The sequence below is a fragment of the Artemia franciscana genome, chromosome 9 (assembly GCF_032884065.1).
Source record: "Artemia franciscana chromosome 9, ASM3288406v1, whole genome shotgun sequence".
NCBI classification, from domain to species: domain Eukaryota; kingdom Metazoa; phylum Arthropoda; class Branchiopoda; order Anostraca; family Artemiidae; genus Artemia; species Artemia franciscana.
Window position 1 is genome coordinate 2,992,966 of NC_088871.1, and position 72,089 is coordinate 3,065,054.

At 36.2% G+C, this 72,089-nt stretch overlaps 2 protein-coding genes across 12 annotated transcripts in view; both read left to right on the forward strand.

The window, feature by feature from the left end:
• The first annotated feature begins 8,721 nt into the window (after positions 1-8,721).
• Positions 8,722-29,485, forward strand: LOC136030884 (uncharacterized). Of its 6 annotated transcripts, none has more exons than XR_010618379.1 (5): positions 8,722-8,739; positions 16,296-16,549; positions 21,211-21,392; positions 25,820-25,953; positions 29,220-29,485. XR_010618379.1 is itself a non-coding variant. In XM_065709972.1 (3 exons), the coding sequence occupies exons 1-3, from the start codon at positions 23,980-23,982 to the stop codon at positions 29,352-29,354; spliced, it is 402 nt and encodes a 133-aa protein (XP_065566044.1). In that variant the 5' UTR covers positions 23,438-23,979; the 3' UTR covers positions 29,355-29,485. The 6 variants fall into 6 exon arrangements, 1 of the variants encoding a protein (XP_065566044.1); XR_010618377.1 differs by lacking the exon at positions 8,722-8,739 and adding an exon at positions 8,746-8,852; XR_010618380.1 differs by lacking the exon at positions 8,722-8,739 and adding an exon at positions 8,746-8,852 and having other exon boundaries at positions 21,211-21,384.
• Positions 29,486-43,021: 13,536 nt separating this feature from the next.
• The window catches only part of LOC136030886 (inactive histone-lysine N-methyltransferase 2E-like), a 63,451-nt gene continuing 34,383 nt past the window's right edge, over positions 43,022-72,089 (forward strand). For 2 of the 6 annotated variants that reach the window (XM_065709973.1, XM_065709974.1), the window contains exons 1-5: positions 43,024-43,250; positions 52,680-52,850; positions 54,540-54,710; positions 57,173-57,373; positions 63,918-64,024. In XM_065709973.1, the coding sequence (XP_065566045.1) occupies positions 43,220-43,250; positions 52,680-52,850; positions 54,540-54,710; positions 57,173-57,373; positions 63,918-64,024 (681 nt within the window). In that variant the 5' untranslated portion in view covers positions 43,024-43,219. Of the gene's footprint in view, positions 43,251-52,679; positions 52,851-54,539; positions 54,711-57,172; positions 57,374-63,917; positions 64,025-72,089 lie in introns of all 6 variants that reach the window. The other 4 variants (XM_065709975.1, XM_065709976.1, XM_065709978.1 and 1 more) reach the window with 4 other exon arrangements.

The following is a 72,089-nucleotide window of genomic DNA, read 5'->3' on the forward strand; positions in this document are numbered from 1 at the left end:
TTTTGTTATATTCTTACGATTGAAGAATCGTCTTCTTTGGGGAGAGGAGGGGGAGAGTTCCAACCTCTTGGATACGGACATACATACGTGTTTTGGATTTTAATAACAAGTCTTACCCATCGTCTGATAGTCCTATCCATTAATGGCTAAGATGATAGTCTTACCCATTAAAGGCTAAGATCCTGAGAACATTTGCCTATATGCGCAAAAAGGGGGGGGGCTCTAAAAGTTGGAGAAACATAATGAAAGATTTAACCATCAGGGCTAGCGTATCAGGAAACCGTGTTATAGAGGTTTCAAATGGGGAATTTTGTTTTTTGTTTTTTGCTAGAAAAAAAGATTACGGATGTGTGATTTTTGTTTTTGGGAAGTATTTCTACATGGCATTTGTTATTGGGAAGTATGCATACATTTTTTTGGGGGGGGGGTGGAGTTGAATTTTATTCTGTAGGGAATTTTTATTGGGAGGAAAGTTTCCTAGAGATTTGTTTTTCAGGTGAAATTTTACACTGGGGATATTTGTAAAAATTCCTATATGAAATTCATCTTATGTCTTGTTTTCTCTTTGGTGACTCAATTTCACATGTAAACATTTTAAGGGTGATTGCCCAGGGCAGATTTTAACCAGTATTGAATTAGCTAGAGAATATATCTGTAGGGAGGAAGGGTTTTTATGTGGAAGTGGAGCCAAATTTCTTGGCATAATTTAAGAAAAAAACGATCAGAAATTAAATAAAAAAACAAGTTTTTTCGACTGAAAGTAAGGTACCACTAAATGGTAAAACGAGCATAAGTCATTACACATACAAGGAGGGTTTCCCCCTCCTTAGCACCTTGTTCTTTACACCAAAGTTTGAATTTCGACCCATTTCTATAAGAATGAATCCTAAAAAACAAGGTTCATTTAATTAGAACAATATGAAGCTTCTTTAAGAATACTGTGGAAAACTTAAGCGTAAACCGTGAGGTTTTGTGGGAATTTCCTGTTGTTACTTGGAAAAGCCATTGGAAATTAATTTTTTTTACCATATTAAAAAGCTTCTTATATTAGCTAATGGACCTTTTTGATTCAGGAATCACTCTTAAAAGGTTGTAACAATTTAAACTTTAGTATAAAAAACAAGATATTGAGTAGAGGGTAGCCCCATTAGGTTGTTGGTGTTTAACTGCCCCCCCCCCCCACAAACTTGGTAAATATTGCCCTAGTAAATACATCCTCGCGGAAAGTAAATTGTTCTCAAAAATGTACTGTCCGTTGAAAATTCCTCAGACCCCCCGTGGCAGAAAACTCCCCCGTAAAAAATATCCCAATGTTTCCCAATAACAAATACGATCTGTAAGTAATGGACAAATTAGAAAACTTAAAATAGAACTTAAACTTTTACAACGGGGTTCTATGACTATTTTGTAGTTTGAGAGCGAGAGAGTTTAATACAAGGGTTTACTTCAATGTCGAAACATCCCAGATCTCATTGAGCCATCAGATAAATAAAGAATTAGGTCTAAGCTTGAGATGACAAAAAGGAGGAGGTAGAAATTTTATATATAATCCACAGGGTTGTAACCAGAGTTTTTTTGAGGGTAGGAGGGAATATAAGAAGGTTTTCAAACGCAACAAAAATACAAAATTTACAAGGATGACATTAAACCCCAGAATGATCATATTTTATTCCACTTAGGAGGGGGACTGTCCCTATTTCATCCACACCTTCACTTCATGGTCAAAGAAACCTCGGAGAATGCTCATTAGATCAAGAATTAGGACTTTAAGCTCTTATTTTTATAGGCCGATAGTGAATGGAGACCAACCAGCTTTGAGAGGGGGTAAGTATTTTCGGGGGGACGAAGATTTTCAGAGGAAAGCTGTTTTCCATGGGAGGCGATGTATTTTCTATGAAAGTTTAGTTTTAGGATGACATGTTTTTTTTTGGGGGGGGATACTCCCCTTCATATACGGAATAATTTATGTTCATTTTAAGTTTCAATTTTGTTTCTTACTTTCAGTTGAGAAAATATGTTTTCTTTTATTTAATTCTAACAAAAGTCTCCAAACGCGGAATTTAATGGTTGTTGATATTGTAAGGGGGTACCAATGGGGAGGGATATCCTGGGAAGTAACAATTCTAAGGGACTTTAACTAAAGGGCCTTCATGCTTCAGGAGTCAGTTTTAAAGAATATTAATAAAAAGATAAAACTTTAGTGTACGGAAGGAGGTACTGAGGAAAGGGCACTCTTCTTTGGTTCTAATGGGAACTTCCTTGGAGGGTGTAAAGAGGGATGCTTTGAATAAACTGGGATGTAGGATTGCATAGATGTGTTGGCCCCAGATGGCTTGGTGCTGCGGTGAGTACTTTTTAGTAGTATATACACGAAAAATTCTTTATTTGGAACCGTTCGACCCGTATCCTGGGGGAACTAGAGAAAGGTAATGTTTAGCTAATGCTAAGCCAAAGTGGGGATTTTAACAAAGCTTTTAAAAGCCAATTATGATGAATTTCTCAATCTGAATATAAATATTCGCAGTCCTTTTGTGTAGTTAATAATTTTGAACCTCGACTATATCAACTTCAATTTTGAACCGCGATGTTTTCAAGTTCATTTAATCACGGCTTTATGTCTAAGAAACTCTGATTTAATAGGAATAAATCGTATAAACATCAATACAGACCAAAAATGTACAAAATTAATGAGCATAAGAGGACATCCTGTTATTAATTAAGGAGATAAAATTCAGTGACCTAATAACCAAAGAAACCAATTATCAATTCTATTAAAAAAAAGTTAGCTCCATATCTATAGTTCTAACGCTAAGCAGTGTTGCCGACAGCGGTACAATTTTACCATTTTGGTACATTTCACCTATAAAGGTACATTCTGGCACAATCACAAATTTCCTGGTACATTTTTACAAAATGTGGTACAATAAGATTTGACTGGAATTCAGGACGTAGTGAGCGGAGGGAATTGTAGTTTTTTTTGTTTTCTCTTCTAGAGTTTTAAGTTTTCCTTTACACATTTATTTAAGTGCCTGTTGTTGGCAGGGTTGCCAAAACTTTTTGGGACTAAAGTGTCAAATTCAGCAAAAAAGGGACACTTTTAGTGTCCTCCTAGAAAATTAGCCAATATACTTTAAGAGTTGACAAAAAAAGGCTTTAAATGGTTTTCTCGCAACTCCAGAGCCAGATTTGCGTTCTTCTTTTTCAAGTAAAAGCAAAGCGGTTCTTCAAATAAGTAAAGTCCCATTTAAAACCTCAAATCGCCTTATACGCCAAGAAGAAAAAGAAATTAGTACACTTTCTATTATAACCTCTGGTTCTCTCGAACCTTCGGTTATAATAGTTATTCTTCTTCTGAAAACTCAGTAAAGCCCGACAGTTTTCGTTTTCGTTGTCTTTGGAAAAAAATTAGAAAGTACAGTCTTATTTCAGGAGCTGCAGAAAATTTTGAGTCATTTGTGTTGCGTTTGCGGTTTTACAGGAACGTAAAGAAATGTTGGAGTACAACTAAGATGAATGACAAATTGTGTTGTTTAGTTTATGTGTTTTCAGCCAAAATGTCTACTCTGTACGGCGATAAAACAAAAACGACGATAAAACCTGTCTTCACTATGAGCCGCCCCAGCCGTCTCGGCTGAAGAACGCCATAACGAAGACAGGGCTTAAAATATTTGTGCCAGCAGACCACAGATACGATGTCTGTCGCTGCCGACATGGCTTAATTGCCCTCGCTCCCTCTTTTCCTTCAGTAGCATATCAGATCTTCTACAAAATTTTGTCTACCATTTCCCACAGACTGGGGCTTAATCATTTTAAGCCAGATTGGGCAAAGGTGGTATTCCTCTATATCATGGTGGAGGAGTGGCTTTTTTTGTAAGTGTACCCTCCCAAATCGGATTCTTTCATCTCCTGAAATAGAAAACAACTCAAAAACTGAATTTTTATGGCTCTGGACCAGACCCAAAAACCTCCCAAAAGATGTATCTTGCATGATTTTTTGTATTATTTATTACCCTCCTCGTAGTGGATTTAAGAAGCTGACGGCATATCTGCAATTTTATACTGACAGAATTTGCCGCAAGTACCCCTTTGCTGCAATTACATTATGTGGTGATTTCAATGAGCTAGACCAAAAGTGGCTTAGTGCTGCTCTTAGTCTTGATCAGGTTGTCAGGTCGCCTACACGCAGTGATAAAACCCTAGACTTGATTTTTACCAAAATTGGAGATTACTACTTTGCCCCAAAAATTGCCCTTCCATTAGGGACAAGTGACCATCTATGAATCTTTTGGACCCCTTTATCATCCTTTCCCCCTGAACAATTGATCAGTTATTCAAATAGGCCCATTACTGACGAGAAGATTTCTCATTTCAAAGTAAAACTTAGCTCCAAATCCTGGGCCAATATCCTATGTCTTACTAATGGCGAAGAAATGACTTCTAAGTTTTCAGCAGAACTTTTTCAGTTATACTGTGACACGTTTCCAGGGAAAAAATTCAATCGCAAATCCACTTGTAAACCATGGATAGATAAAAAAAAAATTTGCCTAATAAATGAATGCGATAGACTCTTTAAGGAAGGATTTTTCCAAGAATCTCGAAAACTTCGAAACATTGTTATTAGTGAAATCTGTAAAGCAAGAAAAGAGCACAGTGCTCACGTGCTCAATAAGTTACTGTATTCTAACCCTAAGAATTTCCACAAATGTATCCAAGATCTCATGGGAAAGGTCTCTTCTAAGTTTCTCTTGCTGGATAGTAATGGCGACACTGTGACTGCGGACATCATAAATGATTATTTTGCCTCAACTTGTAAAGCTCACCCGCCACTCCAAAATATGCTGGCCAACAGTGCAGTGAGTGAAATTCCTGTGATTGAAATACATCAGACTCAGCTTAAACTCGAAAATCTTGATACAAATAAGTCAGTATACCCAGGTGATATCCCTACCAAATTGAGTGTGAAATGTGCCCCTTATTTAAGTGTACCTCTAACTGCAATTTTTAACCAATGTTTTGTAGATGGTATTTTTCCAGTGTGTTTCAAGCGAGCTATTATGTCACCTACACCGAAAAACAAGACCCCAAAAGTTCCCTCCGACTTAAGACCAATATCAAAAACCTCAATTTTCTCTAAAATGTTTGAAAGTTTTATTTACAATTTCTTCTTTGACGATATTCGAGATAAAATTAATCCAAATCAGTTTGGCTTAAGGCCGAATCATAGCACCACCCATTGTTTATGTTATATACTCGACACTGTTTTCAAACATCTTGAGTTAAGTAGATCCTACGTTGTGGCTGTTTTTGCTGATATTAGCAAAGCCTTTGACAACTTGGATCATCAGACAGTTACTGATAATGCAAGGGCTTTAGGTGTCAGAGATTTTGTTTCGCGTATGGTAGCTAGTTTTAGATCCTACATTGTGGCTGTTTTTGCTGATATTAGCAAAGCCTTTGACAACTTGGATCATCAGACAGTTACTGATAATGCAAGGGCTTTAGGTGTCAGAGATTTTGTTTTACGTATGGTAGCTAGTTTTAGATCCTACGTTGTGGATGTTTTTGCTGATATTAGCAAAGCCTTTGACAACTTGGATCATCAGACAGTTACTGATAATGCAAGGGCTTTAGGTGTCAGAGATTTTGTTTTACGTATGGTAGCTAGTTTTTTGTCTGATTGTGAGCAATGTGTAGTCATCCCTAACGGAGATTCATCAGGTTTTACCTAGATTTCCTGTAGAGCACCCCAAGGGACTAAATTGGGTCCTTTAGTATTTTTAATTGTTTTTAACAATGTTTTACCAAACTTTGACAACACTTTTAAATTTGCAGATTAATTGACATTAATTAACCTTTGTCAAACCCCTAACACTTTGGGCGTTAAACTTGAACCACTCATTAACAACTTAAAGAACGACCTTGACAATGTTAAACTCAATCTAAGCATACTGAAAAGCAATTTAATGCTATTCTACTTTTTAAAAAATGTACCCCCAATCAATAATTACCTTTGCATTCCAAATTTAAACATGGTTAAGCTGCTTGGATTGCATTTGGACAATGACCTTAAATGGAAATCTCACTCTTTTCACTTATTTAAAACAGGCGGTTTCCTCCTTAAATATTTCTCCCTTCTCAAACGGTTCCCAAATCAATCAAGAACCTTAAAATAATGTATTTTTATTATATAAGACCTTGTCTTGAATGCGCTTGCCCTGTCTGACACCCTGGGTTAACCACATCCCAATGTTTCAAAATTGAAACCATTCAAAAAGAGCTATAATATCTATACTGTGTACGTCCTATACTACTTACGATGAAGGTTTGGCTAGACTTGAACTCACTACATTGGAATCACAACATCACTTCCTTACCATGAACTTTGGGCACAAGTGCCTTAGTTCTGACTATCATAGACGTTTTCTTCCCGCTTCAAAGAATACCCCCTAATCCTTCCTAATGCAAGACTTAGTGCTTGTAGAGCTCCAAATACCCAACTTGACTTGTGTCCCCAATTGTTGACCATGAGGTACAAAAACTCTTTCGTTTCCTATTTTGTTTCACATTTTAATAATTGATATAACTTTGTAACTATGTTTATCCCTTAACATTTATTTTATCATTGTATTTGTTCTGACATGCTTATGCTTTAATGCAGAATTAAACTTTAATGCAGAATTCCTGCATTAAAAAGAATCAATTTCTAGTGGTTAACCATTTTGGAGAAAAAAACTTCGGCTACATCAATCTGATTTCCATTATTTGGTTTTCTGATTTCCATTATTTGGTTTTCTGATTGGTCAGTAAATAGGTCAGGTTCAGATTCATTCTCTATTTTCTCATCCTTGTCGTCAGCCTTGCAGTACCACCTCGAAAAGTTGTTAATCTGACACCGTTCCACCAACGCAGCACTACGAGTAACCATCTGCTTTACATGCATGAGGAAATCCACAGTTTTTATTTCCAACCGATTTCGCAAGTTAGTTTTAATGTTTGTTAGTTGAGAAAATTATCTTTCAGCACCAGCACTTGAGTGAGGTAACACGCATAAGTTCAACATAAATGTTTATAGTTCAAAGAATTTGGGAGTGCTGTCAGGATTCTTCCCATCTAACAAGAGCTTCCATAACTAAGATGATGAGGAAACTAGCTCTTCACCACCAGACTTCAGCCTCATTTCTTCTTTTGAATCTGGCAGGCTCAGGCACTGGTTTTCTAGAGTGTCTCTAGCGGACTCTATCTCGCTCTGACTTTTCCCCAGGAGTTTGCTAAATCTGATGGTTCTAATGATCTAATCATTTCAACAGTTCCATTTATGGTAACTTTCGGGTCTAAATACTCGAGAGCTTGTAACGTCTTGTCTTTATGATTAACCCACTTTCTCATATGCTTCACCAGTTCGACGTAGAATCCCAAGCAAGTCAGCCTAAACTGTTCAACAGCTTTCCCTGATGCTCCTTCTTCATTCACTTAAGCTTCTGTGTTGGGACCACACAACACATCTTTCACATCTTTGTAGCTTCGGGGATCAAGAGGCAACTCAAAAGCATCACTTCTGTTCAGGATTCCTAGTTTCATGAAGCATCTCATGATCACTTTCAATGTCGATCTGAAGCTTGTTATCAAAGTGTGGATCATTGTGTCCCCAGACTGGAACTGTACGTTCAATGTATTTACCTTACCAAGCACAGAAGCCAGAAAGTACAGATATGCCTTAGTTGTAGGCTCTTTCATGTAGGCTCTTTCATGTAGGCTTGAATCTTGGATGCCTTATCTTTTGGAGCCTTGTCTGCAGAGCGTTCCTTTGACTGTGACCACACTGCATGTGATTGGGTAGGTACAATTTTGCCAATTTGCTTATGAAATGGCTTGGAAGCTTGGTTGGTTTCGATAACAGTCTTCTGTTTCTGCTTCAAACAGTCCACCAGGTTACAGAATGTAAAGCAAAACATTTTTCACTGTTGTTCTTGCATCCTTTCATCACTTTGGACAAAAAGCACATTTTCTTAGTTAGCACTTGGCACACTAGATGTGATGTTCAGTCAATGACAGTATTACATGTTTACAGTTACCAGAGAATTTTCTTGTGGGTTAGACTGTGCCCATATGGAACAGGTCCACCCTCTCAAATGCATGTGAAACTAAACTGCATATTTACCAAAAGCTTAATGTCTTAGTTCAGAAAATCAACTGAGGTTCACCCTCGTCCAAGAAATGATTAAGCAGCAGCAAATCAGATCAGGATCAGATAGTTTGCTACTAACTACTATCCAGGCCGAACTTCTGCATACTCCTGTAGACTACAAGTCATAAAACACCCTAAGCTTTTACCTACCAGCAGCAATATGCTTGCTTCAGTTTTTTATCGAAAAAACTTTTTCTAAACTCTCTTGAACAATTCACAGGTTTCACCACGTTTGAATTTTTGCGCTTTTGAAAAGAAAAGCAGTGCGGATACGATAAAAAAAATCCCTAAGACGGAAACGAACCTGAAAAGCACAAATTAAAAGCAGCTGCAGTTAAGAAAAAACTGAAAATAAATACATATGGTACTGATTTGGAAAAAATGCCAAAAAGTGTCCTTTTTTTCAAAAAGTGGCCTTTTTTCACCCAATAGTGGCACGGTGTCACCCAGAGTGAAAAAGTGTCAAAAAAGCACTAAAACTGTCCCTTTGGCAACCCAGGTTGTTGGCCATTTGCGTTGATAATATAGCATGAAGCAGCAGAGCCATCTGTACGGTAGGTACAAAATAGGTGCAAGGCGCAAAAAAAGCCGAAATTCAAAACTCAAAAGAAACCTGACAGCTTTTATCTAATCAACGGAAGCCAGTGAGCCTAGATAATTGAGCAAGGTATGCATACAACAAAACACATGGACCTCATGCCAAGAGACACTGGAACAAATTATCCCCACATGAAGGAGCAGTAGGCTTAGTCATACACAAATCCTCAAGGCTCAAATTATGGGGCCATGGGTTTGCCTAGATAAATTTGTTGAAATGAGAATCTGAACTGTAAATTTTGTTTTCAGTTAGATTGTAACATTCTCTTGAAACATGACATGGTGCCCCAATATTATGAATATGAGTGCAACATTGTCATTGTGGTGCCTCAATATTGTTGGGGTGAAAGCAACACCCAAAAACGAGAGTTTGTGTATGAATGGATAGGTTACAAAAAATCAAATGCAAAGCACAAAGCCTTGACATAGGCACGATTTTTTTGTAGTCCAAGTAGTTCCTATGTCTCTAGATTTTGTTTCTTGACAATTAAAAAAATTTCCTTCTAACACTTGTGAAGCCCCACTTGGTAATGTATGTTCAAGGTTGGATCCTATCCTGTAAGTTCAATCAGTCATCACATAACTTTTTCGTGGAGATTCTGTGGAAGGGGCCATACCATATACCTAACATAGCAGTAGAAATAGTAGCCTACCTAGGCTAGGCTAAACAGGATTTTTGTGGGGAAACTCAAGGGTCAGTTCTAGTTCATCTGAGGTATCCATTTGCACTCTCAAAGTCTCAAATATGATTTGTAGTCCACTTGGGCTGAAGCAAGATTTGGTTAATTTATTTTTTTCTGCCTGTGAACTTGTTGGGTGCAGTATGAAAACCTTGACCCTTTTATATTCACTAAGCTGAAGAGTTGTGTTATTTTTGCATTGGGTGTGATTATAAAAGATATGTCACCCTTTCTTTGGTATTGGGGAGTCCACTGTTATAAAACAACAATATCAAAGGGTTGATTAAAAATGTGGAACCCTTTGACTCTGTAGGCCTACTACATTCCATAGGATACATTGAAGGAATTATGCTTACATGGTAATAAAAGAACATTGTTGCTCTTGATTTTTTTTTTTTTTTTTTTTTTTTTAGATAGCACTGATCAAATTCTGTTTTGGGAGTATTCCAGTCAACCACAAACCCCTGATTTTTGGATATCCTATGCCAAACTCTGGATATATCTAGCGTTTGGCATAGCCTATGCCTAAAGCTGGATACCCTATGCCAAATGCTGGATAGTTGTTGGTACCCTAACCCTAACCTACCTCACTACAGATGAATTATGATTGGTTGATTCCTGAGTTTCACTCAAATCATCAATATTTTATTGGGTCCCAGTATCCAACATTTGGCATAGTGTATCCACTATCCAGCATTAGGCATAGAGTATATCAAAAAATAGATATACCCAGCATTTGACATAGGCTTTCCCCAAATCAGGAGTTTGTGACCCCCCCCTTTCACGAAAATTCATCCCAAGAAGAATTCTCTTGCTATTTTCAATCAAAATGCCACCTTGAAACATGACCAATGTTATTTAGGTTAGATTAACTCTATTGTTTCAGTTTTTGTGTGAGCAATTTGTTACATTGTAAAATTGGACCTGAATAGCCATATGCATCAGTCATAACAATCAGTATAGGGTCAATGGTGGTATTAACTCCATTGTTTCAGTTTTTGTGTGAGCAATTTGTTACATTGTAAAATTGGACCTGAATAGCCATATGCATCAGTCATAACAATCAGTATAGGGTCAATGGTGGTATCTTTATTTTCCTTACTAAGGTTTGACAGAAGTCAGCCTGTTTTGCTTAATTCCTGACTGAACATACTGAGTATAATGAAAATAAGTGTTTGTGAAATATTCTTTGGATTTTTTGTTTTGTTTTAGATGAGCAAAGAACAGCCATCTATTAACCACTTTTTCAAGCCTGTTGGGAGACATGCATCTCAGACCAAAATTGCAAATGTCAGTAAGGATCAGCCTCTCATTTCTACAGACCCCAGTTCTCAGCCCTCTTGCAACAGACAAGATACTGAAAGCTCACAGAACAGAATTCCAGAAACAGTCGGGAAAAGAAAAAGCATATTGATCAACAATAGTGATACCAGTGAAGAAGACAAAAGCTCAGATATTTCAACAATTATTAGAGACCAATCTTCTCATCTGGCTATGAGGAGGGTGTTTGCAGATTCAGAGGTGAGGCAGTCTGCAAGTCCTGACATAAAAAGAGGAACAGAAGGTCACCCAGAGACCTCAACTGTAGAAGCTGTTGTTGATAGTCCCGGCAGCACTTCCCAAGACAAAGAACCATCAGTTGCAGAAGCTCAACATCAAACAGCTTCTGTAGCAAAGAAGGGTGCCAGAAGTACGAAATTAGACAAGAGAACATTGACATCTAACTGGAATATTGACCCCAAGGGTAAACGTTACATCAGTAAAGGGCCCACAGGAAAGCCACACTGCATTTTGTGTAACATTGACTTGTCAGGCAGTAGCTTCCATATTAGGCGGCATTTGAGCAATCCTACACATTTGAAAAAAGTGTCTTCGACTCTTGGTGCAGTCTCCATAGACCAGTTTACTACAGATGTTCTGGAAGCACACAAGGACAGACTTTTGAGTAGCCAGAAAATCAGACAGGCGGAATTAATTTTAAGTGGATTTGTGGCGTGCCATAACTTGCCAATCAACATCATGAAGGAGCTTCCTGAAACCTTGAAGAGGGCTTTTCCTGACTCTGAAATTGCAAAGGGAGTTCAGCGTGGTCGCACAAAAACCACACACGTGATCAATTCGATAATCAGAGAAGTTGCATTTGATGACTTGTGCCACCTCATGAAAAAAAAACTGTTTTTCTGTAATAATCGACGAGAGTACTGATGTGAGTAATTCAAAAAGCCTAGTGGTTGTAGTTTGTCACATCAATGAAGTGAAGGAAGATCAGAGTGGTGGATGGAAGAAAGTAGTGAAAGACTCATTCTTGAAGCTCATTGAAGTACAGCTGTGCACAGCTGGAGATCTACACACAGCATTAACAAACATTCTGTTTAAAGAAATTACAGTGCCAAAGCAGAATCTGATCAGTTTTGCATCAGACAATGCATCTGTCATGATGGGAGGACAAGGTTGTGTACAAACTTGACTTTCCAAACCTATTTGTCCTTGGGTGCACATGCCATTCAATCCATTTATGTGCTAGTGCAGCAAGTCAGAAACTACCTGCAGACATCAAAGAATTCTGTCAGGACATCTATAATTACATTGGCAGAAGCCCCAAAAGGGCTGGAGAGTTCATTGAAATGCAGAAATTCATGGAGCTTGACAAGCATAGGATTCTGCGCCATGTCACAACTAGGTGGCTTTCCCAACTCCCAGTAGTTCTATGCTATCTCGAGCAATGGAAATGCTTGATACTTTTCTTTCAGAGTAAAAGCTTTAAAGAAGGGAACAAGCCAGCCAAAGCCACAGCTATTCTGGAGAAATTGCTGTCACCAATCTTCAAAGCCTATTTTGCTTTCCTAGCATACATGCTACCGTTTGTTACGGACCTGAATAGACAATTCCAGTTGGAGGAGACACAAATTCACATTCTCTACAATCGGGTTAGTGAGCTGTACAAAGCAATTGTCAGTCATTTTTTGAAGCCATTGTACATGGAGAAAACAGAAGCATCTCTGATACAGCTTAGGGACCCACAGCATTTCCGAGATATGAAAGAAGTAGATTGTGGTAGTCGTGTAGTGGTCCTTTTCATCAACAAAAAGATTTTGTTATCAGCTGCAACTGCTTTCAAGTAACATGCACAAAATACTTGATGAAACTGAGCGACGAAATAAGGAAAAGGTTTTTCAGTTTGAAGTACTCGTCGACTAAAAACCTGGACAGACTAGACCCAAAGATAGCAATGTCTCCCGACCATGGGAACTTGATTATTGTCCCACTACTCGCCCAGTTTCCAAATTTGGCCAACGAAAGTGATGTAGAAAATCTTGCCAAGGAATGGAAACGTCTGCCATTTTGCTCTGATCTCAAAAAATATGCAGACTCTGACCGGGTTCATTTCTGTTGTAAAGTAGTAGAACGGTGTGATAGTCCTCAAATAAAAAGTTTTCCGTTCTTGGGTGAATTCACGATGAAAATGCTGATCCTGCCTCATTCTTCTGCTTGTGCTGAGATGACTTTTTCTGATGTCAATCTCAACAAGACCAAGTTGAGAATCAAAATCGGCTTTACTACCCTGAATGCTCTTCTGGGTGCTAAGAGAGTTGTTATCAAGGACTGGAAGCCCCCAATGAGCATGGTGACACACCCTAACTGGAGAAGCACTGGAAGAGGATATAAGAAATCTGCTGCTGCGAGTGCCGTTACGGTTTCTGACTCGGATGATGATCTTTAGTGCCCGATAGGCTTTTTATTGCAGTTTATGTCCGCCCGTCGGTCTCTCCGCGTTTTACTTGCAGTTCTTGTTTCTCGTTTTTTTTTATTATCTGAAATAAGTCAAAGTTCCTCAAATGTACCTAATTGGTTGTGTTTCGTATGTTATACGTATATTTGGAAATGTCTCAATTAGTTCAGTTTTTGACGATAAAATAATAAGGTTGTCAATTGTTCGCTATTGAATAGAAATTCTGCTATTTGCGGGAGTGACTCAAAAATGGTCTCCGCAGGGGAAAGGGGATTTCCCAAATATCTTTGAAAGAAGATATCTGATACTTTCTTCTCTTTATTGTAATGTACTTCTCCGATCGTCCGCGTGTTGCGTGTAGAGCAAAAAATTTTTGCGTGTTGCACGTAGCGCAACTCGCCAAAAAAATAGACATGGCACAATTTTTTTGATCAGTGGTTCAATTTTTGGGCATTTTGGGGTACTTTTTCTTCCAAAGCGTTGGCAACACTGACGCTAAATTAATTCAAATCTGTCTGTTGAGAAAAACACTATCAATAAATGGATCCTTCAATGTTACAAACTTCAGATGGTGTGGAGGGTGCAGCAGGGCTTAATGGTTCAGCAGGCATGGGCTTGCAAACAGGAGTTTTAGTATCACTTGGGGCAAATAGAGCAGGTTCTATGATGTCTCCTGCTGGTGGCTTAGTTTCAGTCCCTCTAGAAGGATTTCCAACTGGTACAGGTCCGTCAAATGGAACATTTCCAATATTTGGCTTGCAGTTTTTGCCCCCCAGGATTTAAAAAAAAAAGGTGGAAGAAGAAATTTTTCTCACTATAGTTAACAATGATTTTTCACGTTTGCAGTTGGGTGAGTCTTTAGTTATTTGTTAAAACTTTTCTTTTTTACGCTATAAGTAGCCTTCTATGGGTAGAAACACGTGTGCAAATTTTCGCATCAAAATTGGCTTCTTTCGATACCATGAACATGTCGTAGTCTCGACTCTTACGATGTTTTGACAAAGATTTGTTTCCACCTGCTCTTTACTGATCATATGTTTTTGTATTTTTAGCCAAATTCCCATTGCCGACAGAAAACTGCTTTCCCAAGGCCACTCCAACGTTTTGCAGTTTCCAAAAAATAGCACATAGACTCTTGACTTAATCCTCAATCAAAAAATCTTATGTTTCAAAGTTGAACATTGCCCTACTAAAAAAACTACGAAAAAGCTACTTAATCGACACTGCAGTCGCGCATAGTTTAAAATTTATAGATAAATGTGATAATTTGCGGCTTACGGTTTAGTCCGAGTGGCCAAGCGTAAAAGCTTTTTATTCGAATCCTTTAAAGGTATTAAATGAAAAAAAAAAGTTTTTTTTAACTGAAAGTAAGGAGCGACTTTAAAACTTAAAATAAACAGAAATTACTCCCTATTCGAAGGGACTGTTCCCTCCTCAACGCCCGCTCTTTGCCATTAAGTTTGACTCTTTCTCTCAACTCTGCTTTTTAAAACAGTAAAAAACTTTAGCGTAAAGAGCGGGGCGTTTATTCCCTAAATCAAAACATACTATATGTATAAAGATTGCTGACATGGGTATATCACTAATATTTTTTGAACAGCTTATCATACCAAGAAGAAACTTCAGGGGCATAATGACTGGGATGTTCAGTTGACCAACAGGCAAAATGTAGCTAAACTGTTACTTCTGCTATTAATGCTGCTGTTACTACTAATAATTATACACTATTACTGCTACTGCTGATTCCACTACTACCATGCTACCACATGATTCTAGTAAAATTAGGTCTATACATATGAAGGTAAAAATTTGACAGAATATTTAGGGGAAATTTGAACTAAATCAAAACAAACTATGCATAGGTAGATTGTCCAAAGGGCATATCCCAAGAATTGATTTGGGTATCATGTTGAATCTTTTGAAGAATACTTAAAGGGGAATATCAATTGACAAAAAGTTGTCAACTACAAATTTAACCCTTTCTGTTTGTTCTAGCTTGTCAGCACTGTTCTGAAGAGAACAGTTTAACGTTTACCAAAACATAGCCTACTCCTACTCAAAACTTTTACTCAAAACAGAAATTTGTTTATATTCATTTTTCAACATTTTCCCTCCTCCGGTCTAATATTTCGCAACAGTATTATTGGTATTCTTAGAGATCCGCTGGAGATCCAGGGAATTTAAAAATTATGATGGATAGTTAACCGCTTCATTTGATTCCTGAGCTGTGTTGACTGGTCTCGAATCTCGGTCAGAATAATATTGTTGATTTCGTGGACGTCTTTGTTCTTGGCTGCCAGAATCGCTCGTCCACTTAGCCATTTATGATTTTTATAATTGGTTAGAGTATTTGGAAATACCTTTTCAACCAAATCATTTTTTGATGTCACTAAATTACAGAATTCAGGAGGGAGTTGTTTATATTCATTTTTCAACATTTTCCCTCCTCCGGCCTAGTTACCCTCCAATTTTTTGATTACTTAAAAAGGCAATTAGAACTTTTAATTTTACAAACGTTTTATTAGTAAGAATATACATAACCTAAGTAACAAACTTCTAAATTCGTATGTATTTATTACGCATCTGAGGGGGTTCACCCCCTCGTCAGCACCCCACTCTTTACACTAAAGCTTGAATTTTGTTCCAAATCTTTACGAATGACCATTAAATTACAAAAGGCCATATAATAAGTAGTTGAAATTACTAAAAATACTTTAGCGTAAAGAGCGAGGTATTGCGGATGAGACGAACCCCCTTATATACATAATAGTTTGTGTTTGTTTTAAGTTTTAATGCTGCTCATTACTTCCAGTTGAAAAAAAAAATTATTATCTCACTTTTAGCTTCAAACCAGCCTTGGCTAAATGTTACAATGATACAATGGCTGTTTGTACTTAGATCAGTATAGTTTAAAACGAATTTAATATGCATGAACAGTTTTTTCTCAGTTGAAAATAAGGAGCAGCATAAAACTCAAAACCAACAGACATTATTCTCCATATGAAGGGGTTGACCCCCTATTCCATACTTTGCTCTTTGCGGTAAAGTTTTAAGCAGTTTTAAAAAAGCGTTCTTTTCTAATTAAACGTCCTTTGTGTTTCAGGCATCGTTCTTAGAAGCTTGGACAAGTAACGAAATTTTATCACAAGTCTGCTGGGTTTTTAGACTGCTATTTCATTCACTTTTTTTTTGCCGTGTGATATATTATTTCACTCTTTCTCAGATGACAAGCATTCCTGTAAACTATTGGTAGTAGCTCCATCCACAATCAAACAAAATTGTCTTGCGAATCTTTTCAATCTTTTACCTGGGTTAGTCCGTTCTGACAAAACCACAGACTGCTCAAGATTACCAGCGGTAAGGTTTCTAAATTATGCTAGTTTTTTGAGTACGTATAAAATCAACAATTTGTAATATCCACTTATGAAAGGACGTTTTTGGCGTAATATACTCGAATCAAAACAAAGCTCTCCGTTCCTTTTTATCTAATTTATCTAGTTCCTAGTTTATCTAGCCCTTAGGCAGAGGTAAGTTCTTTAAAATTTGTTATGTAAAATTTTGCCGATTAATTTCATTATTACTAATATTAACAACTCATCGCTACAACACTTCACGCTAAAGCTTGACTAATTCTCACAACTCTACTTTTTAAAACAATAAAAAACTTTAGCGTAAAGAGCGAGGCGTTTAGAAGGGGGTAAGCCTTTTCATGTATGGAAAAATTTCTGTTCGTTTTATATCTTAATGTTTCCCCTTACTTGAAGTTATAAAACTTGTTTTTATTTAGTTTATGAACGTTTTTGAATTAATGCATGTTATGTTTTTGGCTCACCGCATATGAATAATTAAAACGAAATTTCCATATTAAATTTTTTAGGCTAAATAGATTTCTCATGATTTTAAATCGGACAATTTTGATAAAAAAAGGAGTGGGGGAGGAGGCCTAGCTTCCCTTCAATTTTTGGTTACTCAAAAAGGAAACTAGAGTCTTTTATTTTTTTTTTTACCAACGGTTTTATTAGTAATAAATACTAATCAACCGTTCGTAAGTTAAAAATACTTCATTTTTTCTATTTTTCCGAATTAACGGGCCCCCACTCCCCCCCCCAGATTGTCAAATCGGGAAAACGACTATTTCTAATTTAATCTGGTCCGGTCCCTGCTACGCCTGCCAAATTTCATCGTCTTAGCTTACCTGGAAGTGCAAAACCGGGACTGACAGACAGACAGACCGACAGAATTTGCGAGTGATATATGTCACTTGGTTAATACCAAGTGCCATAAAAAGCAAAGGTTTTCTGAGGGACGTAAAGAGTGGAGGCTGAGTTTAAAACGAACAGGAATTGTTACTTACTTCACCGTCTATCTAAGATACTAGTGCAGGCAAACTAGAGTTTAATCCCAAGCCAATTGCAACAGAAATGATCTTTACACCATGTTGAAGAGGGAAAAAAGCTGAGCAACATTTCCAAAGTTGCACATTCTAGGTCGAAGCAAAACTGGTTTTTTTTGTGTATTGTCTCAGTTTTTTTTTTCACTTTCCTAGTGAAAAAATTAAGTTCCGGTAATTGTTTGTTTTTATGGCACATGGTATCTACCAAGTGACATATACCGATCGCAAATTCTGTCGGTCTGTCTGTCGGTCCCAGTTTTGCTACTTTAGGCACTTTCAGGTAAGCTAGGGCGATGAAATTTGGCAGGCATATCAGGAACCAGGCCAGATTAAATTAAAAATTGTCGCTTCCCCGATTCGATCATCTGGAGGGAGTGGGGGGACGGTTAAATCAGAAAAAAAAAGAAAAATTGAGTTAATTTTAACTTACGAACGGGTGATCGGACCTTTATGTAATTTGATATTTAGAAAGACGTCGTGTCTCAGAGCTGTTATTTTTAATTCCGACTGGATCTGGTGACATTTGGGGGAGTTGTGGGGGGGGGGGCTAAAATCTTGGAAAACGCTTAGAGTGGAGGAATTGGGATGAAACTTGGTGGGAACAATAAGACGAAGGAGTGATCGGATCTGAATGAAATTTCATATTTAGAAGGACCTCGTAAATCAGATCTCTTACTTTAAACCCCGACCGGATCCAGCGTCATTGGGGGGGGGGGGGATTGGGAGGAACTGGAAATCTTGGAAAACACTTAAAGCGGAGAGATTAGGATGAAACTTGGTGGGAAGATTAAAAATGTGTCCAAGATACGTGACTGACATTGGACTGGTTCCACTCTCTTTGATGGAGCTAGGAGGGGGGCTAATTCGTAAAAAGGGGAAAAAATTAGGCATTTGTAACTTACGAACGGGTGATCAGATCTTAATGAAATTAGATATTTAAGAGGATATTGTGCTTTAGAGCTCTTGTTTTAAATCCCGACCAGATTCGGTGCCATTGCGGGGAGTTGGAGGGGGAAACCGGAATTCTTGGAAAACGTAAAAATTGAGGTATCTTTATCTTACGAATGGGTAGTCGGATTTTAATGAAACTTGATATATAGAAGGATCTTATGTCTTAGAAGCTGCATTTTCAATTCGAATCGGATCCGGGGACATGGGAGGCTGGAGGGGGAAAACAGAAATCTTGGAAAACGCTTAAAGTGGAGAGATCGGGATGAAACTTGATGGGAAGAATAAGCACAAATTATAGATGCGTGATTGACATAATTGGAACTCATCTGTTCACTTTTGAAGAGATCAGGGGAGGGGGGTGCTGATTTGGGAAAAATTGAGGTATTTTTAACTTGAGAATGGGTGACCGGATCTTAATGAAATTTGACATTTAGAAGGAACTCCTGTCTCAGACCTCTATTTCAAATCCCGACCAGATCTGTTGACATTGGGGTGAGTTGGAGGGGGAAGCCGGAAATCTTGGAAAATGCTTAGAGTGGAGGAATCGGGATGGAACTTGGTGGGTAGAATAAGCAAATGTTGTAGATATGTCGTTGACGTAACCGTACTGGATTCGCTCTCTTTGGGGGAGATAGGGGTTGGGGTTCAGTGCTTTGGGAGTTTGGTGCTTCTGCACGTGCTAGGAATTGGTAGGCGTGTCAGGGAGCTGCACAAATTGACTTGATAAAGTCGTTTTCCTTGATTCGACCATCTGGGGGGCTGAAGAGAGAGGAAAAGTTAAAAAAAATGAGGTATTCATAACTTACGAGTGGGTGATCGGATCTTAATGAATTTTGATATTTAGAAGGACATCGTGACTCAGAGCTCTTATTTTAAATCCCAACCGGCATTAAGCGTCTGATTTTCCTTTGGAATCAATCTATTGATTCTTAGAATTTTGCTAGAGCTCATACCATATGAGCTCTTGGCTCGTCCGGCCTCGTCACAAGTGCCATATGAGCTCTTGTTCTTGAACTAAATTATTATTCCGATGTGAAAAGACGAAATAAGTGCGAAAACAAAGTCAAATTTGGTGTACGGTATAAAAAAGATTCATTGTCATCAATGTGATATGTTCGCGCTTCTCGTCGTCGGGACCCCCTTTTTTTACCTGACTATCTGTTGCTGGCTAAATTGTAGGTTTTCAGATCTAATAATTAGTTATCCTGAATCTGATAGTCGCCGGCTCCATCACCTCATGGGTTGGCTTTAAAAAAGGTGATTGCAAGATGTTTATTAAAACATGAAAAATACTAGAAACGAGAAATCGTCTATGAAACTAGTGATATCAAACACGGGCATTACGTGACTTAACAAATGATTGCTCGAGGTGATTTTCAATTGTGACTTTTTAGCTTACGGCTTTATCTGAGCTAAAAGTCGCTTTGCGATTTTATATTTTATCCGAGAAATCACTCGAACGAAACGTTGATATAATTTATTGCGTACGAAAGAAATGATAGTGGTGTCGCCGCCTTCATTGCGTTCATCGGTCTTTTAAACGATCCAACCATGGTTTATCAGCTCATTTTTTCCCCCAAAAATTGACAAATTGGTGGACAATAAGTGCTAAAAGAAACATGTCAAATGAAAATATAAAAAATGTATGTTGATGAATATGAAACGGGTTTTCTAGTAGAAACTTCATCAGGCTATGGTAATTTTATTTTTGGGCTCAGCTCATCATTTTATGTCAGAATAGCTGTTTTCTGATAGTATGGGGAAAAAGAGGTCACAACGATAAGAAGGATAAAATCACATATTGATGACTGTGAAACGTTCAGCTCTTCATTTTATACTGGGAAGGTACTTCATATACAAAAAAACGAATATTTGCCAAGAGTATAATTTTTTTTTTACTGAAAAAAAATGAAACGACAAGAAAAAAAATCTAGTTTATTATCGACCTAGAATGTGCAACTTTGGATGTGTTGTTGATCTTTGTTTGCTGCAAAGATCAACACACATCTTGTACTTTTTTTAGGTCGAACCATATTTTGGTTTGTTTGCCAGTACTATATATCAATAACACTAGTACAAATAGACCAACTGATGATATTCCCCTATGTTTATAGGACAATATAAAACTAGTATTTTACTGAAAGCACGAAATCCAAGCAAAAAAGAATATTGATTTAGAAGTTGAGAGTTAGTGTGTAGCGTCATACCAACAAACTAATATATAAGTCTCAGTTTTTTCTCTTTATTGTCTCGTGTTTTCAGTAAAGCGCAAGTTTTCTATATCCTTCAAACCAAGTGAAGCATCATTAGTTGGCTTATTTTTACTAATTTTTGAACGTACAGATTTAGGTAATAAGGAGGGGCCAACCCCTCTTATTTACCTATTAATTTGTGTTTGTTTTGAGTTTTTATTAATTCTGATATACTGTAGCTCAAATAATAGACAAAATCCAGGAGGCATTGTCATGGATCATGGTATTTTTATACAAGGGCTATATGTAATATTAAATGTAGCATAGGTCGATAACTTTCTAGTAATATTAAAAAGATGTCACTCGGAGAAATAGCTCGTATTTCATAATATTTGTGAGACTCAGATTATAAATTCAATTGAAAAATGTGCAAAATTAGTTTGTTTTTCTCCACTGAACAAATGTTTTTCTTCCTTTTTCAGCATCATAGTGTGACCTTCGTCGCAGTCTACAGCACGACAAACGCAGCTGCTTATAATAGGGAGAAACTGGACGGTCTGGATTTAAATCTATTTGACTGCCCTAGATCTCATCGACTTGTTGTCAAATTCAATTATGAAAAGATATAAGTCGAGAAGAATCATCTGGGTTTTTAAGTTCGTTTGTATGATTTTTCTCGTTTTTTATATATAAGTAGGTTTGAAGGGCCTTATTTTAAAACTTCTTTTTACTGCAGCCCTCCCTCCTTTTTTCCTTTTTTGTACCTAACTGTTTCTTATCATATGTGAGCGAACAAAGTTTAGTTTTTAAGGATGAACTTTTGGATTACTCAAGACATTTAAATATCTGACGAATATTATATTTCTCCAGAATTCCTTTTTTTTTCTTTTCTGGTTCAAAAATTTCTGGGCCTTATTTTAAAACTTCTTTTTTCTGCAGCCTTCTTCAGACAAACTTCTTTTGTCTGAAGCCAGGACTGGATTGAGAAAAGAACCAATCTTTATTAAAAATTCTGAATCGTTTAAACTCTTCAATGACTAAACTGAAGTACAATTTTTGGCATTCCTTTATTCATTACTCATTTGTTTTTAATAATGCGATCCTGAAGTATATTTTGAGTTATAATTGGACGATCAATGATATAAATGCCACAATGAATTTCTGTTGGGGGGGGGAGGAAAAAGTCGGACTGAAATTGTCTGGTGGAATAGGAGGACTGACAAAGTGAGTATAGTTTGGCAATTCTGCATATTTTTTTTCTAATTCTGGTTTGGTTTCGTATTTGACACTATTTAACGTGTAATTCTTGCATTTACGATTTATTTTATCCGTTTTTAAATTTGCTTACAAGTGTAATAGTTCCAAGTTATCTTTTAAGCAATGTTTGGACTCTCCTAAATTTTGGAGCAATATATGACCATTCAGTGAAAATATGTGTTTACTAAGGCTTCCAAAAGCTCGGGTAATTCTCTGAATCTCCATTTTAAGCATGAGTGAAATTCAATTTTACTGCCTGTGATTGGAAGTGCAATGGCTGGTTGGGGCCAAATCATCCAACATCCTTGGGGTGTTCTCCCTAATGTTTCTTTAAGCAACTATTGAAAGCTGGATCTACACTGGCTAATCTTACAGTCTTATCCTTGACCCCGGTGTCAACCCAAATAACAGCAACAAAAAAACTATTACTCCTACAGACCAGAATACAGACAATTTGGCATGTGCTTAGAAAAAGCGAGGCTTTTTTGCAGGAGTTGCAATTCACATAAGAATTCCAATTCAAAAAGGAGGGGGATGGTAATTTTTTTTAGAGAACTATCCAAGCACTTTTCAAAATCGGGGAGGGGGGCTTTCTTATGGTGTTTTCTGATAAAAGCACTAAAAAATAATTTCAGCAGTATTTTTCTAGATGAGGGGGGCGGGCACATATTTTACATTTTGCTGTCATTTGCAACACTTCAAAAGCTTAACCTGAAAGGATATAAATTGGAAAGGATAAATAAAAAGAATAATAAAACTACGAATAGTGTTTAAACTTGGCTATAATATTCCAATTCTATGATATTCTAGCGAAACCTTTTAATTTTTCTTTCAAATAGAACTGGAGTTCAAAGTTTTATTCTAGAATCTCACAAAAGTAATCCAGAGTTCTTAATTGTTGTGTATACTGGACCCTGATGTGTACCTGGTACAGTGACATCGAAAGTAGGCTTATGAAATATACTTTGAGAGAGAGATAGCTAGTCGTGTTGGTATTTAATAATATAAAAGAATAAAAGATAAAAATTTCTCATTCTCTTCCAAATGCCGTGCTGCTACCTACCACGATTTATTCCTAGTTCCAGTAATTATCGTTTCCTCCCCAATTGTTCTTTTCGTGGTGTAGTTTATAACGATCCGTCTGTAATATTTTAGTTTTTTCAGCACTTATTACAATATTTATTCATAAAAGATCATATATATAAGAAATCCTGCTTGAAAACAAAATGACATAGAGGTTGTTTAAACAGCATCTGAGATTTAGTTAGATCCATTATAGAATTTCTAGTGTTTATAGGGAAAGTGAATACGTGTCTTGTAATAAAATCTATTTGAAGAGTTTTTTGGTTCATTCCCCAAAGAAATCTCAAAATGATCTTGACAAGAACATAAATTGCGGGGTTTATTCTAATCTAAATTTGAGAATATTATATTAGGGAAGGGGGGGGTGGTCTCACCGAAACTAAAAGTGTTTAATTGATTAAACAAACACTATTTAATCAGGAAAACTACTCTAATTTTTAAAAGGCTATCTTCCTTTAATTTTAAAAGTTAAGCATTTTCAAGTGATATTCACTCAACACTATGTTTTCCTTCTGCTGTTCGTGTTAATGAATTAATGGATGTGTGTGTTTCAAAACACCAGTTTCAGAGCCCTAGCCAAATTTATTCTAAATAAAAGAAACTTCGTTAGATGTCACAAAAAAAATCATATTCAAAAATATTGTAAACATTACACAGTTTTACCAACACACGAAAAAAAAATAAAAAAATTAAGCCACTCAAACGTTTTGATTCACTTTAATGGAGAAACTTGGTGATGACATGTTAAGATGATTATCAAACCAGCTTTGAAGCAAACAGCTGACAGTAGTGGGGTCTCTGAATCCTTACATATTGAAACTCTCTGTTTATCCTGAGGAGAGACAAGTTTTATTGAAGTTTTTGGCTCACCAGTTTTACAATTACCTCCCCATGGCTCTCCAGTTTTAGCTATGTCGGTTCCGAATTTGGCCATTGTGAAAGTTCCACCGTCAAGTCAAGCACACTTGGTGCCGGAGACAAAAAGCCTACAAGTTGCGACAACTTCGTCATTACCCAACCTACAAATTGTTCTTAGAAATGCAGGTAAAAAATAATTTTTTCCAGAGAATAAAAATTATTCCTCCGACTTATAAATTGTTCTTAGATCCAAATAAAATGAAACTCTAATTTGGGACCATTAGACAAATTCCAGGAGTGGTAAATCCGTTCTTCTTCATTCACCCCCCCCCCCTCTCCGCATAAAACCCTTAGCCCGAGGGGGTGCCGAATTTCCACCATATGGTTTTGATCTCAGAACGCCACGTGTGTCATAAAATTCCACCACACTTGGCACAGTTTCCAAGTTGCCGAACTTGGAAAGCGCCACCCTGCTGTACGGTATATCTGAAACCTCCTGGGTTTTCCCTTTGATTGTGGCGTCACACGTGCACTACAGAAGCAGAAAATCAGATGGTGAGAAATTTGTTTGAGAATCTTGCAATACATCTAAGATGTTCCCAGTTATTGTTTATTAATGTTATCTGTATTTTTCGCCAGACCCATCTTACAGACATTAAAACTGCTGTCCCAAGCTTCCATCTTTTCTATTTTAAAAATTTTGCTTCAATTTATTTTTTTTTTCTGATTGGGCAATCGAAAATTTTATGATTTAAATTCAAATAATGTTCGACTGGAAAAAATATGACTTGGATAAGTAATTGGCACTGTGTTCGTACGAACATGGTCGTATCCAGGATATTTTTTCGGCTGTGGGGGGCAAGTTACAAAAAAATCGTATCAAAATATTACATTTTTGTTATATTTCTACGACCAGACAATCATTTTCTTTGGGGAAGGCAAGGTTCACACCCCCAACCCTCTGGATACTGCCATCCGTGAGTAATCTGGATTTTATCAGAAAGTCTTACCCATCGGTCTGATAGTTTTACCCACCAAAGGCTAGGAGCCTGAGAAAATATGCCTGATTTTAACAAAAAGGGAGGGGGCCCTAAAAGCTACAAAACTTTAATGAAAATCACACCATCAGGGTCAGTCTATCAGAGAACCATATTGTAGAGGTTTCAAGCTCTTATCTGCAAAAATAGGGAATCTGAAACAGTTTGGGGAACAGAGTAGCCATCATTAAAAGATAAGGAGGCGCCCCAATATTAATTAGCACGGAAAAAGTTGTAATATTTGGCAAAAGCGAGCTCAGTACAGCTTCGTTAGTGACTAATAAACAAAATATCTAGAAACCCCCTGCTGAATTTGGCTTAATTTAGGATCGGTATCTGGAGTTGACAAATTAATTTAATCAAGTCTTAATACCAAAAATAAAACAAATGGGTCACAATTCGTTCAGTACAACTTCGTTAGTGACTAATAAACAAAATAGCTAGAAACCTCCAGCTATATTTGGCTTTAATTTAGGATCGGAATCTGGAGTTTACAAATTAATTTGATCAGGTCGTTCAAGTCTTAACACCAAAAATAAAACAAATGAGTCATAATTAGGAAAATATTTTGTTTAAAATGATGTCTTCAAAATAAAGAAATTGTTGAATTTGTCGAATTAGCCCTCCATTACTGAGGGAGGAAAACCAGAATTATCAGTAAAATTAGAAACTCTCCAATAATATCAACATTTCTTACTAAAAGTATGCAGTTTGTGTTCACTTGCAGAAATCATAACCGAACAAATACTTTATTTAACTTAAGTACTTTTTCCTTTCTTTTCACCTTCTTTTTCGTTTCTTTCTAACATATTTTACATTTGTTTTGCCGTTAGATTTATAATTTCAATTTTTTTAGATGACGAGCCCAGTTGCCATTTACTAATAATCCATCCCCCAGAAGTCAAACAAGAGGAAGTGCGGCACCTCTGCCATTCGTTGCCTGACTTAGAGTGCTGTCGTAATTTTGACGACCACTCAAGATCGTCGATTGTAAGTTTTCTTTATTATGTTAAATTTTCTTGCACATAAAATGAAAAACATAAAATTTAACCTATTTTGAAAGGACGGTATATGCATAACAAACTTGAATTAAGAAAAATAGACTGCAGTTTCTTTTTTGATCAAGCCTGTAAGCACTTGCAAGGGACCACTTAAATTTATGCTAGTTTTTTTTATATAAAGTCCGAAATATACAAGTCTGTAAGCAGTTCTAAGTTCTTTACGAAATTCAAATTAGTTATGCAAAAATTTAACACATTAACTTCCTTTTTACTTGTGAAGATTATGGCATTTTTAGGCAAAAAACCCTGTGAAGTTACAGGGATTTTGTTTAAGGTGAAATCAATAGTGTCTTGCTTATAGATGGCGCAAACAGGTAAAATTAAGACAACTACGTGGGGGGGGGGGGGGGGTAATCAACAGAATCCTCGACACTCTATCTGCACTCGTGAGTCTGTTCCCTTAATGAAATCTCTAAATTCGGAAGGTCTGACTATTCCTTCAGTTATTTTTTTTTAGAATTATCAAATGGCTTATTGTAGCGAATTGTAAGTTAGGAGCGATAGAGCTCAATAGTAACTAAAACTCTAAAAACCAGATTTTTGATAACAATGGATACATCAAATGTATCAAATTTTGAAGTTCATTCAAAATAAATAAAATTCATGAAGTTTGATGTCACTCATTAAAAGCTACGACCATAAAAAAATTAACCAATTTTTGAAAATAGGGAGGGGGAACTTCAAAATATCAGGGTATCTTTAAAAAAATTACACCATTGGATTTAGCATATAAGAGATTCATACAGTAGAGGTTTCAAGCTCCTATATACAATTTTGATGACTTTTATATCTTTTTTTTTGCCAGAAGCAAGATCATGAATTTGGTCTAGACCGCCCTGTGGTCCCCCGCTTCCATTTGTCTGTCCCCCCCCCTGTCTTTCTTTCTGTCCCCCCCTGCCTGGCCCAGTCTTTCCATTCGAAAAATATTGCCCAAATTCGCACTTTTAGCCTTTCCAAATTGCGCATGTGGCACTTTCTCGAGTCTATGCATATGAAAACGATAAGAAATAAGATTTGTCTTTTATGAGTCCTTAAACCGCTCCCTATGATGTTCCTGTGGCTCAATAGCAACGAAGAAAAATAAGAGGACATATAACTACTGCTCATATAAAAAATTTTTTTTTTCTTGTTGTTCAATCAGGGGAGTTTTTTTTTTTTTGACTTGATAAGACGTATTTTCAAATCACATGCAACTGAACGCCGCGATGCAAAGGGCTGCTGGAATAGTGGGGATATGCATTTTTATATTAATGGTAAAGCAAGTAAAGAATCCAAGGTCATTAAACTCACAATCACCCACCCCAAGTGTTTAAAGAACACCACTGTCGTCTGCACCAATTCATTGTTGACAGCCTTAGTAATAGCTGAGTAATAGCTTGATGTGTGTCCATTGTTTATTTATGTATTCTACAGTGTTTTCAAATTTAACCGAGTAACGTCTTTTGCTAAATAGTAACTTTGCTTCGTTATTGCTTGAAGAAAAATATCCTATTGAAGACTTAGGGAAGAAACAGGCTACTTTTTAACCGCTTGGTACACCCATCCCCTTCAGGTGAAAGAATGCACATGTGGTCCCAGGATCGGGGCAGCTGGGCTTCTATTCTGTAAATTATTAATCCAGAATAAGAGGTTAAGCAAAAGCCAGCTTTTTTAGCTCTCAACTTAGATTTGTTTTATAACTTTATTAAAAATATAAGCTGTATTAATTTTAATTGGTTGTACCAGGCTAATAAACCAATACAGGGAAGAGTTCCTTACTTCTTTTTTTGGCTGAGAACTAACGTTGTGAAACAAAGAAAAGTTGAACAAGAAGAAAAATGTATTGAAAAGGGATTAGGTTCCCATCTACGTCTTCTTTTACCAACACAAGAATAAAAAGTGAAGACAATTTTAACAGTGAAAGCTTTGACCAAATTAATTAACAAACGCGATCCAATTAATAGTCCAACATCAGCTTTGGCTCATATTTGTGACGGCACCTTTCAACAAAGAGACATGTTTTTCCCCTAAAAACTATCCGAAATTAAATTAATACACATTTAGTCTTGTATTTCTCACAAGTTTTCTAACATCCCTGTCCCCACAGGTGCTCTTAGAGGAGAGGGATTGATGGGGCAGTCGTATCTGATGCATAAATTTTGGAGGAGGAAATTTGAAATATAATAATCTAACATTTATCATCATTTTGTAGTTTTTAAAGTTCATCTTTATAAAAACAACCCTTATGGTTCAGGAGTCTTTCCTAATTATTAGAATAAAAAATCAAACTTTGGCGTAAAGAGCTAGGTACTGAAGAAGACCCAACCCCCTCTATATGCGTTGTAATTTCTGCTAGTTTTTTAATTAATTCCGATATACTGTAATTCAAATTGGAGACAACATCAAGAAGGTGTTGTCATGGATCATGGTAATCACGTGTATGGGTTATATGTAACATTAAATGAAATTGGTCATTGAGGCAATTTTGTTTCCTTGTATACGTGGTAATTTCTCCTAGTTTTAATTAAATCCGATATACTGTAATTCAAATTGGAGACAAAATCAAGGAGGTATTGTCATGGATCATGGTAATCACGTGCATGGGGTATATGTAGCCTTAAATTTAGCATAGGTCATTAAACTCCTCTTTATATACGTGGTAATTTCTCCTAGTTTTAATTAAATCCGATATACTGTACTTCAAATTGGAGACAAAATCAAGGAGGTATTATCATGGATTATGGTAATCACGTGCATGGGGTATATGTAGCCTTAAATTTAGCATAGGTCATTAAACTCCTCTTTATATACGTGGTAATTTCTGCTAGTTTTTTAATTAATTCTGATATACTGTAATTCAAATTGGAGACAATATCAAGATGTTGTCATGGATCATGGCAATCACGTGCATGGGTTATATGTAACATTAAATTTAACATAGATCATTAAGGCAATTTTGTTTGAAAGAAGACACGCAGAGGAATAGCTCGTAATTTACAATATTTATGAAACTTACACGCGTCGTATTGCCTTCATTAAAGGTCTGGTGTCTCCGAGTGTCCTGAAGTATCTTAGGTAAATAGTATATTCTTATTTCTTTATTTTTTTAAATAAATAGCTAAAGTACGAAGGTTTTTTTTCATCATGTTCAATAGAAAAAGATGTAAAACTAGTTTGTTTCTCTCCGCTGATCAAATATTTTTCTTCCCTTTTCAGGATCAAAGAGAGATGTTCATCGCTCAGTATAGTTTAAAAAGTGCTGCAACATATGCGAAAAAGATTCTGTTTAATTTGGATTGTGCAGTCTGGGGGTTACCTGGTGAACGACTAGTAGTAAAGTACCATGCTTGAAGGAATGATCATTTGACATTTTTTAAGTTTTTAGTATTTTTATAACTTAGTGAATCTTTTTCTAGTGGACAGTTTAAACACATATAGAATCATTTTCCAGAACAGTACATATTTCTATAAATAAAATAGAATTGCTCGTTTAGAGAAATTAGTCAAAAGGACCTTTTGACAATATTTTGAATGCTTCCGCTTATTCTGTTCTTATTAGTGTCGGAATTTTCATTTTCGTCGTTAGTGTTCTTAGTTGAAAATTCTTAGCTGTTCTAAATTTCTATCAGAACCAACACTGGTAGATTCCCTTACTTCCTGGAGTGTAGCAATAATTTCATAATTTTATAAATGGGAAAGGAGAACTTTCGCAGTGAAACTTTTTTAGCTTTCTAGGTGATGGATATATCGAATGACTTTTTTGTATCTATATATGACAAGATATCAAACACGGGCACTACATCACTTAATTAATGATTACCCAGGGTAGCTTTCAATTGTAACTGTTTAGCTTACGGCTTTATCCGAGCTAAGAAGTCACTTCGCGATTTTATGTTTTATCCGAGAAATCATATGGTCAAAGCGTGGGACGAAACGTCGATGTAACTTATTTGATACGAAGGTAATGATAGTGGCGTAGCTGCCTTCTGGGTGTTCACCGGTCTTCTAAACAAGCCCCCCTTCCCTATCAGAATAAAACCCTTATCCCTAGGGAATGCCGAGTTTCCACCAAATGGTGTACATCTCAGAACGCCACGTGTGTAAAAAAAAATTCCGCCGCACTTGGCACAGTTTCCACCACGCTTGGAACGCACTACCTGGTGTACGTGATATCTGAAAGTACTTACCTTGTCGGTTTTTCCTTTGATTGTAACATCACGCGTGTACGACAGAAGCGGAAAATTTAGATGGTGGGATTTTTGTTTGAAAATCTTGCAATACACCTAATTTGTTCCCAGTTATTGCCTATTAATGTTATCTGTATTTTTCGCCAGACTCATCCTACAGACATGAAAACTGATGTTCCAAGCTTCCGTCTTTTCTAATTTAGAAATTTTTGCTTCAATTTATTTTATTTCTTGATTGGGTAATCGGAAATTTTATGATTCAAATTCAAATAAATGTTGAACCGTAAAATTTACAACTGGGATAAGTAATTGGGACTGTTTTTGCGTGTACAGGGTCGTATCCGGGATATTATTTCGGAGGGGGGACAAAAACTATAGAAATATTCATTGTTATTAGATTTTTAAGATTGGACAATCATTTTCTTTTGAGAGGGGTGAGTTCAAACACCCTGGATACGGCCATGCGTGCGTGATTCGGATTTTTGAACAAGTCTTACCCATCGGACTGATAGTCTTACCCATCAAAGGCTAAGATGATAGTCTTACCCATCAAAGGCTAGGAGCCTCAGAACATTTGCCTGATTTTCACAAAAAGGGGGGGACCCCTAAAAGTTGGAGAATCATAATGAACGATTTAACCATCAGGGTCAGCATATCAGAAAACCGTATTGTAGAGGTTTCAAATGGGGAATTTGCCAGAAGAAAGATTACGGATGCGTGATTTTTGTTTTTGGGAAGTATTTCTACATGGCATTTGTTATTGGGAAGTATGTATACATTTTTTGGTGGGAGGGGTTGAATTTTATTCTGGAGGGAATTTTTATTGGGAGGGAAGTTTCCTAGAGATATGTTTTTCAGGTGAAATTTTACACTGGGGATATTTGTAAAATTTCCTATATGAAATTCTTCTCACGTCTTTTTTTCTCTTTGGTGACTTAATTTCACACGTAAAGATGTTAAGGGTGATAGTCCAGGGCAGATTTTAACCAGTATTGAATTAGCTAGAGAATATATCCGTAGGGAGGAGGGATTTATATGTGGAGGTGGAGCCAAATTTGGGCTCCACCCCAGACAAAATTGGGCGACAATGCCAACATGGCATTTGTTATTGGGAAGTATGCATACATTTTTCGGGGGGAAGAGGTGAATTTCATTCTTGAGGGATTTTCTGTTGGGAGAAAATTTTCCAAAGGATACGTTTTTCAGGTGAAATTTTACACTGAGGATATTTGCCAAAATTCCTATCCGAAATTCTTCTTATGTCTTCCTTTTTCTTTTGTGACTCAATTTTACACGTGAAGATGTTAAGGATGATTGTCCGGGGTAAATTTCAACTAGTATTAAATTGCCTAGAGAATATATCTGTAGGGAGGAGGGATTTTATGTGGAGGTGGAGCCGAAATTCTTGGCACAGTTTAAAAAAACGATCAGAAATTAAATAAAAAAAACTAGTTTTTTCAACTGAAAGTAACGTACCACTAAAGCGTAAAGAGAGCATAAATTGTAACGTATATAAGCTGGGTTTCCCCCTCCTCAACACATTGCTTTTTACGCTAAAGTTTGCTTTTCGCTCCAATTCTATACGAACGAATCCTGAAACACAAGGCTCATTTAATTAGAACAATAAAAAGTTTATTTTTGAGTACTAAAAAAGAAATTAAGCGTAAAGGATGAGGTATTGAGGAAATATCCTTGTATCACTTGAAAAAACCGTCAGAAGTTATTTTTTTCACCATATTAAAAAGCTTCTTATTTTAACTAATGGGCGCTTTTGCTTCAGGAGTTACTCATAATAAGTTGTAGCAAGTCAAACTTCAGCATAGAGAACAAGATATTGAGTAGAGGAAAACCCCATTCGGTTGTTGGTGTCCCCTCCCCTCCACAGAATTGGAAAATTTTCACCTGGTAAATACATACTCGCGGAAATTAATAAAGCAACACTTTTTCGTTACGTGGGCCTAAAAAAACTAACGGATTACGTAAACAGTTGTGAAACATGTAATCTAATGAAAAACACTCACATTTACCCTAATCCCGCAGTGGGAAGGACACCTATAGCCAGTTTTCCATTCGACATAGTTTCTTTTCATTTGTACGGTAATAGTGGTGGATTACCAACATTTAATAAAGGCCATACTTGCATTCTTTCAGTAATAGATTATTTTTCTGGCTTTCTTAACCGTTGAAAAATCAAAGCGCCTATACCACTAGCAAAGCACTTGCTAGAATGTTTCTTAATTTTGGAATACCAAATACAGTAATAAGTGATAACGGAAGTAATTTGGCTCAAAAGTAACCAAAGACTTAATGTCCTTCCTCCACATAAATTAATTGGTAACAACCCCATACCACCCTCAAGCCAATGGTAAAATCGAAAATAGACACAAGCTATTTTCTAATATCTTAGGGATTTACATAACGGATAATAGAAGAGATTTGGCATGAAAATTTACCATATTTAACAAATGTAAATAATACGGCTTTTTCACCAACAATAAGCGATAACCCCTTCTACATACTATTTGGACGAGACTTTCGGATCCCCTACGATGAGATTGTAGAGTCAAGATAATACTGTAATGATTCCGTAGATTATAAACAGTAATTTATCAATAGAATGAGAAAGACCTATAAGCTCGTAAAACAAGAAATTGAAAAACAAAACAAGAGGCCAAAAACATGCAAAATATTAAGGGAGAACTTAATTTTCAAGTAAATGATTGTGTTTACTTGAAAAATGGAAAAATGGCAAAAAGGTCTCTGATCGATACTCTGGACCTTACAGAATAATAAAGAAATATGATAATGTAATAATATTATAATAATAAAAAATATAATAATAAAATATATTATTATATTTATAAATATAATAACAATAAAATATAAAGTTAAATAATAATAAAATTATAATATTATAATAATAAAAATATTACATTTAAACTCTTAAATCCGAAAAAACTTACAAAGCCCACGTAAGCCCAAGGAGCAAAATTTGCAAAAGCATGGACTTCACGTCCCACATCATCGAATGCCTCAGATGATGAAAATAAATCACCACAATCAAGATTAAGGGAGCTTAAACCTTTCAATGTTAAACAAGGATATTTTGAGAATAGTAGTGAAGAGGAAGAATTTCACGAGTTTCTAACAATGAAAAACATGGTTACTCCTAAAAATAGAACCCCAATCGAAAAACACAAAAAAAGTGATTCATCTTCAAGTGAATGTTCAGAAAAACTAGACTATACAATTTCCCCAAAATCCCAATTTTTTCGGACAGAATCTCAACCTTTATCCTCCAAAACGATTCCCAGACGACGGAGTATCTCTTACCATATCTATAGACAGAACCTTAACATTATATGATGAATTAAATAAAGCTATAGATAATCCCGGTGACCAAAGGTCAGAACACCCCAATAAGCCATAAAGGAAAACATTGTGAGAAGCAATGGATATAATAAATTATCCTATTAAAACCAGAAAAAGTTCCTTTGGAGTAAATCCTGAAACACGTGAAGAATAATTCCATGAAATAACAGTATCAAAAGCCAAACCCAAGGATTGGGAATCTTGGAAACGATGATGCAATCAATCCTTCCCTCCTGAAGACAAGGCTTTCAAAGAATGGAGGCATCCCAAGAAAACATTTGACTCCTCCCCAAGTTCTCAAGGATCCTTTAATCCCCCGGAATGAAGGAATCAACAAGAAGAATCGATAAACAGGCCCACTACTTCCAGAGGAGAAGAAATTTTCGAAGGACAAGCAGGGTCAACACCAAAATCTCAAATGTCTTCTTCCAAATAACTAAATCTTGGGGGACTGGCAGTGAATCAGAGCAAGAGGAGATTAAGGACTCAGAGAAATCGAAACAACAAACCATGATAGCCCACGCAAAAAAAGCAAACTTAAAAGGGTAAAAATTTCTAAAGGAACAATATAAAAAATTCGACTTGATATCGCTGGCAAAGCCAAAGAAAAGGACCCTCAAACAAAAGACCTCAAAACCTCTTCCAAACCGAGAACTAATCCCTTGGGCTCAAAAAGAAACCCAAAATTTGTCAGAAATTGACCATGAGTTAAATGACCAAATTTTGGAAAGGGTGTTGAAAGACGCAGTAAGGGATCTAAATCCCTTTTTTTATTACAAATTCCTATCGTTCTTAGCAATAGTTTAATAATAGAAGGAATGATCTAATTGCTATACTGTTCTTTTTCATGAAGAGTAGTTAGCGAGAGTTATCAATAGAAACAGAATTTTTCATCTGTCACTTTTGAAGTATTACTTAACAGGGCCCCAATGAAGGCCTACCCCCTAATTGCAACCCTTATTGGCGAGAATCTTTGGCATACATACAATGAAGAAGGTTTCACGATTATCTGGCTTTTAAAATTTCTATCAATATTAGCGGAAAAAATTACAGTTTGTTAGAAGAACCAAACTTGCTTCTTGTATTTTATAAGAATTATATGAGTCATAATTTGGAACACAGCCTATTAGAATGTTCAATGCATAATCTGTATGAGGAAGACTATGAAGAACTAAAAAAAAGTCACAATTAATCTACAAAAACGACCAAAATTTTGGGTTAAAATTATTACCAGGGATAGATATTATTGCAGCTAAAATATAATATAAGTCGTATTAAATCGAATCAACCAACCTTAAAAGAACTAAGCAGAGAGAAAATGCATCTGTTTACGCAGAAGATGAATATCAACTATACTCTAGAAAATCTTCAACTCCCTGAGTGTTTAAAAAAAAATATCTAATGTATTTCAAAAATGGCTTCAAAAAACAGACCACCAAATATTTGAATTGAGCTTCATAACCCCTAATTTATTAAAATCGGAAAACGGCACAATTACCTGCGAATAACCTATCTTTACTATACTGAAATAACTCTTATAATAACTATTATTTCTGAAATAACTGAAATTTGATTCAGATATTTAGTGAACGGATATTTTTTTTGCCACAAAAATATAAATATATATTCCTATTTTATCAATCCCTAGTTTATCAATGTAAATTGTCACACAAAATATTATATAAACAAAAACAGATTCTTTGTAAATCGAAAAAATATTTTTCAAGTTTTTCACCATTTTCCAGAAAAACATATAAATAAAAGCCACTAAAAGGAATAGTCGAGACTAAAATTCAGAAAGACATAACTGAATAAATTTAAAACCCTTAAATCCATGGCTACCTCAATCATGCCATCCCTTGAGGCATATGTATGGACCTTCAAACAATTATGATAAGTATCAGACAGTTTTTCCGACGGCATGAAAATTACAGGAACTTATCCGAAAAATAAAACAAAATAAAGTAAATCTAGTTGATTCCAATAAATGGTCCTTTAAAACCCCATTAAAATGTAAATTTTTGACAAAATGAGCCCTCTCATAGACTTCAAAGTTACTGATTCCATAAGAAAGGGCAAGCAAACATTAATACAAAGAAAACCCATGGGCGTTTCTAGTGCAACATTAATTAGTCGACTGATGGAACCTTTTGTATTTAAATACAATGTAAAACAAAGTTTTATAATTCCTTGTTTACAAGTCCGTAATATAATTCCTAATTGACAAATTCTTACTTTAGCAAAAAAAAGGAAAAATTGCAAAAGGTGCAGCCTTATATGCAGCCTTAGACAGTTATGTGTTGATTCGTTAGTAGGCCAGGTCAGATCAGTGTTGAATAGGATAAGTGTACAAACAGAGTCCGAACCATTGCTTTTCTTAAACAAACTAAAACTAATCTGGCACGAAGGGTAATAAGATATAAAAGATATGTAAATAAATGGGTTAAATCGTCACATATATTTTTGCATTTTAGCTTCGAGCTAATCAAATTTGTATTAATAACCTTGTTAAAAGGCATCCTAGAACCCAATTAGGTTCAGAAACAAAAAAATACTAGTTAGGTAGAAAAATATAGTTCTATTATTATTACAAAAATTACTAAATTCGATCTTATTTGCTGTAAAGAGTAAGATAAGTTAATTCAGAATAACTACACATATTAGTTTCGTGGTGCGACAAAAGAGCTTAAATTCTGAAAACAAAATAGCCTAATTGAATAAGTACAGAGTCCTGACTTAACTTAAACAAATGTAAACCTCGACACACTCCAAAAAAATCGAAAAGTGACCTTAAAAAATGAACAAAGTTTCAATTTGCCCCAAAAAAAATCCAGCCAAAAACAAGATAAATCGAGATACGAGACTGATAAGAGCTAGTGAAGGTTGACTGCAATTTTCATAATTTACATGAGCCTTGTTAGAGTAAAAAAAAAAGCCTTTCAACCGTTGGTCAAACAAATCAGACAAAAAAAACATATTTCTACCACAGTGCAGAGTGATCAAATTGCAATTTGTGCTGAGACAATATTTTAAGAGGCAAATGAATGAGTCAAAACTTGAAACAGCAAAAAAAAGGTGTGCAACGATCAAACAGTTTGTGGTAACGAACTGCAGTAGGGAGCGACCCGGCTCAATAGTAACCGAAACTCTAAAAAAACGGAATTTCGATACCATTAGTTACATCAAAAGAATTGCATTTTAGTGCTGATTTTAAATATAAAAATTTCATCAATTTTAGTCTTACCCATCAAAAGTTACGAGCCTGAGAAAATTTGCCTTATTTTAGAAAATAGAGAAATACCCCTTAAAAGTCACAGATTAGCGAAACTCAACGAAACTTAACGAAACTCACACAATGAGATTCAGCGTATCCGAGAACCCTACAGTAGAAGTTTCAAATTCCTATCTACACAAATGTGGAATTTTGTATTTTTTGCCCCAAGACAGATCACGGATGCGTGTTTATTTGTTTTTTTTCCAGGGGTGATTGTATCGACCCCGTGATCCTAGAATGTCGCAAGAGGGCTCATTCTAATGCAAATTAAAAGTTCTAGTGCCCTTTTTAAGTGACCGAAAAAAATTGGACGGCACCTATGCCCCCTCCAACGCTCATTTTTTCCCAAAGTCACTGGATCAAAATTCTTAGATAGCCATTTTATTCAGCATAGTCAACAAACCTAAAAACTATGCCTTTGGGGACGACTTACTCCCCCGCAGTCCACGTGGGAGGGGCATCAAGTTACAAGCTTTGACGAGTGTTTACATAGTAATGGTTATTGGGAAGTTTACAGACACATTCAGGGATATTTTTTTGGTTGGGAGGAGGGATTGAGGGGAGGGAATTTTGTGGGGGAGCTTTCTATAGAGAAATTTGTCATGGGAGAAGAGAATTTCCATGAAGGGGCGCATGATTTTTTAGCATTTTTTTTTAAAGAGCTATGAAAAAATAAGTATATAAAAGTTTCTTCAACTGAAAGTAAGTAGCAGCATTAAAACTTAAAACGAACAGGAATTATTACGCATATAAGGGGTTCACCTCCTCCTAATACCTCGTTCTTTACGCTAAAGTAATTTTATTAACTTATACTATTTATTCTACGGCCTTTGTAATTCAGGGGTCTTTCTTAAGGAATTGGGAAAAAATTTAAGCTTTAGTGTAAAGAGCGAGGTACTGACGAGGGGACAAACCCCCCCCCCATATACGAAATAAAAATATACGAATTTAAAAGCTCGTTACGTAAGTTCATTCGTAAGTTACTTATATTTTCACTAATAAAAATGTTCATAAAATTAAAAGTTCTAGTTTCCTTTTTAAGTAACCAAGAAATTGGAGGGTAACTAGTCCTACTCCCTCGCTTCTTTTTTTCTTAAAATCGTCCTGTCAAAACCATGAGAAAGCCATTAAGCCAAAAAAATAAATTAATATGCAAATTTCGTTTCAACTATTCATGTGTGGAGAGCCAAAATCAAAACATGCATTAATTCAAAAACGTTCAGAAATTAAATAAAGAAAAACAAGTTTTTTTTTAACTGAGAGTAAGGAGCGATATTAGAACTTAAAATGAACACAAATTACTCCGTATATGAATGGGCTGTTCCTTCCTCAACACCCCGCTCTTTACGCTAAAATTTTTTACTGCTTTAAAAAGTAGCGTTGAGAGAAAGAGTCAAACTTCAACGTAAAGAGCGAGGCGTTGACGAGGGAACAGACCCTTTGATATACGGAGTAATTTCTGTTCGTTTTATGTTTTAATGTCGCTCCTTACTTTCAGTTAAAAAAAACTTTTTTTTTTTAATTTAATTTCTGAACGTTTTTGGATTAATTTTGAATTAATTAAAAAAAGTTTTTTTTATTTAATCATACCAAGAAACTGAATAAACCTTGTTATACATAAAATACCAATATAATCTTTACTTATGACACTGCAACTTATATTAGCTAAAAATAAACTTCGTAACGAGGCTTTTTTTTATTATTGTCAGAGACCCACTAACAAAATAGAATGAATAATGATGACACAACCAACAGTCATACTAATTAACCAATGTGGCGACCTTTCGTTCATGCAAAATTCAAAAGTATATTACTTAATCAAATAAAAAAGCGGGCATTAAAATAACACCTAAAATAAAGAACAAAGACTATAAAAAAACGATATGCAGTATAGACCAAATAATAATATGTAAACATTGTATTTGAAATCTTCAACAATGTAACTAAATTGTATTTGATAATTCAGCTTAACCATCCAGAAATCTATAAGAGGTCTAAAAATCCAGTTTTAATGTCGCAAAATAATCCTGAAAGTCACAAGACAGACCAGTTCCTAACAGGGTTGCCAAAAGGATACTTTCAGTGCCTTTTTGGCACTTTTTCACTCTGGGTGACACCGTGCCACTATTGGGTGAAAAAAGGCAACTTTTTGGCATTTTTTCAAAATCAATACCATATGTGTTTATTTCAGTTTTTTCTTAACTGCAACTGCTTTTAATTTGCGCTTTGTGCTTTTCAGATTCGTTTTCGTTTTAGGGATTTTTTTAATGTATCCGCACTATTTTCCTTTTCAAAAGCGGAAAAATTCAAACGTGGTAAAACATGTGACTTGCTCAAGAGAGTTTAGAAAAAGTTTTTTTGATAAAAAACTGAAGCAAGCATATAACTGCGGGTAAGTAAAAGCTTAAGGCGTGTTATGTCTTGTATTCTACAGGAGTATGCAGAGGTGCGGCCTGGATAGTAGTTAGTAGCAAACTATCTGATCCTGATCTAATTTGCTTCTGCTTAATCATTTTTTGGACGAGGGTGAACCTCAAAAGGTTCTTCCCAAAGTCAACCTAATGGACACACGATTTTCATTTTTTGCGTGTTTGGGGGGGGCAAGGGACCCGATCCAAACTCACAATAAAAAAAACTATGCTGCTTTTTTGTGTGTTTTATAGGTCAACTTCACGAAATTTTCAAGCACTCTTGAAAATTTTCAAGTATACTTGAGAACCCCACTCAAGTTCTCACGCCGTTTGACCTATCTAAAGTTTAGGGGGACTTATCTAAACTTTCAAATATACGAAAAATGATGTTCTCACGCCGTGTGGCTTGGGTGGACCTATCCAAATTTGCAAATATACTAGAGATATGAGCAAGCTTTCAAGCTAGCAAAACGACCCGGGTTACCGGGCCCTGGAGCTTCTTGGAGCGCCTTCTGGAGGCTTTTTGGGCCCCTACGGTCGCTCTAGGTTGTCTTAGTTCGCCCTGAGAATGGCCTAGGACCTTATTGGGTGGCCAGGGACCGTAGTTAATACAAACTTACCTCAAAGATATTGGAGTTCCCGTCTCCAATCTGATAGGGATTGCATATGATAATGCATCTGTAAACACCGGGGTTCATGGTGGATTAGGTGAGTTGTTTCACGAATCTTTACCACACCTTTTTATGCTTGGATGCACAAGCCATTCACTTGCGTTATGTGCTAGCTATGCATCCAAGTTTCTTCCGGACGGATTGGAGCTCTTCCTGAAAGATCTTAAAAACTGTGTTGCAGGGAGCCCCCCAAAAAAATCACAGAGCTTAACCAGATACAGGAATTCCTCCAGTCTACACATTACAAATTGTTGCAGATTGCCCATACCCGGTGGCTTTCTCTAGAGGCAGCTATCAAACGAGTTTTGGAAGTGTGGTCACCCCTGGTTACGTTTTTTGTGAAACAGTCAAAGGAACCCTCTGCAGACAAGGATTCAAAAGATAAGGCATCCAAGATTCTAGCCTACATGAAAGAACCTACAACGAAGGCATATCTGTGCATTCTGGCTTTTGTGCTTGGTAAGGTAAATACCTTGAACTTCCAGTTCCAGTATGGGGACACAATGATCCACACTTTGATAACAAGCTTCAGATCGACATTGAAAGCGATCATGAGATGCTTCGTAAAACTAGAAATCCTGAACAGAAGTGGTGCTTTTGAGTTGCCTCTTGAGCCCCGAAACTACAAAGATCTGAAAGATGTGTTGTGTGGTCCCAACACAGAACCTTATCTGAATGAAGAAGGAGCATCAGGGAAGGCTGTTGAACAGTTTGAACTGACGTGCTTGGGAATCTACGTTGAACCGATGAAGCAGGTGAGAAAGCGGGTCAATCATAAGGATAAGACGTTACAAGCTCTCGAGTACTTTGACCCGAAAGTTGTCGTGAATGGAACTATTGAAACGATTAGTCCTTTGACCAGCAGATTTAGCAAACTTCTGGGGAAAAGTCAGAGCGAGATAGAGTCTGCTAAAGACACTTTCGAAAACCAGTGGCTGAGCCTGCCAGATTCCAAAGAAGAAAAGATCCTGAAGTCTGGTGGTGAAGAGCTAGTCTCCTCACCATCTTATTATTGGAAGCTCTTGTTAGATGTGAAGAATCCCGACGGCACTCCCAAATTCTTTGAACAATCAAACTTTATGTTGAACTTATTTGCGTTACCTCACTCAAGTGCTGGTGCCGAAAGACAGTTTTCTCCACTAACAAACATTAAAACTATGTTGCGAAATCTGTTGGAAGTGAAAACTGTGGATTCCCTCATGCATGTAAGACAAATGGTTACTTGTAGCGCTGCGTCGGTGGATCGATGGCAGATTCCGCCAATATTACTTAACAACTTTTCGACGTGGTACTGTAAGGCTAACGACAAGGATGAGCAAATAGAAAATGAATCTGAACCTGACCTATTTGACTGACCAATCAGAAAACCAAATAACTGAAATCTGATTGCAGTAGCAGAAGTTTTTTCTGCAAAATGGTTAAACACTACAAATTGATTTCTTTTTTTCTTTTTTTTTAAACAAAAGCTGAAGCTTTGAACAGATTTCTTGTACCGGAATTCTGCATTAAAGTTTCCCTTCATACTCTCACATTCTGGTAATTTTCTTTTTTCTTTCTTGAAAAACTTAGCCTTTTCTGAACCTACGGTGTGGCTGGACCTCTGTATAACGCTTGTGAATTGGAATCCGATTCATTCTGAATCTGATCACTTTTCGTAAGCCTTCATAACATGGAATGTACCGTATGTGAAATCCAGCACAGTCTTTCCCTTATAAAGGTCTCCTCATGCTGTTTAGCTTTTTCGGTTCGGTCCATCTTGAGCCGCGAAGATGGCAAAGGCCTAGTGCAAAATATTTCGGATTTGCTTAGACATTTATTGTGCAACTCTTGCTTTTGGTGAAAATGATTGCGATTAAATAAGCCTTTCCATTGTTTTTTACAGACGCCGTCGACCTCTTCTCAGTAGAAAGAGAGCAGGCAGAGACGGATTTTCCTCAAAAAACTATGGCTATTCTTAACACCAAAAAGCCTTTTTCTTTGGTTTTCCGTGCTTTTCTTTTTATTTCAAAATTTGATTGAGCACATGTGATATTTGTCTTGTCACTATTTTCAAAGAATTTGACATTTCTTTGTTTTTTAAAGAATAAATTAGCTTTATACTGAACGAGTGATATTTGTCTTGTCATTATTTCTCTCCTTATCAAGTTTGATCTCCTAATTAATTGATCTCATGAATACATTAATGTTTGGATGAAGTAACGCTGTGGTTATGTATTTTTGCGAGAGCAGCGTTACCAAACGCATTGGCGAAAGCCAGGTGAAAAAGATGTGAAGCACGTTCCAAGCCAAGCGCGTTTCACTTACTTTTCGATATCAGTGTTCGGGGAATGGTCGACAAAATTTTGTAGAAGTTCTGATATGCTACTGAAGGAAAAAGGGGAGCGAGGGCAATTAAGCCGCGTTGGCAGCGATGGACATCGTATCTGTGGTCTGCTGGCCCGAATCATTTAAGCCCTGTCTTCATTATGGCGTTTTCCGGCCGAGACGGTTGGGGTGGCTCATAGTGAAGACAGGTTTTATCGCTGTCTTCGTTTTCTCGCTGTACAGAGTAGACATTTTGGCTGAAAACGTAAAAACTAAACAACACATTTTTTCATTCATCTTAGTTGTAGTCAAACTTTTCTTTATGTTTCTGTAACACCGCAAACACAGCACAAATGATTCAGAATCTTCTGCAGTTCCTGAAATAAGACTTCGCTTTCGAATTTTTTGCCAAAAACGACAAAAATGAAAACTGTCGTCCAAAAAGCGGCAAAGTCGGCTCTGGTGCCGGAAAACGCCTTAATAAAAATAGAGCTTTCGGAAGAAGAATAACTAGTACAAACAAAGGTTCGAGAGAACCCGAGAAATTGTACTGAATTCTTTTTCTTCTTCTCGTATTAGGTGATTTAAGGTTTTACATGGGATTTTACTTATTTGAAGAACCACTTTGCTTTTACTTGAAAAGAAGAACGTAAATCTGGTTCTGATTCTGGAGCTGCGAGAAAACCATTTAAAGCCTTTTTTTGTCAACTTTTAAAGTATATTGGCTAATTTTATAGGAGGACACTAAAAGTGTCCCTTTTCGCTGAATTTGACACTTTAGTCCAAAAAGTTTTGGCAACTCTGGTTCCTTAAAACAAGTTTTAATCAAAAGGATGATCTAAAAGTACTTTGACATGGCTTAGGACAATTTAGTTCTAAGAAAGACTTCTTTGTGTATATACTGCCTTGGATTTTGAAGTGCCTTATCAGACAATTTGTATGTAAGTACTGAAATAGAGAGGTTGTAAAGAGAACCTGGTGTAATTTGGGATCAGCAATGGCTGAAGCTAATAATGGCAGTATGACAGGTAGGCCTTTAATCCTCAAAGTTTATTTCATCATCCTTGTCAACCTAAAAAAATAAATCTATTTTAAAGATATGCCATATCTATATCCAAATGTGTATGCTTATAGTATGGTCCTGGCTGCTTGCTTTGATAAGGCTCCCTGACTTTGGCCAAAAACAGCATTTAAAATATAACTTAGGCTAGTAGCCTATTTAAGCAATGGACTAGGATGAATAATTTTTTTTGAGAAACGATTTCTTTATTAGCTATTCATACTGTTGTGTGAATTGAATCTAAATTTTGACAAAAACTTTGTAGGCCTACATCAATTTTAATTTTCAGTTTCATTGTCAGCAATGTTTGAAAATACAATCTTTCTTATTGTTGTAGTAGGCCTATTTTAAGCAAGGGAAAATCTCTAGCATTTTTATTAGGGTTGGGGTCAAGAAAGGTCTGTATCCAGATAGTCAAAATAGCTTTAAGCCTCAAAGTTTATTCCATTCCCCTAGTCAACCTAAAAAATCTGTTTCAAAGATGTTTGATACCTATAACTAATCTAAATGTGTTTGCTTATAGTATGGTCCTGGCTGCTTGCTTTGATAAGGCTCCCTGACTTTGGCCAAAAATAGAATTTAAAGTAGCCCATAGCTTAGGCTAGTAGCCTATTGAAGCAATGGACTAGGATAAATAATTTGTTTTGGAGAAATGATTTCTTTATTATCTATTCAAACTGCTGGGTGAATTGAATCTAAATTTTATGCATCAATTTTAGTTTCCAGTCTCATTTTCATTGTCAGCAATGTTAAAAAAGGCAATCTCTTGTTGTTGCAGTAGGCCTATTTTATGCAAGGGCAGATGTCTAGTATTTTTATTGGGGTTGGGGGCAAGAAAGGTCCATATCCACATAGTCAAAATAGCTTTAGCCCTCAGTTTATTCCATCATCCTAGTAAACTTAAAAAAACAAAATCTATTTCAAAGATGTTCCATACCTATAACTAATCTAAATGTGTATGTTTGTAGTATGGTCCTGGCTTTTAAAGAAAAGTAAAGACCTCCATTGAACCAAAAATCAGCAGAAATAAAGTCAAATAATATTCCAAGCATAAAACTACCACAAATTACCATCAAAAATAAATGAACCCCAAAGCAAATAGAAATTACAATAAGCAACCAAGTCAAACTCAAAACAAGCAAAACTAACATAAGAAAGGCTTATAATCCCCTTACCTGCTACTCAAAAATACCCTCATGGAAAATATGCCACCTTGCACTAAATATGCACCCATGAAAAATACCCCCTCCTGCTTAATATGCACCAATGAAAAATACCCCCTCCCAAAAAAGTACTCCCCATGGAATATACCCCCTCCCTCAAGGAGAGCTGCCAGTGGTAAATACCACTCCCCCTGAAAAACACCCTCCATGGAAAATAAGGCTTTCCAAATTTAAGAATTTTATTTGAGTTTTTTTCTGTATGGGAAGAAATTTTGGTACTGGAAGTATTGTTTTCTGCAAATAATATAATTGCACTTTGTAATTTCAGCATTGTAATGAAAGTTTCAATTTGCTCTGGGTCAAGATTTTAAAAGTCTTATTTGTCACTGCTCTCTCACAATAAAGTTCTCTTGTTAATTAAATAACAAATGAAGGCTCAGTATTATATTATGTTTCTTAGCTAAAATGACCCACTGACATTTAGAATGATAAATCTTAATTTTAAAGACAAATGTATTTTGTAAGGCTTAACTTAATTCACAAAATGGAGATAATTCATCCAGAAAACAACAAATATTTTTTGTAATAATTCCTTTCCAATTCAATAACATTAGCTCAAAATTTTTTTTGTTTTTTTTTTAGTATTGGTTCATTCTAATACTGAGGCCTTTCAGTATAATTTGAAGCAAAATTGAAAAAAAGCAACAAAAAAACAGGACATGTTGAACTGCACAAAATTTACCTTCACTTTGATTAAATAAAAAAAAGGTGCTCTCAAATGAAATTGAAGAGCAACATTAAAACTTGAAACAAACAAAAATTATTCCAAGTTTGAGAGCATTAACTCCCTCTCAGCTCCTTTTTTTTGCACTATTTCACAGCACCATAAAAGCACTTCTTTTTCCAGTTCTATCGCCAAATCCAGCTGTAGCAAAATGAGTGGGGAGCTCAGAAGGGGACAAACCCACTGCATACAAAATAAGAATGTTTGCATTAAGTTTTAATGCCTGTCTTACCTTTCAGTTGTAAAATTTACTTTTTATTTAGTTTCTATCCATTTTCATGATTCTCGTTTACTCACTTTTATTTTAATGGATCTCTTTACTTTTCTTGAAAAACCTATTTTATGGATAAAGTTCCTTTTAATTAATTTATGTATGTTTTGTATTGATATAGTCTTTACTTTTCTTGAAAAACCTATTTATGGATGAAGTTCCTTTTAATTAATTTATGTGTGTTTTGTATTGATATAGTCTTATTAATAAAGAAGTAAAAAGAGTTTAAGGAATGAATAGCAAAATATGTGTATTAAACTGACAACCAATTGTTTATTTTTAGTAAAGTGCAAATTATGTTCTAGTCTTGAGAAGACAAAGGGGTTGTTTAGGGTTTTGTTCATTTATTAATGGTGATTTGTTGTAGTTTTGCACTAGGAAGATAAGAAAAACTTACTTGTAGAATTTGACAATGCTTTTGTCCATAAAACTTAAACAATAAGAATTTGTAAAACAGTTCAAAATAGGGATGATACCTTCTTATTGACAGTGAATAGATATAAAATTATTTAACTGGATATTTCAAACACATATACAGTTTTACTGCTGATGATGAACACGGTATATGTGTTCAAAATATCCAGTTAAATAATTTTATATCTATTCACTGTCAATAAAAAGGTATCATCCCTATTTTGAACTGTTTTACTTTTGTCATGGAAAGGCAGTGTGGTCTTCAAAGTTATCCAATAAGAATTTGTTGGCTCTCAAAGTCAAATATCCTTTCAAAGAAAAGCTAGACCTTCTTAAATCGTTGGTGCTGTATGTTTTTAGCTTAAATTTGAAGATTTTTAACCTAAGTTTTTTTCTTCAATGTTTTTTAATTTGGTGGCTGCTGCTGCCAAAGATTGCAGATTTCAACAAAAATGGATTGTGATTTTTTATTTTAAGTTATGAACATACTTATGGTATGTAAATTTCTCTTTATCCCTTTCCTTAGGACTTTTAAATTAACCTTACAAAAACACAGCTTAAATAAAATTCTTAAATTTGGAAAACCTGATTTTCCACATCAGGTATTTTCTTGGGGGAATTTTTCCAGGAGGTATTTTCCTCAGGGATATTTCCTTGGGGGTAAGGGGTATTTTACAGGGGAGGGGGGGGTAAACGCCTAGAACCTGAACTGACAACATACATTCAATGGTATTTTTTCAGTAAAGTTCAAATTATGTTATGGTTTTAAGAAGACATGGGGGTTGTCAATCCTAATAATCTTAATTTCTGCTTGTTTTGAATTTGATTCATTTATCTATTATAATTTCTGTTCGTTTTAGGTTTCATTCCTTCATTGATAGCGATTTGTGGTATTTTTAAGCTTTGTAGGTCATTCTGTTTTATTGTTTATGCTCTTTCCTTGTTTAATGAAGCTCTTTACTTTTCTTTGAAAAACTATTTTTGAGGAAAATATTTTTTAAATTAGTTCTTGTGGATTTTTTATTTGTATAGCCTTTTTCATTAAAAAGAATATACTTCTTTGGTTTTTAATCCATGGTTTGGCCTAAAATTTGCATGTTGATGAAACTTTACAATAATTTTTAACAACATATACCCTTTTGAAAAATCTTGAAGCAAATAATAGTGCTTGATTTGGTGTTATAACTTCTCTAGTTCACCAGAAAAAATAAAACTTCATACCATTCCAAAAATTGAAACTATGGTCGTTGGCAAGACAAAGAAACACAATGAAGAGAGAGTTGGAATTACAAGATGATTATTTAATGCTCTTTGACAACTTGGATATGCATACACTCTTCAGATGTAGTTAAATTGTTACCTTAATAATCTCAGTCACTCTTGGGACATCGCTCAGATGTCTTGTTGACAACCAGCATTCACACCATGCCTTTTGATTTTGTTTTAAAGCAAGTTTTAGTTTAAAAAAAATGGTCCAAATACATGAATGTGGAGGGGGGACATACCCAACATCCCTAGAGACATAATTACTAGACCATTTACCAATGCTGAGCAAAATGTCTCAAAATTGATATTAAATATACTTGGAAATTTATGGGCTAAGGAGAAGGGCTGTATGTCCTCCAGTCGCTTCTGACTCTTAAAAAGGGAATGAGAATTTTTTTTCTATTCAAATTAGCTTCTTCCAAAGTTTCAATGATTTTACTAGCTAGGATAGAGCAATGTAGCCTATAAAATTGCTCATGTGCCCTTTTTTTAAATGTACATGGATAGAGTCTATTTGTTTAATTGAATGTCCCATAAAAGTTTCACCCTAATGATGTTAATAGCATTATTTACAGTAACTGTTTGAAGCATTAACCATAAAGTTCAAAACCGCAAAAAGTTACCCTGAAATTAAAGATCTAAAATAATAACGTTGGCTGTTCTTGAGATGTTGCTTTGTCACCTTTTTTATAATCTACATGTCCATAGTTAGTTTTGATTTAGTTTCACACCCACTTAAACATTCCTTAAAAACTTCAAATAATTGATTGAACTCCAAATTAGAGCATCAACTGTTCTTGAAGTATTGCTGATACGTCATCTTGACAACCTTCGTGGAAAGAGTGTGTTTCTAATCAGTTCGATACAGTTTCAATATTGTCCAAAATTTTCGCCTCAACATCCTTAGCCTTAGTAGTAGTAGTAGTAGTAGTAGCAATGGTAGCAACATGAGTAGCAGTAGCAACAAGAATTAATAGGAGTAGCCTTAGCTTTAGTAGTAGTAAGAATAATAGTACCAAACGGTATTAAGAGGATGCAAACGTTGTCTTTTGGTTAGTTCAACATCCCAAACAACAACAAAAAAGGTTAAGGGTGTGGGCTTTCACACACTCTTCGTGTTTACCCTCCCGAGATTTCTCCAGGTACCTATTTAGAGCTGGGTTGACTCTGACTCAGCTTACAGAGTCACACCACTGACAACATCCCAAACCAAATAATTGGGTATACTTAGATTTGAATCCTCACCCTCTTGCCTCTTGCTGTCCCTTCAGGTGTCGGGATTGACGATGAAAATGTAGAGGGTGAGCTAAAAGTTCAAGATGCATTTACTTCCTATTTTGCTAGTATTGGAAAACTGTAGCCTCTTCTGTAAGTCCTTCTTCTTCTCTACCTGATTTTAGATCTTACCTTAGACCACCTTATACTAAATCAATGACATTGAAACCTGTCTCTGAAGCTGAAATAGTCAGAATTGTCAATGGTTTGAGGGGTTCTTCATCTTTTGGCCCTGACTCTATTCCAACTAAAGTTGTCAAGTTCATTCTTCCTGTCATTGTTTCTACCCTCACAAAACTTAATCAATCATTCTTTAGAAAATGGTGTCTTCCCAAGTGCTTTAAAGCGTGCTCGTGTTATTATTCTTTTTAAAGATGGATCAAGAAATGATCCTGCAAATTATTGTCTCATAACTCTTTTATCAGTATTTAGTAAAATTTTTGAAACCGCTATGCTTTCTCTACTCCTTGATTTTTCTTAGTTCTAAACACTTTTCATGATTTTCAGTTTATTTTTGGGCAAAGCACTCAACTTAGCATGCATGTGCAACTCTCTTGAATTATTTACATTCAGCTCTTGACTATTGTCTGATACCTGTTGCTCTGTTCCTTGATGTTCAGAAAGCTTTTGACTCATTAACACACAAGATTCTTCTTTGGAAACTGTTCTATATCGGTATAAGAGGAAATGCTTATTCTTTATTTCTATCTCAGTTGATCCACACTTTTCTAATCCTTCTGGAATAGAGTTCAGCGTTCCACAAGGATCTTTCATTTGGCTGATACTCTTTTTAATCTACGTCAATGACCTTATTAATGCGGTTAAAAATTTTAAACATACCATTTGCTGTCGTCTTTGTCAACCAGTATCTGTCACTAATTGCGACAGGATTTCATACTTACTGGATACACTTATTGCTTTTGCTGATGACAGTACTCTTGGCACAGCTGGTAGAACTCAGTCTGATCTTTGTTCAAAGATGATAGCCCTATTTGAAAGAGTTATCCAGTGGTTTGATGCAAATTGTCTTGCCTTAAATGTCGGAAAGTCTTGTTTTCTCATTTGTCTCGAGAGTCTCAAAGGCTTGCCTTGACTGAAATGAAATAATTGTATCAAGAGGTTGACGAAAATCTTTCTTTCAAGCATCATATTGTCCTGATTAAAATTAAAGTCTCCAGGAGTCTTGGAATCCTTAGAAAGTTGAAACACATATTTCCAGGGTCGATTCTTAGAATGTTGTTATGCAGCCTAGTTCAGTCTTATATTTCATATTGTTCTGTTATATGGATGTCAACTTTTCCCTCGTCTCTGAACCCACTTTATGATAAAGCAAAGACTCTTATTCAGGAAACTAACCAATCTTCACTTAAACCCTTGCTTGATTTGAAATCTCTCTATTTTCTTTCTTGTTCTTCTTTCATTTTTGTTTTTACAATTGCACGGCCATCTTCCTGCTGCCCTATGTAATAATATATCCTTTGTTTCTGACCAATCTACTTATCATCTTGGCACTTCCAACAATTTATAGATTCTTCATACTCCATTAGTGAGGTCTGACTTCAGCCCTCTGACAGCTTGCAACTGGATCTGGAACATGCTCCCAGTGTCTGCATGAAGATGTCACTCGTTTGGTATGTTCACAAATCATTTTAGAGAATTTCTTGCAAGTAAATAAGTCTTATCCAGTTTCCCTTGGAGTTGATGTCTCTGGATTGAGTTGGATATTTAATTGAATTGGTAAAATCATGAGCTACTCTCTGCCTAGCTTGTTATTTTGGGGATTGCAACTGGACTTTTTTGGATTTTGTTTCTTTTTTTGTGTTGGTATTTATTTCTCCTCTGTTCTTTCCTGGCCATGGAGCCTTATGGGGGAGACTGTGTTGAAGTAGTTTTTTTGTTTGTGAAAATTATTACTAAACAAAGAACATAAAACTCGGACAAAGAATCCTAAATCCAGAGCACCAATCCACCGGCTAGGAAGCTAGTAATCCGTCCTGTAAGTTTCAGCCACAACACTGTTCCTTAGATATTGCTAATAGGCCGTTTTGATAACTTGCATATAGACGGTGGTTGTGATTCAGCTCACTCCCCCCCCCCCAGAAAATTTCACATTCATACAAGGTATTGTTGTAATAGTAGCCACAGTAGTATTAAAAGTACTGGTAGTAGTATAATTAGTAATAGCAGTAGTATAAGTAACAGGAGCAGTATTACAATATTGTCTTTTGGCCAGCTGAGGATCCCTTTCATCAAGTTATGGGAGTTTCAACTTAATACAATCAGCTATTGCTATGACACAGCCGATAAGTCCTTTTGATAACGTATATATTCATATAATTGTGAAATTTTCATCTTAATGCTTTTAGCCTTACAAGTAGTTGCAATGGAAGTAGTATTTATGGTAGATTTGTAGCAGAAGCAGTAGTAGTATTACTGTTTGTAAAAGTAGCAGTGGTAGTAGCGCTAGCAGTGACATGCAAATAATATCTTTTAATCAATTGATATTCCCCTTAAAGCATTCTCTAAAAGATCCAGTTTAATGGCAAAATCCATTCTTGAGATACGCCCTTTTACAACCTGCATGCAAATAGTAGCTTTTCATTTAGTTAAAATTTCCCCTCAATATTCTGTCTTAACTTTCATCTTCCTACGCGTAGCCTTAATTGTACTAACAGCATAGGAATAATGGTAGTAGTAGGAACAGTAGAAGTCGTAATTGTTGCATCAGTGGCAATAGTAGCAGCATTATTAGAAGCAATAGTAGCAAGTACATACTGCCTTTTGGTCAGTTAAACATCTCACTCATCATGCCCCAGAAGTTTCTTCTTGATGTGGTAAGCTGTTCCAAAAATATTGCTGATTTGCTTATATCAGCAATATGTACGTACATATTATTTTTTATAATTTTTTTCCACTTTCCACTCAACGTTTCTCCAGACGTTTATTTCATTATCCTCCTTTTTACACCTTTTTGTTCCTGATTGTTCCTGAGTTACACCTTTTTTGACAATTCCTCATGCAAATAAAGAGTGTTGTTGACCAGTCTTCTTTTCACCTTCTCTTTATACTTAAGTTTCTATAAATTTGATTTAATCTTTTTTCATTTTCATCTTCGTGTATACTGATTAACTTATACATATATTTTTTTATTTCGATTTTTTAATTTCTATTAATTATTTCTATTATTTTCTTTATTATAATGAAAGAAAGGTTGAGATGGCTAGGCCACGTTCTACAGATGAAGGATGACAGATTACCGAAGATTGTCCTTTTTGACCAACCGTCCGGGGTTACACGGAAAGCAGGTCGTCCTTGTCTGGGTTGGGAGGATGTCATAAATAAAGATTTAAAGGAAATGGAAACTTCTTGGGAGGGTGTAAAGAGGGAGGCTTTAAATAGATTAGGTTGGAGGAGGAGCATGCGTAGCTGTGTTGGCCTCAGGCGGCTTGGTGCTGCAGTGAGTTATTAGTAGTAGTAGTAGTAGTAGTATTTTCTTTATTTATTCTCTATTAATTATTTTTTTTTTAATTTCTATTAAATTGTACTCGCTTCTGAAACAGTAGTTTTACTTGTAATAGTGGTAGTAGCAGCAGTTGTAATTGTGGTCGCAGGAGTAAGAGTGGTAGTAATAGTAGTAGTAGTGTGCAAATATTGCGTTTTGGTAAATTGATTATTTCTCTTTTCATTTCCTTTTAGTTCTAAATTAATACGCTTAACTGTTGCTGAGTTACACCTTTTTTGACAATCCCTCATGCAAATAACGTGTGTTGTTGACCATTCTTCTTTTCACCTTCTTTTATACATAAGTTTTTGTAAATTTGATTTAATCTTTTTTCATTTTCATCTTCGTGTTCATTAACTTATACATATTTTTTTTTCTAATTTTTTTCCTACAAATGGTAATATCCCAAAACAATAATCAATTACTTTTGTTTTGCTAAATATTTTATTACGACACGGAAGATCAAATAGATCGTCCACTGCTGCCGAATCGAAAGTTTACTCTTTAAGGAAAACTCTTTTGCTGTTTTGTGCTGTTGGAGCCTGCTTTCTAATTGTTTGGGGGATTTCTCTGCGTTTTTTCTCTAAGAACAGGGTGTTCAATTTACACCACTTTTTATTTGGAACTTCATCTTTGTCAGAATTTACTAATTACTCTTCGTCAGATGTATATACATTTTTTCTCGAAATTGCTTTATATTCCTTTTAATTTTATGTTTTTAGACATTGTCGACGTTTTACCAAGTGACATTAAGAAGGAGGTTGGCAGTTCAGACCCTGTCATGTTTCCTAAACTTGAAGATGGCCTGATGAGTACTTTTCCGAGCATTTTGGTACCATTTAAGCTTGAATTTGACTTTCGGGAATCTGGCTCCATATCTATTACTGATCAAGGTAAAAATTTCAGAGTGGGACACCACTCACAACAGTCTGCTTAGCATATTCAAAGGCTGAGAGCTTTCAAACTTGCAAAATATAGCAGTATTACAATATTGTCTTTTGGCCAGCTGAGGATCCCTTTCATCAAGTTATGGAAGTTTCAACTTAATACAATCAGCTATTGCTATGACACAGCCGATAAGTCCTTTTGATAACGTATATATTCATGTACTTTTGAAAATTTCATCTTAATGCTTTTAGCCTTACAAGTAGTTGCAATGGAAGTAGTATTTTTGGTAGTTTTGTAGCAGAAGCAGTAGTAGTATTACTGTTTGTAAAAGTAGCAGTGGTAGTAGCGCTAGCAGTGACATGCAAATAATATCTTTTAATCAATTGATATTCCCCTTAAAGCATTCTCTCAAAAGTTCCAGTTTAATAGTCAAATCCATTCTTGAGATACGCCCTTTTACAACCTGCATGCAAATAGTTGGTTTTCATTTAGTTAAAATTTCCCCTTAATATTCTGTCTTAACTTTCATCTTCCTACGCGTAGCTTTAATTGTACTAACAGCATAGGAATAATGGCAGTAGTAGGAACAGTAGAAGTCGTAATTGTTGCATCAGTGGCAACAGTAGCAGCATTATTAGTAGCAATAGTAGCAAGTTCATACTGCCTTTTGGTCAGTTAAACATCCCACTCATCATGCCCCAGAAGTTTCTTCTTGATGTGGTAAGCTGTTCCAAAAATATTGCTGATTTGCTCATATCATCAATATGTATGTGCATTCTCTCAAAAGTTCCAGTTTAATAGTCAAATCCATTCTTGAGATACGCCCTTTTACAACCTGCATGCAAATAGTTGGTTTTCATTTAGTTAAAATTTCCCCTTAATATTCTGTCTTAACTTTCATCATCCTACGCGTAGCTTTAATTGTACTAACAGCATAGGAATAATGGTAGTAGTAGGAACAGTAGAAGTCGTAATTGTTGCATCAGTGGCAACAGTAGCAGCATTATTAGTAGCAATAGTAGCAAGTTCATACTGCCTTTTGGTCAGTTAAACATCCCACTCATCATGCCCCAGAAGTTTCTTCTTGATGTGGTAAGCTGTTCCAAAAATATTGCTGATTTGCTCATATCATCAATATGTATGTACATATTATTTTTTATAATTTTTGTTCCACTTTTCGCTCAATGTTTCTCCAGACGTTTACTTCATTATCCTCCTTTTTACAATTCCTCATGGAAATAACGAGTGTTGTTGACCAGTCTTCTTTTCACCTTCTCTTTATACATAGGTTTTTATAAATTTGATTTAATATTTTTTCATTTTCATCTTCGTGTTCATTAACTTGTACATATTTTTTTTTCTGCAAATGGTAATATCCCAAAACAATAATCAATTACTTTTGTTTCGCTAAATATTTTATTATGACACGGAAGATCAAATAGATCGTCCACTGCTGCCGAATCGAAAGTTTACTCTTTAAGGAAAACTCTTTTGCTGTTTTTTGCTGTTGGAGCCTGCTTTCTAATTGTTTGGGGGATTTCTCTGCGTTTTTTCTTTAAGAACAAGGTGTTCAATTTACACCACTTTTTATTTGGAACTTCATCTTTGTCAGAATTTACTAATTACTCTTCGTCAGATGTATATACACTTTTTCTCGAAATTGCTTTATATTCCTTTTAATTTTATGTTTTTAGACATTGTCGACGTTTTACCAAGTGAAATTAAGAAGGAGGTTGACAGTTCAGACCCTGTCATGTTTCCTAAACTTGAAGATGGCCTGATGAGTACTTTTCCGAGCATTTCGGTACCATTTAAGCTTGAATCTGACTTTCAGGAATCTGGTGCCATATCTATTACTGATCAAGGTAAAAATTTCAGAGTGGGACACCACTCACAACACAGTCTGATTAGTATATTCAAAAACTGAGAGCTTTCAAACTTGCAAAAATTTTGTAGGGATTAAGTAAAAACCAGACCTAGAGCTCATATGGCACTTGTGACGAGGCCGGAAGAGCCAAGAGCTCATATGGCATGAGCTCTAGCAAAATTCTATGAATCAATTGATTGATTTTAAAGGAAAATCAGAAGCTTAATGTCTGTCGGGATTTAAAATAAGAGCTCTGAGACACGAGGTCCTTCTAAATATCAAAACTAATTAAGATCCAATCACCCACTCGTAAGTTAAAATACCTCATTTTTCTAATTTTTCCTCTCCCATCAGCCCCCCAGACGGTCGAATCGGGGAAAACGACTTTATCAAGTCAATTTGTGCAGGTCCCTGACACGCCTACCAGTTTTCATCTTCCTAGTACATCCAGAAGCACTAAACTCGCCAAAGCACTGCCCCCCTCGAGCTCCCCCAAAGAGAGCAGATCCAGTCCGGTTACGTCAATCACGTATCTACGACATTTGCTTATTCTACCCACCAAGTTTCATCCCGATTTTTCCACTCTAATTGTTTTCCAAGATTTCCGGTTTCCCCCTCCAACTCCCCCCAATGTCAACATATCTGGTCATGGTTTAAAATAAGAGCTCTGAGACATGATTTCCTTATAAATATCAAATTTCATTAAGATCTGGTCACCCGTTCTTAAGTTAAAAATACCTCAATTTTTCTAATTTTTCCTAACTTACAACCCCCCCCCCCCCCCAAAGAGAGCGGATCCGTTCCAATTATGTCAATTACGTATCTGGAACTTGTGCTTATTCTTCGCATCAAGTTTCATCCCGATCTCTCCACTCTAAGCGTTTTCCAAGATTTCCGGTTTCCAAGATTTCTGTTTCCCTTCTCCAACCCCCATGTCCCCGGATCCAATTCGAATTGAAAAATGGAGCATCTGAGATATAAGATATTTCTTTATATCAAGTTTCATTAAGATCCGATCACCCATTCGAAAGATAAAGATACTTCAATTTTCACGTTTTCCAATATTTCTGATTTCCCCCTCCAACTCCCCCTAATGTCATCGGATCTGGTTGGGATTTAAGATAAGAGCTCTGAAACACACGATCCTTCTAATGTGAAATTTCATTAAGATCCGATCACTCCTTCGTAAGTTAAAAATACCTCTTTTTTCTAATTTTTCAGAATTAACCCCCCCCCCACTCTATCTCTTCACTCTAAGTGTTTTCCAAGATCTCCGGTCCTCTTTCCCCCCAACGCTCCCTAATAACACTAAATCCGGTAGGAATTTAAAGTAAGAGATCTGAGTTACGAGGTCCTTCTAAATAAACTTAAAACGACATTAAAACTTAAAACGAACAGAGATTATTTCGTATATGAAAGGGGATGTCCCTCTTCTTAACGCCTTGCTCTTTAAGCTAAAGTTTGACTTTTTAAAACAATAAAAGACTTTAGTCTAAAGAACGGGGCGTTGAGGAGGGGACATCCCCTTTCATATACAGAATACTTTCTATTGGTTTTAAGTTTTAATGTCGCTCCTTACTTTCAGCTAAAAAAAAAATGTTTAATTCCATGAAAAAGACCATGCAATTAAAAAACGAACAAGAATTAGCTTAAAAATTTGTTCAACAAACTATTTTTCAATGAAAAGCAAGAGCTTCATTAAATCAAATATGAGCAAGAATAAAGACAACTAATCTCCCAAGCGTAAAATTACAACAAATCGTGGTCAGTAAATAAATTAAACATAAAACCAACAGAAATTACAATAAATATCTGAGTTAAATTCAAAACGATTAAAAATTGATATGAGTGGGGCTGACAACCTCCCAGGCAATCTCAAGATCAGAACATGCTTTGCACTTCACTGAAAACAAAATACACTTTAAATGCTTTCCGTTTTTGAACTTTAATAAATAAATAAAAAAAACTATCAAGACTTTAAGGAATAAATATTCCTATATGTGTATTAAACTTGCAATCCACGTTCGTTTGTTTTTCTTCTTTCAGTAAAGTGGAAACTATAAGAGGGAGCTTATGTGTCTCCACCTCTCCTTTATCCATCGCCAGAGCGTTGCAGTTGTTACCGTGCATTGAAGTTTACTTTGCAGGTTCCCTTTGCCAATATTTCCTGATAAGAGCCAATTTTCTCAAACCAAGCATAAACGATAGTCAAAAATGATAAATGATCCTTATGATACCACAAAGTTAAGGATATAGTAAAGATAACTGACCCTTTTCTTTGGATGCTTGTATTATTTTGGCTTCTTTTAGTTTTGACGAGGTTTTTGAAGAAACTAAATTTCAGAAGGGAGAGGGGGGGATTGGCAAACATAAAGTTGCCCCACCCACTGCCTCGTAGCAAATTAGGTCCCTGAATGTGGCTTTGTTGTTGGCTTTTTCCATTTACTGCTTATTTTTCAGAAGCAGTGAAGAAATCAGATCAAAAAGATCGTTTAAAAGGCGAGAAGGAGAAAGGACAAGAAGAAAATAGAAACATTGAAGGAAATGATGATGAACTGTTGTGTGTTTGCCAGGAGCCACATAACGATCGATTTATGATTTGCTGTGACTGTTGTAATGGGTGGTTTCATGGAAAATGCGTTCGAGTTACTAAAGTTATCGGTAAGTAGGAGCATGCTTGTAACTCCCCCCATCAGACGATACCCCTCTAATAAAATACCCCCCCCCCCCCAAAAAAAAAAAAAACAAACCTGCAGCTTGTTGGTTTCCAGCCACTTTCGACTTATATAAAAAGGAATAGAACTCTCAATTTTGGACGTAATGAATATCCATTGAAGATTTTGTAACGATGAAGTCGAGGTAGAAATGAGGAAAGGGAAATTGAAGAGAGGTCTCCCCCAAAAAATCCTGGGGATTATGTATAAATGTCTACCTTCACCAGAGGCGTAGCTCCAACATTTTTATTGAGAGAGAGCAAGAGGGGCTCCATCTTCGGATAGTCAATGAGTATGGGCTATCCTTCAGGGGAAAGTAGTTGTGGTAGCTCTGGCCTCTTTAAGTTGCTTGTACTTATAGTAAATATTAAACATTATTAAGTGTTACAGTAAGTAAGAATCTTACTGCCAACTATCACCTCACTTACCACAGGAAACAAATAAAATATCAATCAGTGATACTTTGTTCCTCCTATTTTATTGTTAGTAGCGTGTTGCTCTGCCTTAAACAGGAGGAATCTTCGTATTGTATGTATGTATTTATTTATAACCCATCCTACAAAATAATGAAGTGATGGAGTACATTGAAAAAAAGAAGAAGAAAGAAACAACATATTGTGATTACATTCTAAAACACAAAAAAAAATTCCACGTTAAAAAAAAACAACATTTTGCCATTCATGGCCTTCATTATGGCACATGTGTACATTCAGCTCAGCTAACTTAGCACACGGGTCAGAGAAGCTATATTTTTTCATCAAATGGGTCCAAGGAGGAACTCGCAACAGAAACATAGCAAATTTGAAGAAAACGCGCTCCATCCTTAGATGGTCAGATTCACTAAATATAGGGTAAAACGGTACTAAATACAGAACATGTGGCAGGACGACACTATTGTAAATCCTCGCAAGACGGGCTCTATTCAAATGAAACTGAGAACTAACAATTGTACCATATGCACGACTTTTAGTTCCATACTTTCTAGTATCAATAGCCTAGTTTTCTTCAAATTTTTTCCAATAGGAAGGCTAAGATAATTCAACTTAACACAAGGCTTTACTTCTGTACCATTCAGATCTATAGATATATCATCAGATCTAGTCGCATCTAATTCATTAAAAATCAAAACATCACATTTTCCAAAATTTAGGGAAAGCCCAATATCACTGTAGTTTTTACATATCTCTAAAAACATTTTTCTAGCCCACTGGTAGTCCTACTAATATTAAAAATGCCGCCTGCATAACAGAATATCGACAGATCAGTACCTTTATATATACAGCACGAAGGAAGTTGGCACTGAGCTGGAAGTGTTGCATTATTATAAACCGTGGGAGAAGTAACCGCACCCTGCTTAACCCCGATATGAATTGGTATATCATCAGTCAGCAAATTGCTTCCATGTATACGTATTTTTGCTTTCATATGGCAGTGCATGTGCAGAAGAGGTCTAACTAAGTCTAGCGATACACCACGGTTCAAAAGCTCATTCATTGCTTGGGGATGCAACAACGAATCAAATGCTTTACTAACATCGTATGTTCCAAGCGCTAGAGTACCACCAGACTTATCTGCATCGATCAACAAATTGCACAGACATTTTAGGGCATGGAAGCAACCAAGCTTAGGCTGGAAGCCACACTGGTGAGGAGGCATGTAACAGATAGAACGTAGGTTATTAATTATAAGTAATTCAACACCTTAGCTAAAACGCTTGAAACAGTTATAGGTCGATATGATGAGCACTCAGACGGATCCTTCGCTTTTTTGAGAATCGGTGAAATAAGACTAACACAAAAAGAATCTGGAACTATACCACAACAAAAATCATTCGGTACAACAAAGAAAGATGACATATAAGTTCATCAGACCCATTTTGTAAATGAAGGGTGCATATGCCATCATAAACCATATACTGTCTTTTGTTAAGCTTTCCTATAACATCACGTAATTCACTAGAACTACAAAGGTACCTGGCCCAGGAGTACGTAAGCGATTATTAAATTCCGTTTCAAATTTCTTGAGAGTGTTAACGTCGGGTTTGGTGAACTCACTTTTGAAATATGAATGCCACTGGCTCTCGCTAATGGTAATTATGCTTTCCCGAGTTTTATTATTTGCCGAACGAGTTTTCCATAACTTATTAGGGTCATTCGCGATCGATTCCGCAATGACAACATCTTTGAGCTCCTTCTGAAAGTGCCGCTTAGTAAGTAACCGTAAAGTATTTAAAACTCCGTTTCTAGGTTTATCACAATCATTCCACAGACGTAACCGAAATTTCGAAGATTGACAAGCGGATTTGAGGCTCTCGTTACTGGACCATCCAAATTTTTCGGTTTCAGATCTACATGTTCTTACTGGGACAGCGAATTTCTGGGCATTTTTAGAGCGTGGGTAATCTGCGCACAATAAAAATTCAGTTCAATATGAATGTCAGATTTGTCCATCCCAGGTTGCCGTTGGAGCAGTTGAAACGGAACTCGGATTTTATCTAGCATGAAGTCACACTCCCCTTGGAAGACTTATCAATCTTGTCCCAAAATTTAACACGTAAAAATTTTGATTCCCTTTTGATAAATTCAGAAGAGGGAGTATCTCAGACGGGGATCGACAGGAACAAAGGGATATGGTCACTATATTCACCTTCCAAACCGACTTTAACAATAAGATCTGCATTGGGAGGTTGGAGAAAGACTACATGGTCAAGATTAGAAGTGCTTTTTAAAGTTAAAATAAACGAATAATTTCGGTCTTTCGGTACAATCGAGTAACCGGTTGGTAGAATAGATAGAAATGTTTCAGCTCTAGCACTTGAATTCTCAATTAGATCACAGTTAAATTCTCCGATAAGTATACAGTTTTTGTTCATCTTCTCGATCTTTTTTAAGATCGAGTTTGGCCACCCTTCTGCAAGCGATAGCAAATTTTCTGGCCGAGGTGACCAGTTTGGCCACCCTTCTGCAAGCGATAGCAAATTTTCTTTGAGAAGCTTCGTCCCTGCAATTGGTTGGAAGATAAAGATTGACTATTACCAAGTTATCGACTGCCACAGCAAGATAACAATTACATTTCAAACAATTCTGATTGACAAGTTGTCAGGACAGCTAAACCACCGCTTGGCCTTCCTTTAGCTTTAAATCTTCTTGCAGGGGAGAGATGTACTGTTACGTTAGAGGAAGGGCATAAAAGCTAAAAATTCAAATCCGTCAAAAGGTGCTCCTGAATACAGATGACACTAAAGAATTCGCATAACTTTTCCAGGACTGATAGTTTATCAAGAATGCCACCGTTAATATTTCATGACATAACGGAAAGAAAACAAACAATATTCATTGAAAGCTGTTAGATTTTTACTGTTCAGCAGTCAATTTCCGATTTTCGGAGCAGGACACTGAATAGCATGAGTGACCTGAAGCTTTGCACACAACACATCTTTTCTTCTGCACGCATGGCTACTCTTTTGTACTTTTATGGTCGGAGCCTGCGCACTGAGAACAGACCTCGGCATTATGGCACTCGGCTGCCAGATGTCCTACATGGTGGTATTTGAAAACAACGGCGTGGTAATGTTCGAAAAACATCAATGCGAAAGCGTTCAAAACCGATCTTCGGAGGTTCCTTCATATTAGCCTCCACGGCTTCTTTTGGCGGGAAATAAAGTCTGAAAGTGCGGGACTGACCGATCTGCTCAGCTTTTTCGCATGATGGGATCAATTTAGCCACATCTTCTGCTTCAAAATCATTTGGAACAAATCGCAGAACTCGTAAAAACCTACCTTCATGGCATTAGTAATCTTTTTCAGTGGAATCCTTTGATTTGACTATTACTTTCCACTTCTTATTTTTCTTGAGCTCTACTATATCGTCACTTAGCTTTCCACATGTAGTCAGAATAAAGTCCTTACGGGCCTCGGGAAATTCAAGAGACTTTGGAGGGTTTTTCACTACGACCGAGTATGGTAGCGGGGTGGAAGGCTATTTTGTAGTAACAGCAATGGGCCACAATATTGGAGCCTGTTTCAGACGTTCCGTGACGCTGTCTAACTTTCTACACGTCTGGTTCACTTTAGTTGTACTACAAGCACCAACTGCATTGGCACTCTCGGGTACTTTATAGGGCTCATATATAACGAATTGAGGCAAAACTTTCTTGTCTTCGGAAAATCGATCGACGGCCTTCACTAAATCTAGCACATTTTCAGAGTCTTTATTAGCTGGTTCTCATTGTATCATCGTATCCCAAATTTTCATAAAATGTCCATAATACTTTCTTCGCATCAAGGATAGATTCATGAGAGAAGAACTCGACCGCTCTAATAACGAAAACTTTTATTTTTAATCCACATGCTAGTGATAGGGTAATAAAGTTCAGTAGCGGATTCCATAAAAGTTTGGTTTTGCTACATTCACCAATTCCGTATCCCACTCGCCCTAATTAATACAGGCAATTTTTTTCTATCGTCTTCCAGAATCTAAGTCCGTATCCAAGCCGGTTTTTACAATTGTTATATCTCCTCACTAAATAGTTTTTCACACGACATACAGTTTACTCTTTGGGCGATAATTAGTTATGCTCACTGAATTAATTCAAGCTCACAGCAAGTTAAATCCAATAAATCCATACAGATGTTCTCAATCTGAAGACTAAATGAAAACTGAATTAGGCCAGTAGACTTTAGGTGTTTACAATAGGTTAGGAGTAGGTGTTTGCGGGGGTCTACTACAAGTCTGGGGAGCCTCTGGCGTGCCCAGCAGGGCGTGCTGGCGATTTATACTCGAAATAGACAAAAAAAATCAATGGATTATTGATTAAATCAAGTTGTGTCTGCGAAATTGGAATTCCCCTATATAGGGCAGCATAAAGCATTTCACAAAAAAAAACAACACAGAGACATAAAAAAAGAAAGAAAACAACATTCAAAAATAGCGAAAAGAATCAGCTAAACCATTGAACGAAACAATTGGAACAAGAAAAAAAACATTCAACAACACTAATATAAAAATTAACATCATATAACACCCTCACAATGGGTCATTCCCACACGAATAAACACATCAGATCCCGATCACTAATAAAACACCCATTATCCATTACTTTTTCAGCCCACAACCCTTCCTCCTTAGCCAATCCAATGGTGTTCACAGTAAGATCCCCCCCTCCCCATGGATATATTCTCTAGACAATTCCCTGCTCAAATTGTACCCAGGACAATTACCCTCAACATCTCCATGCAGAAAAAGGAGTCGGAAAAGAGAATGTAAGACATAAAAAGAATGTCGTATTCGAAATCTGGTAAATTTTCCTTGAAAAATCATCCCTCTGGAAACTTCCTCCGCATGGAAAATTACTCCCGTGTAAAATCCCACCAGCAGAGAATTTGCCCCGCCCCCTCCATCCAAAAATGTATCCATACTTTCTAATAACAAATAAAATACGTAAACATTGAGCAAATTTTTAACTTAAAGACCTTTCCCTAGAGGCTTTGGAGGGTCATGATATCTCCAAAGGCATAGTTGTTCGGCCTTTCGACTATGATGAACAAAATAGCTGTCTCAAAATTTCGATACCGCGATTCTGAGAAAAAGGGGCGTGAGAAGGGGCCTTGTTGCCCTGCAATCTTTTTTGGTCACTTAGAAAGGGTACTAGAACTTTCATTTCTGTTACAATGAGCCCTCTCCTGGTATTCTAGGACCTGGAAAAAAACACGCATCCGTGATCTTTCTTCTGGGAAAAAAAATTTATAAAATTCCACATTTTTGAAGATTGGAGCTTGAAACCTCTAGAGTAGGGTTCTCGGATACGTTGAACCTACAGGGTCCTTCCCCCTTTTTTAGAAAATCAGGCAAATTTTCTCGGGCCAGTACCCTTTTATGGGTGACACTAAACGTAATGAAACTTATATATTTAAAATCAACATAATAAGCCAATTCTTTTGATACAGCTACTGTTATAAAAATTTTATCTTTATAGTTTAATTCAATTTAATTTTTAATTTATTCAGGTAAAAAAAAAACACAACACCAATAATAATAAAGATCCTGGAAGCGATCTTGTTGAGGACCATAACAAAAAAAAATTGAAAATGAAGAAGAGAGAAAAAAAGAAAAGAGAAAATATGGGTAATTAAAGCAAATTGAATAAAAATGTAGAGAATTATAATATCATAATTTTAGTACATTGTTATACAACGTGCGAAAACTTGTGGATAGCTCGACACTGGAGGGTATTATATTCCATATAGTACCCTCCATATAATACCCTAATTCTGGTTACTATTAACCCGGGTCACTCTTTACTTACAGTTCGTTACCAAGTACTGTTTGATGTCATCGTTGATAGTCATGTTAAAATGGTGGTCTATGGTTGACCAACCCTTTACCCTTCCATTCAAGAAATTGGGACCCCTTCCTAAACCAAGCAATTATGATACACTGCTGTTCAGAGTTTTAAATAGAGCTCAAATGGCTAATATCCGTTAATGTTTTAGGTGAAATAATTGAGACATGGATTTGCCCTCTCTGTAGAGAACGCCCTACAAAACGGTTAAAGTTGCTAGATTCATGGAGGAGTAGGGATTCTTCCCCTTCAAACCAGGTAAGTGCTTTTTTGGAAAGGCTTTATTTTGTTTAATAAAATACTAAATTACAAAAAGTATTGTAGAAATGTAATAAAGTATGTATGTAGTAAAGTATGCAAAAGTGTTGTAGTATTGTAGAAAAGTATGTTGAAAATCTATGTTCAGGGTACATATATTCAAAAAATAATGAACCAGTGACATCCACCCCAGAAGACACAACAAAGATAAATAAAAAGAACCGTAAGAAATTAAAAGAAAACGAAGAAGAAAAATCACTTGGAATGAAAAAAGAAATTGAAGGTGTTAAACAAATGACAGTTGGAGACTGAGACAGAGTAAACACCCTTTTGTTAGGATTTGAGCGAACGAGCCTTCTAATAACTAATTCGTGTAGCTGGATAGTGTGGCTCTATTTTTGAACAGAACATAAAAAACGAAATATTATGTTTTACAGCGCTAGTAGTGTGAAACTCTTTATTTCAATTGTTGTCAATCTCTCTTGCTTTCTATCAAACAAATATACCTCTTCAAATACCACCGTCAAAACAGATCTTACAGAGTAATCTTTTTTCTTTTGTTTAATTAATTTTTAGGGAAAATTGTGAGATATGATCCCATAGATTCGCTAATTTCTTTCACGTTTTCTCATTTCCTCTCTCTCTCTCTCTCTCTCTCTCTCTTTCTCTTTTCTCTCTTGTTTCTATCATTCCTTCTCATTTCCTTCTGTTTCAATTTCTCTTTCCTGAACCTAAATTTTTTTAAAATTTGGTTAAAAGGTGATCGGAAAGAAGAAGTTAAGAGTTTGACAAAAAAAAAAACGAAAAACGAAGGGCTATGAAAGGGAGAACAGATGGTGAACATTCCTGGTTTTGTTGCTGTTGTTCTTTTTGTTGTTTTTAATAATCATAAACCCCGCATTCCAAATTTGGAGCTTCTGGGCTCCAGAAAGCTGAAAATGGATGTGGAGTGTGAATTCTAAACAGGATGAATATTAGGGTGGTGACTAGTGGAGATATCTCAGTGGTTACGAGGCAAACATCATATGCTGAAGACGGATATGAGGGGGGGGTGGAAGTCAACAGTTTTCTGTCAGCAGAGAAACAATACCCTTTTCATTATTGAAACTAATTCAAGATCCTGCAAATCACCTCTTGAGTTTACGGCAAATTACTGAAAAGTTAAGCTAAAAGTTTTGGTATGTGTATTATCGCTTAGCAGTATTTCTTACTCTGGCATAGTGTCGTAAGGAGTGATATTAAAACTTAAAACGAATAGAAATTATTCCGTATATGAAAGGGGCTGTCCCCTCCTCAACGCGCCGCTCTTTACGCTAAAGTTTTTTATTGTTTTAAAAAGTAGAACCGTGACAAAGAGTCAAACTTTAGCGTAAAGAGCAGGGCGTTGAAGAGGTAAAGTTCCTTTCATATATGGAATAATTTCTGTCTGTTTTAAGTTTTAATGTAGGTCCTTACTTTCAGTTAAAAAAACTTATTTATATTTAATTTCTGAACGTTTTTTAATTAATGCTGGTTTTGATTTTGGTTCATCGTACAAGAATGATTAAAACGAAATTAGCTTATCAATTTTTGGTTTTTATTTGGCTAAATGTCTTTCTCAAAGTTTGGATTGGAATATTTTGAGAAAGAAAGGGGACGGGGGAGGCGGTCTAGTTGTCCCGACCGTAAAGCAGTTAGCGTAGCAAGGTATAGGGGGGACATTAGCACGATCCCAGTTCAGTCTCCTATACCACTTCGGCTGAGTCATCAATTTTCTCGTTGTCCACCCTGACAGTCGATGATAATAAGCTGGAACTGGAAGGGATCACGTGATACAGGTTTGATTTTGAACAGCCTCTGTTATGAATATACGTGAATGTGAGGCTCTTATCTGCGACGTGATATCTGCTAGGGAGTGATTCTAGCAAGAGGGTTGACCTATCATAGATACCAAGAATGTCACAGTTAAGGTCACCAGCTAAAACCCAATTTAGATCTTTTAAACGTAGACTTTCGAGTAGAGACTTTGAACTGGAGCAACATTTAGCGAAAGATGTGAACGATGCTATAGAACGTCGATCACAAGGTAAATAAACATCTATAAAGGCAGTACTGTCACATTGAATCGCCAAGATGTTGTCATCACAATGAATCACTGAAGGCTTTGATGGAAAACGGAAGAAATTTTCTAGACCACCGGAAGGATGGCTTCTAGTTTTCTTGGCCTCTTGTGAAAAAAAAATGGTGGACAGAAGATCACTTTAGGCTAAAAATGTTTGATTCGGTCTAAAGATGTTCTTGCAAGAACACTATGTCATGGACTAGTAATTCGTTAATTAACAAGTCTTTGTCTTTTGTGCCGTTAATATTGAGAGAAGCAAAGCTTAAAATAGTGGCTCGGTTCATTTTGAGCAGAGTTCAGAGCGCATTTGATAGCTGGGCAATTCATACTATAGGAAACATGAGCTTCGCCGCAGTTGGCACATTTCGGAGCCTCTAAGCAAGGATTGTCTTTAGTATTGGAATGGCATCCAGAACATTTAGAGCACTTCATCTCATTCTGTGCACATGGGCAGTGAGCTAACGAATTATGGATACTTTTGCATCTAAGACACCGGCTGGGTAGTTCCTTGTTTTTTGATATTTTAAAAAACTCGTAACCCAAGCGCAGACCTGTAGCGATGGCAGATTTTAGTGCAGCGGAATCAAGGAACTAAACGGAATGTATGAGAAGAGCTGATCTAGGTGGCCTTAACAAGACCAAGAATAGCGGTGATGAGTATACTGCTAGAAACACTATCGGGAAGTCCCCTAATTACTCCAAGAGGTTTGCGATCGATCTCTTTAGCAAGAATTTTAGATAGCTCGCAACAGCAGGCGCGGCAAGAGAATTTGTGGAAACTTTATCCCACGTGACTACAGCCCATCTTTTCCTTACCGGATCAGACTATACCGACATAATTCCGTCATGTCCGGCGAAGGAATCAAGCTTTTCCTTGCGAGAAACGGGGTCTCTTAGTTCTGGAGGTGGATATTTAAGAACGACGGTGAGCAAGCGTTTTTAGCTGATCAAGGTACTGGTTGACTTTGGCGGTAAGGATAGAATAAGCCGACGCCAAAACACTGGGGACTTCATAGATAACTTCGAAGACCACACTGCCTTTCCATGACGAAAGTAAATTGAAAGTAATTTTTCCATGACGAAACTTTCGACTGGGGACTTCAGTGGGGGATTTGGTCACGAACTCTGCAATATCAATATTTTCTGCAGAGCAGCGAGAAACAGTAGTGATTATGTCTGACAATGAACTATTCTTAGCACTGGGTCCCGAACGACGAGGTATAGGCTCATCTGGGAAGCAATTGCTATATAAAAACAAAAAAGAAGCTATATAAAAACAAAAATACAAACACGCATCCGAAATCTTTCTTCTGGCAAATATACAAAATTCCATATTTTTGCAGATAAGACCTTGAAACCTCTACAGTTGGGTTCTCTGTTACGCGGATTCTGATGGTGTGATTTTTGATAAAATTTTATGAATTTTAGGAGGTGTTTCCCCCTTGTTTTGAAAATAAGGGAAATTTTCTCAGGCTTGTAACTTTTGATGGTTAAGACATTTTCCATGTCTTGTTGTTTGTTAATATATCTTGTTAGACAATGGTAATTTAAACTCACAAGAACACTCCGACTAAAATTTATAAAATAAATCTATTAGTTTTAGCTGAAACTAATACTTTATTAAGTTTTCCCTATGACGTTAAAGGGTTTTCGTCTCAAGCGATCCCAGCGGGATTTCTTGGAAATATTTTGGCAAAAACCTTTAGTGGAAGTACCAACCGTGAATTCCATAAGCTGTAGGAATTTCGTACCACTATTTTTTAGTAACGAATTTTTTAACCTGCTTCCTTTAGTTCTGTTTCAAGAACTTTTATTTATACTTATGCTTCGATAGAGATAGCTCTCTATAGAATAAAATTAACTTTGATTTCTATAAGCTATTTCAGTGATAAGTTGTAGTATTTGGTATTTGTCATAATAGATCTTCTTTGTTTTGCTGCTTCTTCACTTTAATGAGCATACAATCATGCCTAATAAACGACTCTGATATGTTTCAGAGTCGTTTCAGAGTATTACTGAAAATGGTTTCAGGTTTCAGAGTATAGCTCAAAATACAGTAATAGAGCGTTCGCCTGGATACAAAGAGGTTACGGGTTCATAGGTGGTATTCCCCTAAATTATTTTTGTGAAAAAAAATGAAGAGTTATGACACTGAATTTTAACGTGACGCTGAATTTTAGCATAAAGTCACTAAAATATTTATCAAACAGTCCGTGTAATTAGGGAGCGAATCAAGCCAATAGTAACTGAACTCGAAAAGCAGAATTTTAACACAAATATATTCGTTAAGAAAATAGGCTTTTCATGGTCATTGTGAGGAAATTTGCCTTTTTCCTGAAAATGGGTGGTAACACCCCCAGAACGTCAAGCAATCTTAATGGTTGTTCGCAATTAATACACTTTACAATCTTTAGGCTGTTTTTTTTATTGCGTTTTTTTTATTATTCTCCACATACTTCCTCTTTTCCTAAGATGTTTCCGCTCAATTCCCCCCGTAGCTCTTAAAAAAGACATTTATCCCCTCCCCAATATTTGGTGAATTTGCACCATTGAAGAAGTGCTGGGCTCACCCACCTCTCATGCAGGGAAAAAAATTATTATTGCCTTTCAAACACTTCTTTTTAACAAACTGTAAGTAAATAATGATGTGGCTCAATAGTAGCCGAAATTTTATCAAGTTCAAGTTCCTTTTATTATCAATATACTTCCATTTATAAACAAAAACATCCCAAAGGGCTCAATAAAAACAAAATATAATTAACTATTAAATACATTCACACTTAAAATATATTTAGATTCTACTCAACAATACTCACCCGAGTACAACTGGTCTCCGTACCACCTACTTAAAAAACAAAAATACTAAAAAAAAAATCAATAAAAAAAAACATACATCGAGGAACCAACACTCACACCATCCAATTCTAAATAATTAAATTCAATCTAAATGGTTAATTAATTAATAGTTAATAAATTTAAGTAAATAAACAATATAAATAACTGATCAATATTATAATTTAATATTTTATTTTATCAACAAACTCTTTAACTGTTTCTTGAAGGAGCCTATGGTACAGGACCGTCAGATCCGTACAAGAATGAAGTTCCCGGCACGCCCGACAGCAACTGTCAGACCAAAGCCCGAGTGTACTGCAGGGATGGGGGGCACTAGCATATCATCCTGGTTCCTAGTTTCAAAACATTTCTAAAGTTTCAAAACATTTCTAACAAGCTCAAGTAGCCTGGAAAAACTTGATGGAAGGTCTCCACGGAAATATTGAAATGCAATGAAAGAGAGGTGTAATGTATGAATATCTTTAATCTTCAGAAGTTCAACAGAAATATGGGTGGTAGACTGCAGGACTTGTGCTGATTGCAGTTGGAGATTATGTAAAGGTGTAAGTAAAGATGGAAGTGTAGTCATCCACACTGATGAGCAGTAACACAAAAAAGGGTAAATAAGAGAGAAGTATAATATACGAAGGATAGAGAAAGGACAGACTTGTTTCAGCTTCCGAATAATGCCAAGGCCTGGAGAAACCTTTAATCTCATCGATTCGATATGCCGCTTGAAAGATAAGTTTTCATCCAGAAGTACCCCAAGCAATCGAACGAACCGGTCAGCTGGGCAGGATATGGATCCCTTAGATGTTTGAAGGTCTGTCACTATAGGGCAGCTTTTGCCTATGCGGGAGAATATAAGAAGAAACGATTTTTTTTACATTCAAAGTTAATAAATTTGCATCAAACCAATGATACATGTTTTCTGTCTTCAATTGTAGCTTGAGGATAAGGAATGATTCATCAGATGCTGCAGCCCCCAGGATTCTGTCGTCGGCGAATGCAAAAAGTTCTTTATGTTGACCAGGCGTAGCCAAGGTTCCAACCTCTGCATCTCCTTTCTGGCACAATTGACAACAGAAATTAGATCGTGGGCTGGTAAATAGTCGATACAGGTCGTTGACATATATGAGGAAAAGGGACGGCCTAAGAACTGAGCCTTGTGGCACTCCATATTCAACTGGAACATGCTCATCAGAAGCTTCAAATGTAATGGATCGGCCAGTTATGAATGAAGACAACCAGGACAGAACTTCTCTACGAACACCTTTATGCGAGAATTTACCAATAAGGATCTCGTGTGTAAGGCTGTCAAAAACTTTCTTCACATCAAGGAATATTGCCGCAGGGATAAGGTCGAAGTCTAAAGACTGTCATAAAAATCAAGAAGCATATTACATGGGAGTTCTGTTGAGCAATTCTCCTAATAACCAAACTAGTGCTGATGAAAAAACTTCTTCGTGTCCAGAAAACTTAGCAGACGCTTTAGCATAGACTTTTCAAATATTTTAGAAAAAAAAAGACGGAAGAGATGTAGGCCTATAGTTCCCCGGTCACCTCCTTTAAATAGTGCTATCACTCGTGCAAACTTGAGACGCTGAGGGAATATTCCGAGCTTGAATGACTGGTTAACCAAATGGCACAGTGGTGTAATAATTGACCGAGGAATTTGTTTAATTAATTTGGTAGGAATTTGGTCGAATCCAGATGAAGAATTTTTTAATGATGAAATTATTGTTATCAGTTCCTGCTCAGTAACTGACTCAAGAAGATCTATAACTTGAAGAAGGAACCACACCTAACGCCGTTCTTTTCCCGACCTCACCAAAAGCTTTTGTCATCTGATGTCGCACTTGGTCTTCATCCAAGAAAAGCTGATTCTGAACATTAAGTAATTTAGAGAGCATGGTTGCGTAACTTTCTCGATTACGTCCCAAGTTTTCTTAATATTTTTGCCACAATCCGCAAACCTACAGGAAAAATATGTAATTTTAGCTTTTCGAACCAACGTTTTAAGCATCTTCCGGTATAGTTTAAAAGCCTCGTTTAGCATGACTCGGTATATTCCTATAATCTTTCCTAAGGTACTGTTTCCTCTTTATGGGTCTCAACGTGAGTTTTGTCACAGAGCAGTGTACTTTAAGTTTAGTTATTTCCTTTTTTAATTAAACCCGATTGAACCCAGAGGCGCCATTTGGGAGGGGGTCAGAGGTGGGCAAATGCCCACCCCGGATTTTCCAGGGAGGCCCAAGATTCCACCACAAAGGGCCCTTTGCCGGCCATAATTATCCATTATGTCCAACATAATCCATTCTGTCCAATTGATTTGAAATTACTGTACGCCTATTAACCAAAGAGCGTATTTACTTGACGACCCTTGGGGTAATTACGCTATTTGCTATTAATTATTGTAAACTTTGAAAGTAGGTAAGATACATACTAAAAATCTCGAGTTCTGTCAAAAATCTCGAGTTCTGTCAAATGCCCATTTCCTAGATGATTACGCGACACGAAGTGAGTCAGGGGGGCCAAGATGGAGTTTATGCCAGTCCAAGGTTTGGTCCAAATGGCGTCTCTGATTGAACCTAACCTATTGACTTCAGTATTCCAGCTGTAGTCCATGGGGCTATGGGTGTTGATCTTTTAGAAAGACTTGGTTGGGGTGTTTGGCAATGGTGTAAAAATTTCTCCTTTACTTCTTCATAAAAAAAAACAAACACCGTAGTATAATTTTCTAAGCTCACCCTCTCAGGTATTGTAAACTCCCATGGTGTAGTGAATAAATCATCTTTGAGCTTTTCGATATTTGTTGGTGTATATCGGAATCTTGGGTTATTATTCAATTCAATTCAATTTATTCAAATAAAACTAAAATATAACACCAATAATAATAATGATCCTGGAAGCGAACTTGTTAAGGACCATAACCACAAAAATTGAAAATGAAGAAGAGAGAAAAAAAAGAAAAGAGAAAACATGGGTAACTAAAGCAAATTGAATAAGAATTTAGAGAGTTATAATATCAAAATTTTAGTACATTGTTATACAGCGTGCCAAAACTTGTGGATAGCTAGACACTGGAGGGTATTATATTCCATTGAATTATAGATTTATAGATGGGGG

What these genes read in the sequence shown, in the direction of transcription:
- LOC136030884 (XM_065709972.1), top strand. Translation starts at nt 23,980, where the DNA reads ATGTCGGTTCCGAATTTGGCCATTGTGAAAGTTCCACCGTCAAGTCAA. An exon ending in AATTGTTCTTAGAAATGCAG is followed by an intron (nt 24,113 to 25,819) that starts GTAAAAAATAAT and finishes CAATTTTTTTAG; the next exon opens with ATGACGAGCCCAGTTGCCAT. An exon ending in ACCACTCAAGATCGTCGATT is followed by an intron (nt 25,954 to 29,219) that starts GTAAGTTTTCTT and finishes TTCCCTTTTCAG; the next exon opens with GATCAAAGAGAGATGTTCAT.